At 34.8% G+C, this 59,725-nt stretch overlaps 2 protein-coding genes across 3 annotated transcripts; one reads left to right on the top strand and one right to left on the bottom strand.

Moving 5' to 3' along the window:
* Window positions 1-28,352: 28,352 nt before the first annotated feature.
* On the top strand, window positions 28,353-32,830 carry LOC116117300. Its single transcript, XM_031403340.1, has 8 exons — window positions 28,353-28,671; window positions 29,077-29,161; window positions 29,427-29,468; window positions 30,414-30,582; window positions 30,920-30,972; window positions 31,104-31,325; window positions 32,079-32,125; window positions 32,291-32,830. The coding sequence occupies exons 1-8, from the start codon at window positions 28,406-28,408 to the stop codon at window positions 32,343-32,345; spliced, it is 939 nt and encodes a 312-aa protein (XP_031259200.1). The 5' UTR covers window positions 28,353-28,405; the 3' UTR covers window positions 32,346-32,830.
* A 3,943-nt stretch (window positions 32,831-36,773) lies between these two features.
* LOC116116103 lies at window positions 36,774-48,516 on the bottom strand. Of its 2 annotated transcripts, XM_031402216.1 has the most exons (10): window positions 48,279-48,516; window positions 45,251-45,322; window positions 44,909-45,159; window positions 42,081-44,716; window positions 41,785-41,930; window positions 39,544-41,508; window positions 39,242-39,290; window positions 38,897-39,138; window positions 38,667-38,774; window positions 36,774-37,641 (listed from the first exon to the last, which is right to left on the bottom strand). In XM_031402216.1, exons 3-10 carry the CDS (start codon window positions 45,099-45,101, stop codon window positions 37,413-37,415), a joined length of 5,568 nt encoding a protein of 1,855 aa, XP_031258076.1. In that variant the 5' UTR covers window positions 45,102-45,159; window positions 45,251-45,322; window positions 48,279-48,516; the 3' UTR covers window positions 36,774-37,412. The 2 variants fall into 2 exon arrangements, with proteins under 2 accessions (XP_031258076.1, XP_031258074.1); XM_031402214.1 differs by lacking the exon at window positions 45,251-45,322.
* Window positions 48,517-59,725: the final 11,209 nt, after the last annotated feature.

The following is a 59,725-nucleotide window of genomic DNA, read 5'->3' as shown; positions in this document are numbered from 1 at the left end:
TTGCCGCTTGAGTTTTTGAGCGATTTCCCATCTTTTTGGTCCTTTTTCAACTAATTTAGTCACCCAAAATGCCCCTTGCCACCACCGTTCGACTCCCTACCTTCTACTGGTAAAAACCCACCCCTCTATGCATGCCATTTGCTGCCTATGTCTAGCTCTTTCCATCGTGGGACAATCGCGATTTGCGACGCTTTCCTCTATAAATCGTTAGTGTTTTTGGTGCTGGATTAGTGGCTTTTGATTAGTTGTTAGTGTTATGTATTTTTCGGCCACAGTTCTCTCCCAGATCACGCCAACCTCGTTGCCCTAAGGTCGCACACCACCTGCTCGACTAATTGTAGCACCCAACTCCCAATCGACAATGGAAGAGGCTAAGGATATTTTCGTAAATCATTGTATTTCCCACCCAAAACATAATATTTGGATAGTAAAAGGGTTTTTAAAAAATGGGTGGGTATGAATTTGTCAATTGGTCATTTTTTGCATGGTTAATTCTAGTTTTAAAATCCCATGAGGGTGCGGGCCCACCCTGGGCTTGAATTGGCTGGCATCGTGAAAATTAATCTGTGGTTCCGGCCCCTAGACGTATTTTCACTATTTTAGTATAAATTTCGAATCAATTCATAGTCGACTATCAGTTAATTAAGTTAAAAGGACCAAAATTCTATTATTTGAAATAAGTGTCCTTAATACAGTCGATGTATTCTTTAGGAATGAAATGGAATTCTCTGGTGTATAAGATATGTTATTTTCTCTTTCACACGTAAGCTGCAAACACCATTGCTGATTTGCTGTACTTGTAATACATAATTAACACACCAATAAATACAGAAAAACTTTAATTCAAATAATTTGTAATTAGGAAACTAATGATACTTATGTTCAAAGTATGTGTGAACATCTGAATCATATAGTATTAACAAGACAGACAAACATTCTACATAAGAATCTATTCTAATTGGATGGACAATTACATTGAAGAATCTGTGAACTGGTTTTATTGAAGAATTTGTGAGTTATGACCATATACCAACAAAATATTATAAACATACCAAGAATCTGTGAGTTTTGTTTCCCAATTAATTTATGACATTTATTATAAACATAAAAACACATAAATCACCTCTCTGTCTCAATATGGTTTTCAAATCAATTAAATATTTAAAAATATTAAAGACTCAACATGGAATAATAAACTTTACATAACACAAACTTACAAAATTAAATCTGTAGGCCAAAGAGACACTATAAATATATTCATTATCATAGAATAAATTGAAAAGAAAAAGGAGAAGTAAAATCCTCAGAACTTGCTAGCCAAAGAAAACCTTATTCCTTACAAAATAAAATTTTCAATAGACTTGGTTTGGGAAAACAATTCTAATAAATAGATGGACCCATATTGTTAAGTGCAGTTCAAAAGCCGAATCCTATTCGTGTAATTTTGCTTTGGTCGCTTTAATTTATTCTTCTCTTATTTTTCTTTGATATTCCTTGGGCCTCATCAGCCGTTTTTAGCCCAAATAAAGCTTTACTTATTCTCCTCAAATTGGCTCCAATTGAAAACTTTTCCTATGCTTTTGAATTTATTCACCCAAAACATAAAATCTAAATAAATTAAATAACTGACAAAACATATTAAAGGGTAATAAATATATTAAAATCAGAATTTAATATTAATCTTCACAAATACTTGGTAACGCCACATCAAGGTACGTAGCTTTATTTATGCCCTAACACCCTTAGTTGAATTTTGTAAAAGTTATCTTAAACAAGTGTGAAGAAAAATCATTAAAACTTCATTAGGGGTAAAATGGTCTTTTCACTCATAATTAGTTGAAAAAGTAAGGAGTGAAAAAAAGTAGAATAACATGGAGAAGTTAATAAAAATGAGGGCATTCTTGTAATTGATTAAGGGACATAGATGGAATTTTTAGAAAGTGCAAGGGTAAAATGGAAAACTATATATATTATTATGTAGTAATAAGAGTTCAAGAAGAGAAACCCTAGCCACTCCACCCATAGTTCACGCCACCTTCACTCCAAATTCTCTTAAATTTCTTCACTAAATTTTCAAGGAAATTCATAGGATCTTGGCTAGATTTTGATAAATTTTCAATCCTAAGCATCCAAAGGTAAGATTCTTACACCAAGATGTGAGATTAAATTTTAAAGTTTTGAATTCTTATGGTTTTATATTCTTAGGGTTTAAGAGGAAGGGGAATTCTATCAAAGAGAGATTATAGTGTTGGACTTGCTCAAATTCAAGGTAAGTAAATCCAACTTTAGCTTTGATTGGATAAATACTTGTGTAGAGAAATTTCTTATATGTTGTATGTGTGTTTGGATGATGAGAATTATGGATTGAAATTGAGATTGTTTGATATGTGAATCTCATGGTTATGAGGAGTGATGATTTGTATGTGTTGAGTTGATGAAGTTTTGGATGAATTATGGAAGAATGGATGTTAAGTGGTGGAGTTGAATTTTCAGCTAGGTTGGATGTTGGCTTTAGAGAGTTATTTGCTCCAATTTTGGTGGCTTGAGAAATATGTGGAAGTGTAACCAATTTAGGGTTTGTATGTGCATGTAAGGTGTTTGATGAAATGTTAAAGAAAAGTGCATATATATGAGTATGTTAGATTATTACTTTGTTATGGAAATGTTGTGGTAGAGAATTCTAGTTCCATAATGATATCTTTATATGCCATAATGCATTCTTACATTTGAGCATTTGCATTTAGAAAGAATAGCAAAGAATGAGCATATTTACATGCACATGTACATGTATGAGAACATTAAAGAATACAGAGAAAGAAATAAAAGAAATAAATTGTAGAATCATCCTCTAAAGAATATAATTAAAGAATACTTCAAAACTGAAATTTTACTTAAAGAAATATAAAAAGATAAGAGAGGAGAAGGTTGTTGCGATGGGGAGCCCGTGAGTGACAGCGAAGAAGAATAGCCCCGCATGTACACCGCCTTTAGTGAGCGGCCTAAGAATAAGAAAGAAGAATTTGTACGGTCCGTAAGAAGTGTATGTGGATGAGGATTGTACCCAAGAAAGAATTTAAGAATACACTCACACGGCCAGGGTTCCAAATCCATGCCTCAACCGAGTCCGATCGGCAAAGAAAGAAAATAAAAGAAAAGAATAGAAAAGAAAGAAAGAATAGAAAAGAAAGAATAGAAACAGAAAAGAAAGAAGAGAAACAGAAAAGAAAGAAGAGAAACAGAAAAAAGAAAGAAACGCAGAAAAAGAAAGAAACCAGAATAAGAAAACAGAAAAGAGAATGCATTGCATAGAAAAAGTTTATGCATTTGTGCATATGCATCATGCCATTTCTACTACCTCGAGTTAGTTTTCCTATTTGTGCTTATATATCAGTAAGTGAGAAACTAGAATCTTAGAAAGAGCAGAGAAGAATTGAGAAGTTTTGTAATAGCCGCTTCCTACTCAAATACTCATAAAACATGTACATAATAAAATACATATCAAGTAGTATAAAAAGTTGGACCCAAATTTTTCTTTTATTAAACATATACATTCTTTATACAAAAAGTTGTATCATGTACAAAAGCATCAAAACAAGGTGGACACTGTAGACATATCTCTTCACTTGCTGACGCCCTTCCGACTGTATCCTTACATAGGTCCTGCAAAACATAGAAAACAGCGGGGTGAGCACAACTAATGCTCAATAAGTAAATCCTCTACTCATCTATCCCCGTAACTCTCTCTCTCTAATTCTTTCCTTACAATTCTCATTTACTCTCTCTTTATACTTCTCTCTACTTTCTCTTTCTCATAACTCTTTTTTACTAACTCTCTTTAGTAGTCACGGCCTCATCTTACCGGAGGCACAGCCGGGACTCGCTCCCACTCTATGTGACTTCTACTCATTCTAGCCGATCGGACTCGGTTGTGCATGGATTCGGAACCCTTGGCCATGTGAGTGTATAATCTCTCTCTCTCGAGTACTCTCGGGTATAGCCCTCATCCGCATGCACTCTCACGGGCTACACCACTTCTCTTGCTCATACTCATGCCGCTCTCTCAATGCGGCGTACATGCGGGAATACTCTACCCATAACTCACGGGTTCCCCATCGCACAACCTACTCTATTCTCTTTTGTTTAGCACTACTTTCTCTTTGTCCTCTAGTGCTCATTCTCTCTTTCTCTCTTTACTCTAAAAGTAGCTTATACTCACATTCTTTACTATTCCGCAAACTACTTATTAAGTGCATAAATAATGCGTATGAACGGCTCATGCTCACTAATACACTTATGAAAAGCATAAATGCAAGGGTACATCAAAGACAGTCATTCTGCGCAGGTCACACTAAAAAGGGCATAACTTGAGTTATACACATCGTATTGCTACGGTTTTGGTCTCCTTTAAAAGCTTAGAGATAGGGCTACAACTTTGATGTTTTGGTCTAAACTCAGTTCAATCTTTAAAATTCCAAAAAATTACTCAGAAAGTCACGGCTGTGACAGGACAGTTTCTCACTTAGGCATTTCATCAAACAACTCATGTGCATACCAAAGCTCTACTTATCTATAACTCTACTCTTCTCTTTAATCATCCAAAATGGGAGGAAAACTCCCTCATACAGTCATAATTGCTGCCAAGGAAAACACTCCCAAAAATATTCATACACAACTCCTCCAACTTTAACTCAATTTCACTCTCTCATCACACATCAAAAACACTTCTCATAATTTAAGCATATCCAACAACTATGACTAAGCACACATCTCATCTCAATTTTTCAGTAAGTATAACATATATATACATAATTAAAAATAAATCTCTACTCATTTACTTTCCTTGAATCTCAACTTGGTTGGATTTACTTACCTTTAATAGAGAGATCTCACTAATACTTTTCCTTTTCCTTAGTACCTTGTCCCTTCTCTACAACTTTAAACCATAAAACCATAAGACTTCAAGATACAAATATAAACAAATTTATATCTAAAGCAAAAAAATCTTTACCTTAGGATGCTTTAGATGAAATCTCTACTAAAACTACCCAAAAGCTCCTTAAAACTCCTTAGAAATCTTAGAAAATTGAATGGAAGATTGAGAGAAATTAGAGAATGGATACGGCGGTGGAAATGGGTGAAAATGAAGGGTTCTCTACACTTAACCCTTTTTAGCTCATATTATAACCATCATTTCCCATTTTGCCCTTACTCTTCCTTGGAAATTCCATCTATATCCTTTGATTCTTTGCAAATACACCCTTATCACCAACACATTCTCTAGTTAATTTCCTTACATTTCACTCCCCACTTTTCCTACTAATTAGGGGTAGAAAGGTCATTTTTACCCCTTATGAAGAATTCTCTAGAATCTTCAAGAAACTTTTCAACTAGCTCGTCGCCGCGGCGAAAAAACTTCCGTCGCCCCGGTGAAAAGTTACAGAGCCGACACCGCCTTACTCAAGCCAACGTCGCCGCGGCGAAGACTATTCTTCGCCTCGGCGAAGACTGAAATTTTAAGAGTCCTCAAAACTCAACCAATTTCAAGGCAACACTCAACCAACTCAACATACAAACTCAATTAAAACCGAATCAATGAATACAGCAAATCTTAACTACGTACCTCAAGCGGGGCGTTACAAGTTTGGTGAAAGGAAAGAAAATCCAGGATCTGAGTAACGGAGAAAGAATAGAAGTATTGTGGGTTTGCTTAGTGAGCAATTAGTGTCCACTCCATTGATTTCATTGTTTTTGCAGGTAGTAGATAAGATGCGGTCGGATGGAACGTCAAGTAGCAGAGGAGAAAGGCAACACTGTCAGACTGTATTTTTGAGTTTATTTTTGTGACTTATTATTTGATGTAGAGATTTGTATATAAAGAAAAATTAGTTATGGACCCTCTATTTCATACTTATATATATATATATATATATTCTATAATATGTTTAGTGAGTTTTACTTATATTTTTCCAAAGAACTACTAGCTAGAAAGAATATTACATACTTGACTTAAATTATATAAATTATACTCCTTCATAAGAAATGGAATAATTGTGTCCCCTATCCTTAGTATTTTATTAGGGTTTTACATTTTAATTTAATAGGTTATGTCAAATACTTTAAAGCAAATGTGTTATTTAATAATACCACCCTAACAAATTAGTAGATTTTGAGGAGATCCGTAAAGAAAAATGAAATACAGTTAAACCTCGATAAATTAATATCCTTGGGTCCATTTAAATTTATTAATTAATCGATATATTATTTAATCGTATAAATTAATAAATTATTGATTTATTGAGGACATCATGGAAAATGACAAAGAAGATGAAGTTGAAGACGATAGTTCTGTATTGAAGCTCATCTCGCGCAAAGATGCATTCAATGTAACAATCACATTGCATAATTTTCTCTTGCAATATGAGAACACTACACCATAGCTTCTTAATGCACTAAGAAAAGTTAGAGATAAGGTCCAAAAAGACATCAATTTCAAGAGGAAACAATTAACATTAGAGTCATATTTTACAAATGCCTCCTAATTGAGTAATGTGTATACATAATTTTGATGTATAAGGAGATTATTAATTTATATATCAAGTGGTACTTATGTGTTTTTTTTATTTTAAATGTATTATATTATAAATTTAGCGAATTATTAATTTACTATATCAATCCCAAGTCGGGATGGACAAAAACTATTATTTAATCGAGGTTATTAATTTATCAAATATTAATTTATTGAGGTTTAACTGTATATTGATTTAAATTAAACAAAAAAGTTGCCAAATAATTACAAACTTACGTTATTATATTATTTATAACTTAATCTATTATCTTGGAAACTTTTGTTTTCTATATATATATAATAGTTTTATTATATCATAATAGAGGCTAAATAAGAATACCAGAAAATAAGGTTATATGCATATAATTGGTATTTCATTAAGAAATTAAATAAATTTAATAACATAATTTTATAAATTTATAGAACATACTAAAATATAAGATTTATTTAGTTTTAAAGTGGATGAATGAAAACCTTTTTATTTTAATTTCATCTTGTACAAACAAAAAATATAGTATATAAATACAACGATGAAAATTGTGTTTTTTTTTTTTTATGTTTTTTTTTACATTATATACAACAAATAAGTTCTTTTAATATTTGTAGCGTATACTTTTTAAGACATATTTTAATATTTATAGTACTTTTTAAGACATACGTTAAGACAATTCTTCAATTAAATCTTAATTTATTAATTTGTCAATTATAAAAATATATGAAAATAATGAGTGTACTTTTTTACTCATGTAACTCCACGCTTATGTTAAATGACATGTCGTTTATGAACTCGCTCATACGCTAAGACTATCTCTCACTCGCACTTGTGACGCGTGTACATAACCACGCCATTCTTGTCACATTATGTAACTGATCAATGGCGGACCAATAGGGCATTTTTTTAAAAGACCAAATAAATTTCAAATTTAATTAAAAGGTCATGTAGTTTTAAAGTGTTAAGTAAATAGCTTTATTATTGATTAAGGTTAATTAAACATGATTAGTGGCTAATTAGGATTAATAAAGTATTGTGTAATCTTTTAAAAATTATAATATGTCCCTAAAAAGCCAAATTCTTGCAAACAAACCCAAACACCTTCTTCCTCCCCTGGTTGTTGTTTCTTCTAAGCTTTGTCCACATCTTCTTCTTCCTCCTTCCTCTACATCTTCTTCTTCCTCTACCATTGACACTTTCTTCTTCCTCTGTCAGTAACATCTTCTCCGCCAAAGACCCGCCTCTTCCTCTTCCTGACATTTTGTCTAGGTATGTGTGTCTCCTCTTTATATTTTAAATTTTGATTTACAAAGATTTAATGATGGATTGGGTTTGGGTTATGATTTTGATTTAGTTGTTTAGGTTGTTGAGTTGTGTTTGATGTAATGCAAGCTGAAAGGAGTGAAATTTGTTGAATATTTTCTTGCATTGTGGGTAACTGGGGGTGGTAGCAGCGATTGTAGGTGGAGATAACTGAAAATGTGTTCTGGATCTGACGGATCGCTTAAGCGATTTGGTGTATCACTTAAGCGATATGCTATCGGGTATATGGCAGCAGATTGCTTAAGCAATCAGGTATATGGCATAAGATCGCTTAAGCGATCATGCTTATTTATACCAAATCACTTAAGCGATATACTATATCGCTTAAGCATCCAGTAAGCGATATACCACATCGCTTAAGCAACTTTGGAGATGCTTTTTAAAATATGTTAACCCTTAATATATCAGTTAATAATTTTTGTTTTCTTGCATTATTGGTACTTGGCTATTATTAGACATGAGACAAGTGGTTTTGGGTGTTGAATATTTTGGTGAGCGGGTGGCAGAAGAAAGTTGCTGGAAGTAGATTGGGAAGAGCAAACAAGTTAAGGCAATTGCTATTAGTACATAAGTTAGTTTTGATGAGTTGATTGATGCAATCATTAGAAGAGGTAGGTTGAGTTGCTTACGTAGTGATATAGTTGTGAAGTATGTTTTAAGTAGAGCTCCTGCAAATATTAAGGTACCCCCTGTTGTATTAATGTCTGATGAAGTTGTGAAGTTATTTATGCTTGATTGGGCGATAATGGTTCAAGGCCGATTTTAATGGTTTCAGTTGTGAATAAAGCTTTGGAAGTTGGTTCAAGAGTAAGCAGTGATTTGGGTGGGGAGAATGCTGGTTTTAATTTTAACTACGAGGGCATTGATTTCTTTGTTGAAAAATCAAAAGTAGGTGGTGATTTGGGTGGTGAGAAGGACACTGTAGAAGAGGTTGGTCATGTGAGACAGAATGAAAATGTGGATGAGGAGGACCCCGTACATGTTCCCGTAGATGTAGAGATTCTTATAATTACAGATTATGCAGAAGGTGTAGTTTGTAAGAAAGAGAACACTATATGGTCGTTTATACAGGTTCAGAGGCGGCAATTGCGGTAGTAGTGAATCACCTCATGTTTTTACTAATGGATCGGACTTGTTCCTATGTTATTTATTTGACAACAAAGAGGAAGTGGTGAGGAAGCTAAAACTTGTTGCGTGAGAGGTAGTTTTGAGTTCATCACCAAAAATTCTAATTCATCAGTAGTGATGGTTGCATGTTGTGACCGAAAGTGCAAGTGGCGGGTTTATTATAGAAGGTTGGCGGAGTCCAAAAAATTTATTGTTAGCACATATACCCGTGAGCACACATGTGGGTTGGGACATATTTTAGGCGAGTATCAACAAGCCTCCGCTGATGTTATTGGACAATTTGTCAAAAGTCAGTTTGTTGAAGGGAAATGTCCATCTCCTAAGGAGATTCAGAGTAGGCCTGCAATCGAACTGAACACGAACGAACACCCCCGTTTGAAACTCATTCGATAAGCATGAAGGAGTGTTCGAACTCGAACGAACACAAGATGACTGTTCAAGTTTGTTTGATTAAAAAAACGATCAATTCGTGATCGTTCCATGTAGCGGTGCAACAAATGGGCCGGGTTAGGTGGGTCAACCCTAACCCGACCCGCAATGAAGAGGGTTGAACCCGGACCGCTAATATGGTGGTCCGGGTTGAACCTAACCCGGCAGCAACCCCCAGGCAGGCCGGGTTGCAAAATGGGAACCCGCCAACCCGACGGGTTGCTATTTTGTCTCTTCTAAGAGAGACCGCCAACCCGCCGGGTTGACTGTTATATAATAACGGTCAACCCACCGAGTTGACCCACGGGTTGGCCGAAAAAAATAAAAAAAATAAAAAATTTAATTTGTTTTTTCAAATTACCCCTTTACCCTTGAAATATAGCCGTTGAAGGGGTCTTTTTCGTCATTTTCCTTTCCCATTTTTTTCTATAAATTGGCCCTAAACTCTCACATTGTTCTCACAACTCAAATTATCTCATATTCTCTAATCTGTAATCTCTCAATTATTCATTTATTCTCTTAATCTCTTTGTTATCAATTTGCTCGTATTTTAATTTTTATTAGTTTTTGCAATTTTTAATTCATATTTCCAATTTTCCAAATTCCATATTCCAATTCTCTTTCTTTAATTTTTATTTCTTCTACATCAATTTTTTTTTTCAACTACAATGGATAGATATTTCTCTCCCATCAATTACAATGATGAAGGAAACTACTGTCCTAGTCCTAGTCCCGCTGATTTTACTAACATAAATGCAGGAGGAGATTCAAATAGTCCCGCTTTCCCATTCTCAGAATCCGATACACCTTAAAATATGCCCCCGATTCCAACAGCTCCCGGTGGTTCTAGAAGTCGTCCTCGTAATCGTCGTGCTCGTCCAACTTCATCTCAAGCTGAGGCGGGATCATCAACTGCCGTCGAAACCGAAGACAGACACACATCAACGTTGGGGCGCATTTCGACAAGTTTTACGACAGAAAATGGCATTCAAATCAAGAAACGAGAATGCAAATACTGTGGAAATATTTATAAAGCTGATTCAGGTAATGGTACTAGTACTTTAAAAATCATGCTAATAAACATATTAATCAACATGGAAATAGAGAAAGGAATCAAACTCATAACTAATATGAGTACTCTACTTGGCGTTATAATTCTGATATATATGGGAACAGTTAGCTTTATATATTGCTGCAACTGATCAACCTTTAATATGGCTGGAGATAAATATTTTGAGAGTTGTTCAAAATTCATTTTTTCCAGGATTTAAAAGTTATTCTAAAACTGCAACTAGAAATGATTTAATAAAATTGTTTAGAAAAATGAAATTAGAATTAAAAAAATAAATACATACTGTCATGTTAGTGTGGCTCTAATTGCTAATTTGGAGTGGTAGAGCTACAGATTATTTGTGTGACTAGTCATTATTTTGATAATGAATGTAATTAAATAAATCTTTATTAATTTAGATTAATGGATGTTGATCATAGTGGTGAACAAATTTATAATAAAATTGTTTAAGTTTTAGAAGATTATGATATTGTTAGTAAAGTGATAAGTTTAACTTTAGATAATGCAGGTTCTAATAGTAAAGCTATAGATTATTTTCAAAGTAATTATCCTTTATATAACAATTTGAAGTTTTTTCACCAACGTTGTGCATGTCATGTTATTATTTAATTGTGAAAAGTGGTATGAAAACAATTAAAGAAATATTAATAGAATTAGAGATTGTTTAGCTTGGATTACTAGTATAATAAAAGAATGTTGAATTTCAAGACCTTGTATAAAATCAAATATGTCTCCTAGACTTTATTGACATGCGTTAGATGGAATAGTACTTATTTAATGCTTGATTCATGTTTCCTATGCTATATAATTAGTTATTTTGTAGCAAATAATAGAAGTTCTTATTATTTATAAATGATTGGCAAATAGCTAAAGTATTTCATTCTTTTCTTAAAATTTTTTACCAATCTACTTTACAACTTTTTGGTGTGTATTACCTACTAGTCCATTGATAATACATACAATTATAAAAATTTCCAGTTATTTATAAAAAACAAAGACAATGAAATTTTAAATGCACCAAAAGGCAATGGAATTTTTTTTTTTTAATATTGGGAACCCATTCCTTTTCTTTATTGTTTAGTGCTATATTTGATCCTAGAATTAAATTAGTAGGTTTAGCAAAATGGTTTTGAAAATTTATGTGAAAATTACAAACCAAAGTGATGCCAATCAAATAGGGAGGTAAAAAATAGATTTTTCGAAGTATTTTCCAATATGAAAACAGGTATGGGAACCCGCAAAGAGCGAAACATCCAGGGAAGCTGCATCAGAAGAAAACAATGAACTTCTCCTCTTGGGGTGCACTGAATAGCCGAAGAGCACCCGAATCCGAGCACAGCCTCCTCTTCAAGCTCCACCAACAACAACAACTAATGTACGTCTTCCATGCAGTCGCAGAGTAATGAGCTTCAACAATATTTGGCAACCCTTGAAATGTTACCATTAGATCCACACAGAGAGCCAACATTGATCTCTTAGCTATTGGAGAGCCAAAAAATGTATTTTTCCGTATTATCAAGACTTGCCTTGGATGTTTTCGCTGTTCCTGTCTCAACCGTCTCTCCGAACAAACTTTAGTGCAAGTGGAAGAATTTTAAATGAAAGGCGGACTAAACTTTCACAAAAATGATTGAAGTCCTTACATGTCTTCAAGATTGGGAACAGTCGCGCCCATCAAGGTCAATACGAGGTTGTCGCGGATACTTTAATAGAATCATTTCAATTTTGTAATATAGATGATACGGATGAGGGAGGTCCTAGTGAACCCCAAAATTAGTTGTTTTGTAAATTGTAACTTGTAAATTAATTGTCAATTATTGCACTCTTTTTTCCTTACCAAGTTTTTGTCTTATTGGGTTTTTCTTGGTGAGGTTTTTAATGAGGCAATAATTATTGTAATTTCTTATTTTATTTTTTAATAAATGAATACATTTAATTTTTCTTATATTACAATTTTAATGTATTAAAATTGAATTAATATTTGGAATGTTAACAAAAAAAAATTTAATTTAATTTAATTATTGATATTTGAAAAAAAGTTAACACTTAACTAAAAACAATTACATTTATTCATTTATAGATTGTTAATTATTCATTTGAAAAGTTAATTAAACATTTAAACTTAAACAAAATAAAACAAAACAAAATTAAAAAAAATAAAAAATAAAAAAAAGGGTTAACCCAGCCCAACCCGCGGCCTAACCCGGCGGGTTAGGGTTGGCGGTCCGGGTTGGGCCATCCAATTCCCCAACATTGGCGGGCCTAACCCGACCTGCCAATGTTGCCGGGCGGGTCAGGACCGACCCACCACTTTGCGCAACCTGCCGCAGGTCGGGTTAGGCCGGACGGACTGCTTTTCCACCTCTAGTTCCATGGTTATCAAATCGTGTATCGTATCGTGTATTGAAAACCTAATTTTTTTAATCGTGCATCACGTATCGTATCGTAGGATACGCCTTTTTCAAAAAAATTAATAAAATAATAAACTTTTTCTAAAAATTAATATCATCCCCATGATTAATTAACAAATTTTGTGGTATCATTGGCTTTAAATTATGATATTTCATAATCAAAATTAATCACAAAACTAAAAATCTATATCATTTCTTCTCAACCATTCATATCATTTCCAAGATCAATTTCAATATCTATAACTTTACTCGTGTTATTATTATCATGCAAAATGGGCAATACATCCTAGTTTTCACTTTCTCCATGCAAAATGAGTAAATTTGGGCAGGTTTTAGTGAACTAGGTTAGGTGACCCAGATTCGACCTGAAATTTTTTTTGGACCTTTGGCCCAAATTAATAAAGTCGTATCGATTTGTATCGATATTTTTAAGGATACAAACAGATACGTATCGTATGATAGGATACATATCAACGTATCGAAAAGTTTATGATACATTCTCTGATACGTATCGTTGGCAACCCGTATCGAATCGTATCATAGGATATGTATCGCGTATCGTAGGATACTAACAACCATGGATCGTTCGACTAACTCGTTCGATTAACAAAGGTGGAAATGGATTTGGATTTTGGGCCGGGTAAGGGAAAATGTGGAATTGGGTTTGGACTTTGGATTTTTGTTTTAAATTTTGGGCTGGGCTGGGAAGGGAAAATGTGAAATTGGGTTTTTATATATATAATTTGTAATTGTGTATATACAAAATTATTATCATACATATATTAATCATAGATTAAATATGTTTAATATGTTATGAAATTACCAAAATTATAGGTTATCATATATTTATTATCATTACATAAATTATCATAAATATTTTAAATGTTTACATATATATTTTGTATCAACACCCATAAATTTATAGTGGAATGAAAGTCTATTGTAATATATGATCAATACATATGTGTGACTAATTTGTTATATATATATATATATTATTATTACTGTCTACATATATATTTTGTATCAACACCTATAAATTCATAGTGGTATGAGGGTTTATTGTAATATATGATCAATACAAATGTGTGATTAATTTAGGTTTAATTAAGCTATTATGTTATTAAATTTGTCATGCTATATATTACTTGATTATACAATATGTTATGTTCATAAATTTGCCATGTTATATTTAATTAAGCTATTATATTATTAAATTTGTCATACTATATATCACTTAATTATACAATATGTTATGTTCATCAATTTACCATACTATATTTAACTAAGCTATTGTATTATTAAATTTGTTATACTATACATCACTTGATTATACAATATGTTATGTTCATCAATTTACCATACTATATTTAACTAAGCTATTGTATTATTAAATTTGTTATACTATACATCACTTGATTATACAATATGTTATGTTCATCAATTTACCATACTATATTTATTATTTATTAATTGAAATGTTATCTTATAATATTTAATTATTTATTACATTTGGAAAAATATGAAGCTATTATGTTATTGGATTTACTATATTATATATCACTTGATTATACAATCTATTATGTTATTAAATTTGTCATGCTATGTATCATAATAATTTATTATTTTTTAATTAAAATGCTATACACTTATATATTTAATTATTGATGACATTTAGAAAGAAAAAAAATCCAAACATATTATATATATATAAGAAAAACAAAAGCATCATAATATTTTATTATTGATTACCATTAAAAAAAATTCATCTAAACTAAACCAAACATAATATAAAAATGAAAAAAAAAATATATAAATTATAATAATGCATACCATGTTTTTCGAACATAAACAAACGAACAATCGAATAGACTGTTTGCGAATGGATTGATCAATCTAACGTATAATTCGCAAATATAATCGAACGAACAGCCCATGTTCGAACTCAAATCGAACATATTATCGAACGAACATTGAACTGTTCGCGAATCGTTTGTTATCGAGTTGAGTAAAACAGTTATCGAATGAACATCGAGTTGTTCGTGAACTGTTTGGTTCGTTTGCAACCCTAATTCAGAGACTTATGCGCATAGAGTTGGGATGCGATGTTAGTTACTGGAAATGTTGGAAAGGGAGATAACATGCACAAGATTTTGTGAGGGGCATGCCAGAGCACGGGCAAACAGTATTAGAAGCATACCGTTATATGCTTGAGTTGAAAAACCAAGGTAGTAAAACGGCTTTGAAGTGGGACAAGAATATGAGGTTTAAATATATTTTTGTTGCTTACGGTGCTACTATAAGGGGTTCTGTAAACATGAGAAAAGTGTTGGCTGTTGGTGGTTTCTTTTTTATGGGAAAGTATGGAGGTACATTATTGGTGGCCACTACACAGGACATCGAGAATCACACATATCATGTTGCATGGTATGTGGTTGACTTTAAGAACGACAAGTCGTTGATTTGGTTTTTCCAACAATTACTCACAATAGTGCCTGACAATGACGAGTTATGCATAATATCCGATAGGCACAACTCTATAAAGAAGGGGATTGCCACTATTTACCCTCAAGCACATCATGAATTCTGTATGAGACACTGATAAGTGCTTGAAAATTTCTTATACTTAGTGGTTTATAGGTATTGTTTGTGGGAAAGTAGGGTTAATTTGCATACATTAACTTAATTGCTTCATAAATGCACTTTTCAGGATCATGAGTGTTTTTGTTGTGTTTACAGGGAATAATTATTTAAAAATAATATTCGGATGGGAGATGATGTTGGCAAGAGGATTTTTTATGACTAGAAACAAACGGTTCAAAAATCAAAGTTGAGACGAGGAAGTTAAGGTGGATTTACCGTCACATGCAAAATCTGGAAAATGCTCCAGTTTTGAGTATGCTTCGGTATTTCGATGATAACTTGAGCTATAGATATCGGATTGGGCTGATTCTTAAACCATTGGAAAGATAACTCACAGGGCTAAAATTTTATGTTTATGACTTCTTATATTTAGACTTTTTTTTTTTTTACTAAAAAATGAAGATATTTCAGCGCCACGGTAGAAAATTTCTGGCGCCGTGGCATCTGCTCTCGGGTTTGGAGGGAGGATTTCTGCAAAAAGTGTGCCCAAAGCATACTCAAAACTGGTGCCGAGGCATAAAAAATTGGTGCCGAGGCATAGAACGGAAATTTTAGATAAACAAGAAGTCTTGTATAACTTAATACGAATTTTGTTCTCCTATTTTGTATAGGACTTTCCCATTATTTTTCCCACAACCCTAGCACTATAAAAGGATGTCTTTAGGTATTTTTTAAAGAAGAGAGAGGACAGAGAACAAAAAAAAAATCAATAATATAGAGATTAAGAGAGATTGAAAGAGCCTTGGAGAGAAGAATTGGAGAAGATCATCATACACTCCATTAGTCTACTCAAGCTTTCCTATGTTTTTCTTTTCCCTTTGTATTATTTGTTATCATGAATGCAATAATGTTTTTATTTTTATTCATGGGTAACTAATTCTTTTGTGAGTGAGGGTAATTTCAAAACCCTAGATATGTCTTGTGATTAATAAAATCTTCATCTTTTTATCTTTTGATCCCTCTTGATTAGTGATTTATTCTCTAAGAATAAGGTTTAAATAGATTTTCTTAATTGTTTAAATGGCCAATTAAATAGTTAGGGTTAATCTATTATCGCCAATTTAGGTTGTTGAGTACGGAATCGCTTTATTAACCTAAATAACTAATGGTAAAGTGTATGCTTGCATGCATTGGGGATAATCACTCAAGATAACTAAACCAACCATATGAGTTTAGCCTTGATTTAGTAGGCCTCTCGCTTCTTAACGCTTTTATTACTTTGAATCTAGAGATCGTATCCTAGGTTATTTAATAAAAAGGGAATTGGGTTACGATCGTCTTTAGCCCAACGACTCAGTAAAGAGAGATGAAACTTATCAACATTTGATATTTTCTGAGCCGATGTGATAAAGAGGGTAGAAAGCTAAAGAGTGCTTTTATTTTATGCAATTCATGTCTAGTGGTGGCAAATAAACCTTCAATCTTATTTCTCTCATATATTTCTCTTTCATGAGTATTTGGTTGATTTAAGTTGTTAAATTTAGTTTCTTGGTTTTTGTTTTAATTTATTTTAATCCGTGACAAACCCCTGTTAGAAGTAGATAATTAGTTAAGTTCACAAATCCTCTGCGGAAAAGACCCTTACTTGCTCTTTGCTACTACACGATTTGTAATGTCTCACTAGGCAAGTATTTACTGAGTATCCTATAGAGAGAATCCAGAGAATTGCTAGTTTAAAAATGGTGTTCATCTAAATTTTTTATCCTTAATCCAGTTATAACATACTATTACACAAAGATTATTTCTCACATATATAAATCCACATTAAATTTCTTCACTGAGACAGTGTGTACAATCATCTCGCCAGCTTGAGGTCTCCCGACCACTACAATCTAATACTTACAAAAATAAGGAAAGCAACGGGGTGAGCTATAAATGCTCAGTAAGTAAACCAAATCTAACTATGCTCTTACTCCGCTGTTCCCGTTTTCGCTGTACTGTTTCTAAATTTCTACTTGCTTTCTCTCTTCATTCTCAGGCGTACTACTTAGCAGTCTTCTATTTTTCTCAAATCTTTCTAAATCCTCCCAGTGTTGTGCTATTCTTTATCATTCTATTTCTTTCTCTACTCAACAAATCGCTAAGTTTCCTTGCTATTTGTCATGTTTCTAATTTTTGTTCTTTTATAGCATGTATCTAATTTCTGTTCTTTTCTTGTATATCTTTGATTTCTTTTCTATTATCGTAGGCTTCTATTTTTTTTTCTTCTCTATTCTCATGGGTTTCTATTTTCTTTTCTTCTCTTTTCTCATGGGCTTCTATTTTCTTTTCTTCTCTATTCTCATGGGCTTCTATTTTCTTTTCTTGGCTAGTCAGACACGCAATAATAAAATAAATTGTTTAATCTATGCATAAATGCATGAGATGCAATGCACATAAAATGTCTGATGCATATGCAAATGATCATGTTTGTATTATTTCTGAAAATTCCTTTCTAATTCTTTCTGAAATTATTTCTCTTTCTTTCTGAAATTCTTTCTGTTTTCTATTTCTTATTCTATTTTTCTTTCTTTATGAAATTCTTTCTTTTTTCTATTTCTTATTCTATTTTTCTTTCTTTCTGAAATTCTTTCTGTTTTCTATTTCTTATTCTATTTTTCTTTCTTTTTGTATTCTGTTCTAATTTGTCGATCGAACTAGGCTGAGGCATGGATTTGGAACTCTGGCCGTGTGAGCGTATTCTGAAATTCTTTTTGGGTACAGTCCTCATCCACATGCACTTCTAACGGACTGTACAAATTCAGTTTTTCTATTCTGAGGCCGCTCACTGATGGCGGCGTGCATGTAGGAACTTGCTGCATCTCTGTCACTCACGGGTTCCCCATCGCAACAACCTTCTAACATAACATTCTATATCTCTGAAAAAGATTCAATACACATTTCTAAATATATTTCCAAGTTATGGAAATTCTACAATTATACTCTTTAATAAATACGAAAATGTACATATTTACATGTTAGCTTAAAATGAATCCACAAAGCAATTTTCTTTTCTTTCTTTCTTTCTCTCACTTTTTGGTAACATTCTCCTTAATATTCTCATTTGCCAAATCAACTATATATGGATGATATGCACAAAATATGTATGGTCAAACCCATTCTTTGATGTTCTTTTCAAATTCAAGTACACAAACTTGAGAATTTATTATGACATATTGATATGTCATGACATAATCCACCATTCTCTACTATCAGCAATGTCATATCAAAGTAACAATTTAACATACAAATCCCTTCTAACATTTTCCTAAAGTCATAAGTTTCACAATTTCTAATTCAATAACTAAATACAATGTGCTATTCAAAGAAATACCAAAGGTTCAAGTAACTTGAACCATGCACTAAAAGCCATTTATCTTATTAAATTAACGTAACCAAGTGTTATTCTAAATTTTGGCATAACAAAATGAACTCTTAAATACTAAAACTTACACTTGGTTAAGCCTAACATAACCTTTCAACTCCAATTCTTTCCTTTCTCAGACAATTTCTTCAACAAGATTTAACAAACTCATGCATGCATTTCTCTTTGAATTTTCATCAAACAATTCACATGCACATGCAAATACTTCGTTGGCCACACTTCCACATCTCTCCAAATCCACTAAAATTGGAGCAAAAACTCACCAAACTTAACTTCAAATCTAGTCGGATTCAACACTTCCAAATTCCAACATCAACTCATCAAAATTTCATCCAAAGTTCAACCAAAACATCACATCTACATAACTACTCATCTTGGCTGAATTTCTACACATTACTCTCCATCAAACAAGCATCTAAACAGCCAATACTTCTTATCATACATCATACACAAACACTCAAGAATCAACTTACACATATACTACTCAAATTAAAGCTTAGATTGGGTTTACTTACCTTTTTCTTGCAAGAATCCTTTTCTTTGCTTCATTTGCTCACTTTCTCCGTTGATCATGCTTAGAAAGCCACAAAATGAACAAATATTCACTTAGGCATGAATTCTCAGGTAATTCCCTTGGAAGACTTTGAAGAAATGGAAGAGAAATGGGGGAACAAGGTGGCGTGCTCAAGAGGTGAGAATGGCTAAGGTTTGCCAATTGAAGCCTTATAACTAATAATAATAATAATATAACCCATTTTGCCCTTGCACTTTTATGATAATTCCAATTATGCCATATGTGCATGTAACGATATACCCTCACTTTCAGTGGATTTAACACATGTTCTTGGTCATTTTCACTCCCCACTATTTCATCTAGTTGTGAGTGAAAAAACCATTTTACCCTTATTCTTTAATATTTTTCTATTACTTTACAAACACGTATTTATCTCGGCATCACACCACGTGTATTTTCCATAATTTTTCTATCACTCTATTCTCATGGCTAGCACACTTAATACATTATATTTATCATACTCACTTTTCACTTGAACACGTGATTCTATGTGAAATGACCATTTTGCCCCTATTGAAACTTTTATGGAATTCTTTTATAAAACTAGTTAAATATATTCACTATGACTATAAAATAATCCCTACCATATTTCTGAATGTGGGTATTACACGATTTTGCATTAGAATTTAGTGAGGTAAAATTAGGTGTTGTATTTGCATGCATCAGGCACCTTGGCGAGAACATAAAACGAAAGTTTAAGTGTGCTGGCCTCCTTCAGACATACTACATGGCAGCAAAAACTTATTGAGTTGATGAGTTTGAGGAGCACTTCCAGCAAATCTGAATCAAGGATGATAGAATTGCTAAGTATCTTAAACATGATGTTGGTTTCGAGCGACGGAGTAGAGCTTACTTTCCTGGAAGAAGGTTCGATGTCATGACCACAAACATAGTCGAGTCCATAAATTCGAAGTTGTTAATAGAAAGAGAGTTTCCAAATTTGCCTTTTTTGATGCAACACAGAGGACATTGTCACAGTGATTCCATGAGCGTCGTATGGAGTCAGATAATTTTACCACAACCCTTGTTCCGTCAACTAAAAAATTATTGCGAGAACGTATGAAACTGTCAAATACACTATTTACCTATCCTCTTAATGCTCAAGAGTTCACCGTGCGTAGCTATGGTCCGGATGCCCTAGTTAATCTTCTTAGTAAAACTTGCAGCTGTAAAGTGCTTGACATTCAACATTTACCTTATCCTCATGCACTAGCAGCATTGAAACACCAACGGAAGCCGGATTTTGGTTCAAGAATTTACATGGAACTTGCTCCCCTCTCTATATGGCAAACCACCACATGGTGGCTTATTCAGAAACGATATATCCAGTTCCTCCAGAAGAGTAATGGGTAGTGTCGCCAGAGTTGATTGACATTATCATCCATCCGCCATTCAAGAAGATAGAAAAAAGGGGAGAAGAATAGTTAAGCGTATTCTATCAGCCTGTGAGGTTCCCCAGAGGATGAATAAGTGCTCGATTTGCAAGCAACCTGGCCACAAGAGAAGCAGTTGCTATAATCGATCACATGCAGATCCAGAAAATTATGTTTAAATCAATTAGAAGCAAGAAAGCAAGTAACCTGCTCTAAGATTTGTAGAGAAGATCAAATCGTTTAAGCGATAGAAGATCGCTTAAGCAATCGGCTATTATCTGCAGATTTGAATAGCAGACCTGATAAGAGCATATCTCTTAAGCAATCTTTGGTCGCTTAAGCAATCTGCTCTTATCTGTAGCTCTGAACAGTAGATCGCTTAAGCGACCTAAGATCGCTTAAATGATCTGTTGCTCAGATCAAGTCTGGTTAACATCAGATAGCTTAAGTGATCCTTGGTCGTTTAAGCGATCTGGTACTCAATCAGATATGGTGAACACCAAATCGCTTAAGTGACAGAAGCTCGCTTAAGCGATATGCTCTTATATGCAAATCTGACCAGCAGATCGCTTAAGCGACTGAAAAATCGCTTAAACGATCTGATGAAGTTATCATGTTTCTCTTTTATGGTGCATTAAATTGATTTTATGTCTTTGTATTTCCAGCTATGTCATCAAGAAGAAGGATGAAATCGAGAGAGTTGCCAAGGCTAACCGTTGAAGACTTGTTGTTTTCAATTTTTTATGTTTTAAATTTAATTGTTACCTTGAATAAATCATCCTTTATATCGTATTAAATAAAATTAATTATTTTTCATTTTCATCCATTTTAAAAAGGGTTTAATTAAGTAAAATTTCTCATATTATCTATGTAAGGCACTGATTGCTGCCTAAAGAAGTAAGACAAACAAAATAAATATTATCAACATAATTGTTATGTCAAGTCAATCAATCAATCAATCTACTGAATTAGTCACGAGTGTGACACATTAGTAGAAATGTACCTCATTTCACAAATATGGACGGTTATGATTGAATATAGAGCTGACCCATAATACGGAATATAATTTCTCACTCAAACGTGCACAATATCAAAAGATCGAGGAGATAAGAAACAAAATGGCCTTGGTCACTTAAGCGATCATGCATCGCTTAAGCGACCAACACTAAAAGTGAAGAATCGCTTAAGTGATCTTGATTCTGCCTTGGACTTGATCGCTTAAGTAATCCAATATCGCTCAAGCAAGACCTTAAATCGCTTAAGCGATCGTACACCTGAGGTGACTTGATTCTGCCTTGGATTTGATCATTTAAGCGATCGTGCACCTGGTGTGACTTGATTTTGCCTTGGACTTGATCGCTTAAGTGATCCTACATCGCTTAAGTGACCAAAGCTAAAAGTGAAGAATCGTTTAAACGAGACCTTAAATTGCTTAAGCGATCGTGCACTTGGGGTGACTTGAGTTTGCCTTGGATTTGATCGCTTAAGCGATCAAGGCTAAAAGTGAATAATCGCTTAAGTGATCTTGATTTTGCCTTGTACGTGATCGCTTAAGCAACTGTACATCAATTAAGCGACTAAGGCTAAATATATTGGATTGCGTAAGCGAGATCTGAAATTGCTTAAGTGATCCAATATATTCGAATGATCTTTATTTTGCCTTTGACAAGATCGCTTAAAAGATAGCATACATCATACATCGCTTAAGCGACCAAGGCTAAATATACAGGATTGCTTAAGCGAGATCATACATCACTTAAGCAATCAAGGCTAATGTACTTTAGTATTTTAAAAACATTAAAATTTGTATTATACAGAATTATTCTATACTTTAATATTTCTTATTTTCCATGTTTATCTACACACGTAAAAAAATTAGTTTAATTAAAATATAATTATAAAAAAAAATCGATTAAGTGATATAAATAATCAAATCAATTGACACAAGACAGATCATGGTCCATTGAACTAATCGTACAGTCCAAATTCAAGCTTATTTCAATCTAGTCCCCCCACATCGTACAAGATTTGACTGCATTTTGGTCAGTAAAAAGAGCACAATAATCATTCGCAAATACGCCATCCATATTTGTGAAATGAGATACTTTTCTACTAACATGTCACACTAGTGTACTATGACATTCATCCATATATCATACGGTTGTATGCCACATATCCCAGTTGTTATATTTTCATGTGTGAATGCCCAAGGTGTAATTTAACGTTAATAATCTTCTTACATTAACGTTAATAATCTTGTGATGTTGTCAACGTCCAAGGTTCACATTAACGTCACTTAATAAAGCGATTTTTCACTTTTAGCCGTGGTCGCTTAAGCGATCAAATGCAAGACAGAATCAAGATCACCCCGGATGCACGATCGCTTAAGCAATTTAGGTATCGCTTAGGTGATTTTTTACTTTTAGCCTTGGTCACTTAAGCGATCAAGTTCAAGGCAGAATCAAGTCACCCCAGGTGCACGATCGCTTAAGCGATTTGAAGTCTCACTTAAGCGATTCTTCACTTTTAGCCTTGGTCACTTAAGCGATGTAGGATCTTTTAAGCGATCAAGTCCAAGGCAAAATCAAGTCACCCTAAGTGCACGATCACTTAAGCAATTTAAGGTCTCACTTAAGTGATTCTTCACTTTTACCCTTGGATCGCTTAAGCGATCAAGTCCAAGGTAGAATCAAGATCACCCCAAGTGCATGATCGCTTAAGCAATTTAAGGTCTCGCTTAAACGACCCTGTATAGGAAACCCTTGATTGCTTAAGAGATATATGTAGTCGCTTAAGCGATCATGGGCAACACATATTATTTCCAGCTTTTCTCCTAAATTTTGACAAACTAAAATCACCAACACATATTAATTCCATCTTTTCTCTTGGATTTGACAACCTAATTGCATCAACACATTAATTCCATTTAACAAGAATACTAAATAAACTCAAAGTTAAAAGAGGGAAAGAAATACTGAATTGCTTTTGTACAAATATGAAATGTGTCAACTACATTAAATTACAACATTATAAACAACAAATAAATGTCCTATATACACCCAAAATAAAAGTAGTGCTGGCAACCTCCATCCTCCCTCTTCATCATTGTCTTCAACCACTTCCCAATCTTCCAAAATTATCCAGCACACCTTCAGCATCAACAGCAGCCTCTTCGTCTTCTTCTACAACACCCCTTCCAACATTATCCAACCTTGGCCTTGACCAAAAAGCATACATAACACCACAACCTAGGTATCAACAGCCTGACTCCTAACAACACCAGTTGATCCAATTCAAGACAATCCAATTATTCAAGACAACTTACTAAGAAATGCATTTCTCATAAACTATAAAACTCTAAGTCCAACTTCCATACCTTTTGATGACAACATCAACAATGACTTAGATTGGGTTCTGGTCAGTCAAAAGGGATCCATATACCCATGGAAGCACTCAACAAATAAGTGCTCCCAAAAGTTGTTCATTGTGTCGTCATTCAACCTATCCATTGGGGTGTTGGTCACGTCGAACTCAATAAATTTTAGTACATATGCCTCGCAATCAACACTACAATAGGAGGAAGAATTAGCATTAGAATTAGCTTATAGAACAATTGTATTATGTAAGTTTTATACAAAATTTACCTGGAGTTATTTATTGGGATGGGAAGGCGCTTGAGTGGCCACTTTCCTGTTAGTAGTTCATCACCCAAGTTCTAAAACATCCTGCTGTCGGACAATAGCTACGAGAACAATGTACACAACAGCTGCAACTCCATATTCAACTGCCTCTCTTGACAAATACCCGGGTTGCAATTAAGCATCTGCAGCAAGCCCTCCTCCAATAGCCAAACGATGGTTATCCAATACATATCCTTGATGTTCACGATGTAGTATACTCTTTTAATGTTTGCCTAACTGTTGCCATATTTGGGCCTTTCCCCCCATACATATTGCATGATCCTCTCATCAAACCGAAAATCATCAAGGACACCGTCAAAGTCCTCTGTGACCATTCTTTTCTGCTTGCCTCCCCTTGTTGCACCTCCACCATTGGCCTTGTTCATTAACGTGTCATATGTAATTACTAGGCTTTAGCCAAAGGTCAAATTGATGATGACACAGTGCAGATACAAAATATCACCATTACTGCTCTGTCGCAACCTCATAAGTGCTAATACCTCATCAATGTGCTGGATCAAATAAAAATAACATGATAAGTGTCTATTCAAATACCTCATCAACGGTTTTTCCTTAGGTGATCTGTTTTGTTTTAAGAGATCGTTGCTTAAGCAATCTCTTAAAACAAAATAGATTGCTTAAGCTACCTCCTTAAAAAAAAATAAAAAAAAATAAATTCGCCTAAGCGATTTAGTATACAGTACCTCATGGAAAACATAAGGAAAAATACGGGAAAACAACTCACCGAGTCGTCAGCCACTTGCCTATTGTCAACATCTTTTCAAACCACTCCTGGGGATAATCCCTGGTTTGCACTTCACACGCCCATCACTTCTAGAATCATTGTAATAGGCATAAAAGAGTTTTTTCTTTTCCTCATCTATTAGCCTATACAAATCAACCTTTAACTCCTCCGTTTTCACTTGCCCACCTCCTCTACCTTCCTGCTCACCCTCCTCCATTTTCACTTCCCCACTTTCTTTGCGTCCTGCCTCACCCTCCTCCATTTTCACTTCCCCACTTCCTCCACCTTCCTTCTTACCCTCCTCCATTTTTGCTTCTCCACTTTCACAGACTTCCTCATTTTTTTTCTTTGTTTTCCTCTTCTTTCCATATGTTACTGTCGTGTAAGGAGATTTTACGTGCTTACTCTTTTGGCTCTCTCTTTTATGCTCAGGTTGCACTTCAACCATTTTCAACACCTCCATCAACTTCCTCCTCCACCCTACCAACTTTCTCTGCCACCCTATCAACTTTTTCCTCCACCCTTTTCATCTGCTCTTCCATCTTCTTAAACCTCTCATAAACAGTTATTGTAAAACTGTCAAACAGACCGTTTATAGGGTCAACCACCTCATTCTCTCAACCCCGACACCTCAGCAAATCGGTACTTGTTGTACCGGTTTGCCAATTGGGTGGAGATGTATGGACCTCTTTATCCTCCTTCTCCTCCTCCCTCCCGTCGACTGAAGCTTCATCCTCCTCGGCCTCAAACACATTCTTAAGCAGTGGCCCTGCAGCTGCACTCACATGCATGACCCCTTTCTAGCCCCGCATTAGGTGGTCTATCCTCTCATCTACTACATCGTCCAATGCTCTGAACGATGTAACATACTCCTCTCCCGCTTCACCTTTAGTAAAGGTGAGGAAAGGACGGACAACTCCCTACAATAAGAAAAAAAATCAATCAAATTTAAGCCACATTTAAAAGCAAGTGCATATTCAAAATATTAATCCTTTAATCTTACTCGAGCCGCTTGAATTTTCATTTCTATTTTGTAGTAATCCTAATGGGCACACTTCTCAGTGTGCCACCGCAACATCCTAGGAAATTGTAGTCGCTCATCCGAAGTCTTCTTTCGCCCCCCCTGCCTTAGCCAGGATAGAGACGACCTCATATATTCGAGCCTACATTGTAAAAAAAACAGTCCATATCATAATTAAAACACATATAATACAAAAAATATAACAAAAAACTATTAATATTTGCCTACATTACCCATGGGAAGCCAAACTAATTGTATGTGCTTGGTCTATCCTTCTCGATAGCTTGGTGATGCGTTATCGCCATGTCTTTTCCACGCAAGGACTCAATGGTTAGTTGAAATGATAATTGTCCCCACGGATAAGCATTAAAGAAGTCCATGCTACTTGCAAACTTCACCCAATCCATATTAACGGCTTTTGTTGAGTCAGAAGCCATTAGGATCGAATGCACGAACCATACCAGGCACATCTTGAACTTTTCCGAAGAGGTATACCCATCTTCTCCTAACCTATCCTCTAAATCACGTCCCATAATAGACACCTCCCTCCCCCCCACCCCGTAAAAAAAACCTTTTTAGCCAAGTTATCAAATGCCCTACTCTTTGTTATTCTCTCTTGCTCTTCCGTATCTAGAAATGCCCCATATCTTAAGCCTGTCATCAGGGAAAATTTCATCATTCCAAAACGTAGTGGCTTCCCATCCACCAAAAACCACATTTCAATTTTTTTTTTTTTTTTTTTTTGGCTTTTAATTGAGTGTAGCAACATATCATGCACTCCCTACCCCTAGAAACGCCTTCTTCCAATTTTCTCCTATGTCCGCAAAATGACCGAAACAACAATCTTTGAATCGGTCCATACCCTTCTTTTGTTACTCTAAAATCTCCTTTTTTTCTCATAAAAACTTTCCAACTCGACCTAACTGTCACCTTTATAGGGAAGTACGGTATCTTATCGCTTACAACCTCCAACCTATAGTCTTTATAATTTACGCTTTGGAAAATTTGCACAATCGATATAAACTAAATATCAGCAAAAAAAAAGAAACTAAAACAACCAATAGGCTGCCAATTTGGGGGATATGGGCTTCGAGAGAACCGGGAAAGCCAATATAGGCCCTATACAGGCTGTTGTGGCAGGTTCCATGACTAGAGATGGCTGAGGATAGCAAGAAGGGGTGGAATATTGGGGTTGGGGGCACGGCCAGCCCTGCAATATGCAGGGTAGCCCTCTAGCCCCCATATTTTGCCACCTGCTGCCATCCCCAGCCCTCCAACCTCCCACAGACAACCTCCCTACGACGTTCCTTACCTTCCCCTATCCTCTGGCACCCAAACAAAGCCACTCCCCCGATGCTCGCTAATTACTTGACAAAACGCCACAACCACCGTAATAATCAAAACCAACTACATATCCCCCAAATTCGCACAAACCAATCAATTTTTTCATCAAATTCTAAACCACTAGTAATAAACGTACCTTTTCTTCACCAGCCTCCTCCTCCTTGCTTGAATTCTCACCGTCATCCTCCTCTTTAGAACCATTTTTTGATTCTCTTTTCTACTCTTGTGCTGCCATTGTCCCCTCTGCCGCTGGACCACCTTCACTCATCGGATGATCCACCGGAGCGTTTTCTTCGCCAACCTTTGAATAGCCGCCGCCGTCACCAGAGACTAGGATTTGGAGTGGGGTTAGGTTTTCCTCCTCTTTGTGAATATTAGTCATGATTCTGTGTAATGAAGCTTTAGAATCGAATATTGGTCAGAAATAAGGAACTTTTATCGCCAAAAATCACAGAGAAATGGAAGGTGTTTCGTCAGTCGTTTTTTGGGTATACTGCTCGATTGAGCGATTTTAAAGAGACGGGGTTGTTTTTTAATTTTCAAAATTTAAACAAAATTTCATTAATTGTACTATTACCTATATACGTTTCAATCTTTTAACTCTAGCCCTTTTTTTTCCGTGTTTAGTTACAATTAAGTGTGTGACGTCAGATTTTTTAATTTAAAAAAAAAAAAAAAAAGTCTCCGATTTTCAAGGTTATTCTTTTAAATTTTCCTCCGGAGCAACTTCAATTTTCAAAAATGGAAACCCTAGACCCACAGTCTCCGTATTCTTCATCGCAATCGAGTTCAAATTCCAACTTGAAGATAGAAAACCTTAGCTCTAGCTCTATTTTGTCGCCGCAGCCACCGCCTTCATCGTTGTTGAGGCTATGGAGACCAGCCGCTCAGCGAAACTTGAGGAACCAGTGGTCCAAAATGGCATCGTATCGGCAACAATGGCTCTCTGCTTCTTCTAATGGCAGGTCGCACGCCACTTCTCTCGTCAACTCTTATTTATCTGAAAGGTTTTTATCTCGATCACTATCACTATCATATTTTTAGCTTTTCTTTTTCCTGTTTGGTTGCCGGGAAAATTTAGGAAAACAAAGAAAATTTGATTTTTGGAGGCATTTTGTATTTGAGTAATGTTATATACTTATATTTACAGAATGATAAAATGAAAATATAAAATTAAAATGAGCAAATTGAAATAAATAATATCATGATAACACAGTTGTGCCTAAATAATTTTGTAATTACAGTTTGCATACTTGGTAGTGTGGAACTAAAACTCGACCACTGTTGGATTGAAAAGCAAATTATTATTATTATTATTTTGTCACAAAAATTAGAAGTTCGCCTGTAGGGTTGTATTTTGTATTTATAGGTATTTGTTGTTTGTACTTTGGTTCTAAGGATATTTGATTTAGGTACATGGCTTCAATGGAATTAGGTGTTTTGAGTGATATGCCAGATATTCGAAAGAAGGCTTCTTGTAAATTGTTTAAGCAGCAGGTAATTTTCCGTTGGGTTAATCAATTTGTTTTTTTCAAATGACATGCCATTTAGTTAGTAGCATAAATTCAATGTATCGAAACATTTTATATGCTACATTATAATGCTTCCGATGTATGGCATAACTTGCTTGGTTTGCACATAGGCATGAAATGTCTTTTTCTAGATTGTTTAAGCCTTATGTATATTTCAGTAGACTAAAGTATCTGTTGCACTTATAATCCACTTCTCTATATATAATACTACTTACAAAATATTGTTCCAGGAGCACTATCGGAGGAAACTTTTATCATCTTACAAGGACATGGTACGTATCTTAGCATGTGTTTTTTAATCAATTATAATTCCAAATACATCTTGTACTACCAATCTCACTTTTATGAAACTTTCTTGCACTGTGTATCAAGCTGCTGACCAAGAAATACATATCCTTCTTGATTTCATATATCCGTATTATGTCATATTTACCTTATGAAAATGTGGTATGAGATGTAAATTTAAAAGTGGTTTTTTGTATAATGTCTTGGGAGTTGGATCAGCTGGTGATGACATATGGATTAAATGATGTTGAGATCTCAAGGATGATCTTTGGTTTTGTCAGTGACATAGATGATCTTTGGTTTTGTCAGTGACATAAAACTGTAGTTAGTACAAGCTAAAGGTATGGCTGATACAGTATTCAAATTTAGTTATGGTTGAAAATATCTTCACCAAATACGTTACGAGCTAAGAGAATCTATAGAGAAAATTAGAGAGATAACCACTGATAGTGGCTGACTCCTCTCTGTATTTCCCCATATATTAGATGGTTACTTGAAAAGAAAATAAAGATTACAGTATTACACCTGCTAATTCTGATCACTATAATAAACTGATTAGGTGTCACAATTGAGGGATAACATTGTGACCTTGTTCATGTACTCCCAATTTTTTAGGCATAGCATAAGGTTGTCAAAATTAGGTACAAAGCACATGATACCTCTTTTCCTATGACTATCTGATGCACTTTTGGTAGAATCTTCCATTTAGCAAAGGGAAGGATTCTCGTTATGGATTCCACATTTAAGTAGATTATCCAGAGTAATTTAGATTCTGCGGTTGTTGACAATTAAATCCAGAATCAAAACTTACATTTGAAACTAGAAACTTGACAGCCCATATTAATTTTGCTGTCATATGATGGCTGGAGAATTTATATAATTAATGTTGGTAGACTTTTTATATTTTTGTTTGTTAATAATGTTTTTATCAGGTGACAGTTGTAAATTACATGGTCAGCTCTAGCAGATCCATGAGAAGTTTTCTCAAAGGTCCTAGTAGTAGTCCGCTTGTGCAATTTTGTAGTTATTCTGAGGATACAAATGACACTGGTGATGGTGGTGGAATACCAGTCTTTGCATTTTCTTCGATTGCTGTTTATGGTATTTCCATATCTGGCTTCTTCTATACTTAATCTATTGTTTGAGTTTCTAAGGCATCAATTTGTAATGTTTGAAAAGAGGGCTTTGATTTTAAATTTTTCATAGGTGAAAAAGGGGTTTAGATGTTCTTCCGTAACCCAATATTCCTATCTTTCAAGCTTTGATTGAGGCTTGTGTTCAATTGTTTATTAATAATTTATATGTAATTAATTTTTTTTTATAGATAAAACAGCTATATTAACAGAAATAAAAGTAAGTTTGAACCTTTATGCAACATCTTTTAGTCTTTAAGCTTTATATAATTTTGATGATGATTCTTACTGTTGAATGATCTCAGAGAAATTAGCTGAGGAACTTGTACAGATGTTCAGATTAGAACTGAATTTGAAGGTAAAAAGCCTTCCTTTTTTTTTTTTTACACACATGATGGAAGTTTTAAACAAATTCATTCTAGTTTTAGATATTTTTGTTTTCTTGTGACTCCACTCTTCATTGTTCTTTGTCATGCTTGATTTGTGCAGCGTTTGCTTGTGGTAGAGTTACTCTCTATTGGTTTTGAAACTACCCAAGTCAATGAACTTTGCTGGTCAGATGAGGTTTATCCAGGGGAATTTGACGATTTGAGCTTGTGCGATTTGTATTCAAGGGAAACTTGTGAGCCAGTTAGCCCAAGATTGAAGGACTGGAACTCTGACAAGACTGCTGTACAATGTAACCGTCAGCCAAGCCAGGAGATATTGCAGGTGCTGGGTTCATTCTGTCAAGCATTATAGGTTGTCAAGCATTATAGGTTTAATTATATAAATGAAGTCTGATTCCTCGTGCAATTAAAATGAACTACTTTATTGTTCCCAACCATCTGTCACACAGTGGATTTCCTTTTATGACATAATTAGGATAGGACATGATCTGCCCCATCAATATCAGTATGTATCAAAGATGTAGATCCTATTCCCACTATTACTGTCAGTAATTCAGTTTGTGAACTAAAGCACAGTAATACAGTTTGTGAGCTAAAGCACTTTGACAGTAGCATCATGTCCCATTTAGACTTACTACATGAAACATTTGGAGCACTCTGTATGCATAGGCCCTGACTAATTGAATGTCCCACCTTTTTTATTCTTAAGAAATGATGGAATTTTACTACATCATTTTCTAATTGGATTGGAAAGTTGTTCATACTTGACCTTGAAGATAATGGAGTGTTAGATCAAATCTGCTCCTCATCTCGGAGGAGCTTCTATCTTGGTCTCAATCTCTCTACTCTTCATTGCTCACTAAAATCGGTTTTCCCCAAATCCCCATATCCAACCAGACACCAGAGATTGAAGAAATGAATCTTTGCATATAGTTTGATGTTGCAATGCTAAATTAGTAGATTTTAGTGCTTAGGTTTCAAACTTTTTTTTTTTTTTTTTTGTGTGTGTAAAATATATTCTTACTTTATTCTAGTATGATAGTCATCTGAATTGGTTTATGCTCATACATTGCAGGTCGCTTTAACAACTTGGCTTGCTGAGGTGAACATAGATACTCAGAGGTAATTACAGAACTACGAAAAACACAATTATTTATATTTCAGTTTTAGATTGACCCTACTATATAATGGATAGCCAGTTTCAGAATTGAGTCAAATCATTGGAATGCAACCCATATTGAGGTTAATTTTTATAGAGATTCTGATGGCTACTTGCTTTGTTTACAGGGTAAATGAAATATTCACAGCAGTTGGAGAGGAAATGCATGTGAACTTTCTTTGAGCATCTTTCCATTTCAATGAATCATCAAATCCTTCTAAACATTTCATGAGCCTCTTTCCAATTAATGATGCATCAAATCCTTGAGAGAGAGAGATATCCGGAGACCATCAAATCAAAGACCTGTGATTTCCATTGGGAAGGGTATGTTTACACCAATCATCCAGCTGAGTAAATGAATCTCTATTTTTTACAGAAGCTACTCCATCCCAACAAGGACTATTCAACATTCGCTTGCGATGTCACCAGGCGATCAGTGTAAGCTGTAACAGGTAAGTATTTGGATATTCAAACATGGTGGTAATTGCATCGATTGGGGAATGTCTGCGAGCAAGTTCCGTTTACAGCCTTTGTTTATTTAGTGGCATAATGTAAAATTTTAGAGCTCGTGTATAATTTGCTTAAGTTGAACCCGTGACAGTACCAGTAAATGTTCCGTTTCCTTTTCATTCTTGTAATAGGCATGCATTAAAATTGTTATATTTAATATATGATATAGAAATTTAAGTAAAAAAAAATATAAGTGTATGAAAATTAGCTTAAGCTAATTTGAACTCATAAACATTTAAAATTTAAGTAGTTGCGTGTTTGGTTAAAGTACTTATAAGTTCTGTTTTAAAAATCGGATCGGACTAGTCGAATTGGGACTCGGCAGCTTATCTAGTCTGGTTCAGGTTTTAGGGGGCTTTTGTAATATTTTAAAATTATAAAGGTTAATTTGTAATTTTATAAGGGTGTTTTGGAGAGATGTTAAAAGTTTATGGATTAATTAGTACTTATTTTGGGGCATTTTTGAAATAAATAAAAATTTTAGGGACTAATTTGAACTTTTTAGGGAAATTTTTGTAATATATTAAAATTTAAGGGATTAATATGTAATTTTTTAAAAATAAAATTGTCGCTGTGCAGCGAAACGGGTTGCCCTTTGGTCTGGGTTTTAAAACAATGCTTATAAATTACTGATAAATAGTTAACGCGTTCAGTAAAATGTGGTTTATAAATATATTTTATGATTAAAATGAGTAAAAAATATACTACATTATTAAAAATAAGGGTATAGGATAGAATTTTAAAATTAAAAATGGATAATATAAAGGGTGTTTGTCTAAGCTTATAAACTGGTCAAATTAGCTTATAAGCTTTAAAATTAAGCTGACCTGTTTGTTTATAATTTTTTTGAGCTTATAAGTTGAGCTTATAAGCTAAAAAAAATAAGTTGGGGGGAGGTACTTTTTTATGTACTTTTTTTTTTTTTGGCTTATAAGCACTCTGCTTGTAAGCTAGTTTGATCAAGTATATTATCACATTATTCTTGTTTAATTTTAAAATTCTATAGTATACCCTTATTTAATGTAGTACCTTTTTTAGTCATTTTATAATAAAATGTACTTATAAGCTATATTTTACCAAACACGTCAATTACTTATCAGTCACTTATAAATACTTTAACCAAACACGTTTGAGCTTAAAATTTCAAATGCTTATAAGCTAATTTTTATAAGCTCGGATAAACACCCTCATAATAATATATTAAGTCCAAATAGTTTACAAAAAAAAAATATAAACAAACAACTTAGTTTTATTTTAAAGTTTATAAATTAGATTTAGCGGCTTATAAATTTAGACAAACCCAGCTAAATCACCTTTATGTATATCTAATGATGAAGGGGCAGCTTTATAATTCTTACTTCTGTTTGAATTTGTAGGCTCTTCTCAAGAATTACATGCGGCTAATCATAACTTTTGGAGTTTGGCAGTGCATAATATTGAGGGCTATAATTATTTATAAATTTTAAATTTCAAGTTTTGTATTCTTTTATGTGGCATTTATTTAATATAAGACAGCCCATGTTATTGATTCATTCATATAGTAAATCGAAATTAATACAACATCGATTTGTTCTAGTAGAAATGGGAATGATTATCACAATCGTGTCACAAGGCAATATATATCTCGTTAACCCAGCCTTTTTAAGCATATGAAATTTGATTCGTGGAACATAAATGATAAAACTTCCATTTTACATAGGCGTGATCGCAGATTACCAAGTAGAAAACAAACATATATTAATCATGTAGTTGCTTTCTGATTTGATACCTCCTTTCCCGTTCAACTCATTTTCCCACTTTTAGTTGTTAATAATGGTCTCAAATATAACAGGAAAACCGAATGGACATACATAAGCAGAATTACAGATAGAAAAATTAAATTGTACAGGCAGCCATCCTGTTAGATTTCATATTCACTCAAAAGTAATTAATAAAGTAAAATTTAAACGTTAAGTGGATATGCAGACTTTATCTCCTTTTAAATGTCCACAAAATTCCAATCGCCTACTTGGAAAAAGAGAGTTTTGCAAGATTACTCAAATCGACAAAGTGGGGCAACCAAAATATAAAAAAAGGCAAAGTAAATGACACGGCATAACTGAACATTACACCACTGATATTTATTGGCTCTGAATCAAAAACCATTGAATTTACTCTAAAAATAAATAGCACAGATTCAATTCAACATCATCAGTTGTGTCACTGACCCAATACTTAAGCGAAAGAAAACTGAACATCAACAACTAAAACAAAAATCTGTAAGTACAACAATAATGTACGTCTTCATAAAGTATACCCGAAAAAGGGTGAATCAGGCACAAAGTCACCGCAACTTTGTGAGTGTAACAAACAACTAAACCAGACAAAATCTCATCAACACATTTCATGCCACATAACTTCATAAAGATTTTTCATTTACACAAATACTAAATGCTGGCTGCCTTATATAAAAAGCAGGAAACCGATAAGAGTTGGTAAAGCCTTGCCTTACAATTTGCTGAGTTCAATTTCATGCAAGAATGTTTATAATGGATGAAGTTAAACCGCCACCTTATTAAATTTGAGATCAAAGGCTGGTAGCATGCAAATTTAATACACAATCAGAAAAGCTGCACCACCCATGCAATTTGTATAAATGGCTGTTTTAAAATTCAGCTCACAGTTAAGTCTAATTCAACTTCTAATTAATAGAGATTTGGGAAAGCGAAGAACAAAGTATACTAGGCCAACATTACTAAGAAAAATAAAACTCGTTAAGCGTCCAACATAGGGGTAACAAAAATGAATGGTGCAGGGAAATAAGAGCACTAAAAACAACTTGGCTCATATGAACTCCTGTAATACTATGAAAAGCTGTATTATAAGGGCCGTACCAGTTCCAGCTTAATTCCAGTCTATTATAAGAAGGGTTGCCATAAGACTCAAGCATACACATGCAGAATTTATCATCAGAAAGCTATCCAATTTATAAGTTCAAATTTTGCATGTCATAATTATAGCAAATATAAATGTATTGGGACCTTTTAACTTTAATTTTTTACTTTAATCCATAGGTTATAATTTCACCTATTCATTATCTTAATCCAAAGGGACAGTAGTCAACAATAAATGTGAATTTTTGACAACTGACTTCAACCATTGGATTAAGATGAATGAATGGATGAAAATGGAATGAAACTGGCAACAGAAGCTATAATAGTACGTATATATTATAGTATATATAATGAAATCGAGACCATATATATTATAGTACATATAATGAAATCAAGACCATGCCAATCCCCAACGGTACTTGGCATACTCACATTTCTCATTCACAAGGAAAACCCAGAAAGGGAACAAAGGGCCAGGCATAAAATGAAAAACCAAAAATAGAACTAGTATAAATAATAACAATTTGCTCTACACATGGTAAGATTTATGCCAACCCAGAAGAAGATATTCTGTTTTTCAATTAAAAAGAGGGGAGGCAAAGAATAACAAAATTCTGGATCAATATAAAATATCAGGGGTTACTGAAACCTGAATTTAAGATTTTAAAAGGAAAAAGAGAAAAATAAAGAATTGCCCAGCTAGATTCACTCTGCACATTTAATGGAGATAATTATCAAATAAGCCAATAATCATGAAGAATACAGTTGTCAAACACCCTAGGTGTTTTCTAGGGGTTTACATAAAGTTTTCCAGGCAATTCATATCCCAAGTGCATTGTGATCAAAATTAGGCAAATTTCAGTATCTCCAAAAAAAATTGTTCAAGATATCAGAGAGTCCAGCCTAAGCTAACCCACACTTTTTTTTCTCTGATGGCTAGGCCACAGAGTCCCCCCTGCTTAAACCCCTCAAGAGTCCATGCCTACGGTTGACTTGATACACCTCAATTTCTCGTGAAGGCTACAGGTGATTGGGTTTTAGAAACCATTTATCTACACCTTAAGAAATATTGATGGATAAAAAATGAAGGCAAACAATGCATTGTCCAGAGGCCACCCATATTACAAACACTATGAAGACAATGATAATCATTTTGCAGGCAGGTTCTTAACAAAATCCAAAGCAGGTCAAGATAAAGTTACATAATTAGAAACAAGTTTGCCAACTATTAATTGAATTTCGTTACTTGATGTTTGTCTATTTAGGCTAAAATTCCGACCAAAAAGGTTACAAGCTTTTGTAAGAGTTCAAACAAACAATGCCAAATAATAACATGAAAAGAATAGCCTAATTCTTGCGGTAAAATTGCAATTCAAGATTCCGTTCCATCAATTCACCTCCCCTCTCCACCCCCACCCCAAAAGGAGAAATCAATGAAAAGGAAGAAACGTAAATCCCTTAATCCATAAATTGAACCCCATGATTCAAGGCATCAATGATGAGAATACACATAATTTACCTGGAACTTTAGCTATGTATGAGCACCTTTGAAAAAACAGAAAGAGCTCCTGTTCTCCCCATTTACTGAAAAAAAAAAAAAATCACAGGGGCACCTAGTTTCTCTCTAGACTTCCAAGGAAGTATACAAAGACCAATTTATAATTCTGAAGAATGACATCAGTGGCCTAGATGAAAATCTAACAGTCTCCACTGCATTTAAGGAGACTTTCTTCTCCTACATTCCCATTTGTGTGGTTCAATTATGAGCAAGTGCCAAGTATATAATTTGGAAGAAGATAGACAAAAGAAGCATGAGGGATGCGGAGAGAATTGGCCAAGAAAGAGGGAAAAATCAATTAATTAATGATCAAAGTGAAAGACATTGTACCCTGTCAGGGAGATTCCTAGGCACTGGAAGTGCAGTAACATATCTCTGGGGGAAGAATTTCTGAGTATTTGTATCGGAGGATGACGAGGTCTCAGCCCCGTCAGCTTGCCCCCGGCCATGGAACTTTGCAAAGCGATTGATTACAGAGAACTTCTCTAGATCCTGGCATTCCACTCTCAAGTCTAAGATCGAGGCTCCCTTGTCCAGTCTGTATGAATCAGCAGCACCAAACATGAGAAAGATACACAATTTATACCACAATATGAAGCTAAGCCACTGCTAATTGTGTAATAAAAGTACCAACAGAATAAAACTAGAAAAAAGCGAGAAGAAAAGGGAAAAAAATGTTTATCTCCATGAGTCCAAATAATTAATAACGAATTGGTTCAAACATCCATCACCCCCTTCCAACTTCTGAAACTAGCCCAGAAACTGCAAACAGGAAGTAGATCGATATCTCCTAAATGACATAAATCAACCACGCAACTTCTGAGCATTGCCAAGCAATTCCAGTCATTCTCTAAACAGTAGATTAATAGAGCAATAAAAAAATTTAAAAAAAAAAAAGTTACTCACAGGCACTCTTGTTCCTGCATAATTTTACTAGTCTTCCTAATTGTCAATCTCACCACCATCACCCCAGTAACACCAATCCCAAAAGCAGTTGTATAAGTTAAGAATATAAATAGATCAAGCAATAGGCATCATCCCAAAGCTATACACTTTTCATTTACTTAAATTGGATTTCAATTTTAAATCCATATACCACAACAAGAGCACATGTTGGACCTAATCAGCCAAGACATTACTGTAGCAGGCAAATTGCTCCAGTCTCATTCCACACAATGGATTGAGCCAATACATAATACAGACAGAAGAAATTTAATACAGAAAAATCCAACCAAAGGTTGTCCAAATAACCAGGATCTGCCAAGTCAAACCTTTTACGGTTTTTGGCTAAGTTAAGAACTATAGTATCCCTCCTAAAAGAAAAAAGACAATTTTTAACAGAGACATCCCCAGCAACACAGTGTTTCTAGATTCAACGTGTGTTAGTGAGTGGAAGGAAAGACTCTTTAAGACTGACAGACAAGTCAAAGGAGGTCAGAAATGCGACACTGAGAACTTGAAATATGGTCAAGAGACTCAGAAAATACAGGCAAAAATTGAAAAGGAGGCATCAAGTAAGAAAGAAACATATATATTATTAAAAGGAAAAAGAAAAAGGATTACCTTGACAAATCTTCTTCCAGCTTCTTTGCTCTATCAATGAAGTCTTCCATCGCCTTTGTGATGTACTGATCACCAATTCTCTCAGATGTTTTGGGCTTCTCAGAAAGGCTAAAAGTATAGTTTGAAAATGATGTTATTTATATGTAAAAGAATAGCATCCCCTACTAACTACAAACTGTTGAGAGATATAGCAAAAGCATTCTTGAACAATTTCAGACTGGAATCCTTACAGGTTCCCACTATCAGGATGCGCAGAAGTATCAGTTCTGGATGAAGATATTGTACTGCATGCATCTCCCAATGCTGATCTGGCAACAAAGTAGGTCACACTCTCATAGTGTGAACTAGCATCTGAAGAGAGAAGCTTTCCAGGAGGAGGGTGAAAAACTTGCTGCATAAGCTGCGTGGTTAAAATAAGCCTTCTTTTTGATCTAGGCGGCCCATCTTCAGTCAATTCAGTTTCATCTTCAACCTATCATCAACAATGAAACCATTAGAACACTTCAAGAACTACTATAGATTCTACAGGAAAATAATTGTTTGTCTATAGATTCACAGGAAAGCTATGAGCAGACCTTCTCCATCAACCGATTTGCTGCTTGGGCCCATTCCATTTCTGCCATGCTGCAAATAACATTATTTCAAACCTTTAACCTTTTGTTTGTATATAGAAAAAGGCATAACACTGATCAAGCAAAGAGCTTCACAGAAGAAAGATTATAAAGAGATGATAAATAGTTGTCCCATTTAATCACATTGCATAATATTATTTTTATTCACCACGAAAGAAAAAAACTTACACAAAATGATGCATTGTCAAAAGAAATGGCAAAAAATATTGAATGCACTTAATATATGTGCTATTTATTCTAATCACCTGATATTTCGAAGCCTTTGAGAACCCAGCAACACTTCTCTATGCCAAGGTAGAAGTTCAAATGTGGCAGTTTTACGCTTCTGAGGTCTCACAAGCACCAAACTTTGATCAGCGATAACAGGAGGTAATGACTGAGGGGAAGAAAGATGGTCACTTGGTTGTGACATGAGGCTAGAACTTTGCTGGACTTTACTAAGGTGACTAGCATCAGCAACAGTATTTACTGGCATTGAATGGCCAACATGAAAACTATCAGAAGGCTTTCCAACAATGATAGATTGTTCCATAGTCTTCAAAGTAGCGTTTTTCCGTGCATCATACATTTGTAACATCTGCCCATTTTTAAAGGCCCCATACTGATCAAACCAGGATGGAGCCATCTGCAGACTGATCTGAGATTGCTCACCCCTAACAGTAACAGCATTATTAATGTTTGCAACTCTTTGGGAATCATTACGATCAATTGCAACCATATCATTAGGAGGTGTGTGTGCTCCATGATGACTATTGCCCATCTGTGGTGAAAAGTTTAGAACCTTAGAATCTCCAGGTGGAAGTGAGCCATGATTTATTGATGCATCTCTAATCATGTTATTAGATCCATATGGTAACTGCTGTCCTCCCACATGAGCTTCCTGCTGAGCATCCATAGAACAGTCTGAACCCTTAAATCTCTTCACACTTCTATTCTCTGGATCAACATCTGTACCTTTCATGGCCTGCATTTGATGCAGCAATGAGTATTTTTGGTGCAACAGGTTATTTGGTTTCAAAGAACGACCAAAAGCTTCAATATCTCTCTGTTTAGTTGTAGAATTTGAAATAGATGTGTCAGAAAGATGGTCTACAACAGATTCTTTCCCTTGCAAATGTGAAGCACCAACTGTCTTTAGGCCTGCATCGTTCTCAGGTGATATGTGCTGCTCTTTGGCTGACTGCTCATCCCCAGAAAAACCTTGTGGCTGCACAGAATATCCTGCAAACCCAGGCGAACCACTATCCACTCTCTGGGCAACTTGATCATCTCGCTTCAGCTTTCCGGAGGAAGATTTTTCTACATTATTAGTAGATTGAGGCTGGGGCTTAAACAAATTGGGAGGAGTCTGGGCAACTGATGAATGTTGTTGGTTTGGAAAATTGGGCCACATATTTGGTAACATTTTTGAGAAAGCACCATGCTGCGACATGCCAGGTGTAACAGAAGGTTGTGAAACTGGCATAGCCTCCAGAACAGGGAACTGTTGGGCTGAACCTCTTGCACTGTTTTGGTTGTTACTACTCAACTGAGATGTTTCTGCAGAGGAAGTAAGTTCATTGTGTGCAGCACCTTTAGACATGTCCGGCACTGATGCCATCGCCAATTGACTAGTTTGAGTTCTGTCACACGAATCATCTATCTGTTTTGATTGGGAAACAAACCTATCAAAAGATAGTTTGACAGATTGGGTTGGTGTTGCTTGTCCACCAACACCACTCATTTGCTGGTTCTGAAGATGACTTCTGACATGAGGAAAACCAGCAGAATAATTCCCCTGGATATTATACTGTGAGGCTTTATTGCCAATTTGTCCTGATCCACTAGAAATATTACTCCTAGTATCACCTTGAGATGTTGAATAGGAAGGATGTCGCGATTCGACGGAGGTAGAGGAAGACAACCATGTATGACCTTTTCTTCCCATCTCAGAAGCAACACAAGTTGTACTACCAGAACTAACTGCATGAGCAGAGATCTGAGAAGATAAGGCATGGTCTGGAATGGACAACGGTTGAGATGGTGGGGCCAGCTGTAAACCAAAGCCCTGCGAAGAGGAAGTCTGATTTTGCTGAAGATGACCAACAGAACCATCAGAGGTTTCTGCTTCAGGCATCTCAGATTGATTGCGATCAGAAGAGCTGAAATGCATTGCAGGGCAGTGTTCCTTTGGTTGATCCACCTTATGAAGAAGCTCAAGCATATTTTGACTGCAATAAATCATAAAATTTATACCACCACAAAGGATGAAAGTTAAATAAATACTGAATGGAAAATCTAAAGAGCCATGTGAAGGCACTACACAAGTTAACTGTCAGTTACTGGAAACTAAAACAATGTGGGATGAATTTATTATAATCATGGATACTAATTTTTAGTAGTAAGCAATGTTTCCATGAACAAAATTAAAACAGCAATTAAAGCAATAAATTTGCATGACATCAAGCTAAAACTGAATATACAGAGAAACTTTAATATTCAATTACCTCGACGAAGCATTCTTGTTTGGGGCATAATTACCAACGGATTTGTCAAACGGAGAAGATGTAACAGGTACATAACCTGGATGCATGCTTTTTGAAGGCACCTCATCTAAGTATTTTGCATCGCCTTGAAAACCAGGCAGGTGACCCTACAAATAAACATTAAAGTCAAATAGTATCTTCTGGGTTTCATAAGAATTTAAAAGAAAAGGAAATGTTTTATAGTTGAACTTCAGAAAAAGGGAACGTAAAGTATTACTATCATTCTCAGTTATTATGTGATAATGCTACTAAATCACCTTCTCACTTTCCATAGAATTTTTGGCAATTTGATTAATATATTTTGACTGCCCGAAATGCGGTTGCTCTATTAATCCTCGAGAAACCTGCTGGGGCGTGGAATGTAAATGTGCAACATTTTTTATTCCATAAGAAGATTCTGAATCTATATCCACATCCCCCATAGGATGATACTGAAATTTGCGAGTTGCAGAAGGTTTTCGACTGACATGACCAGATGACTTTTGGTTTCCTCCTGGCAAATTACGTGTATCACTTGCATCCAACCAAACATTTTCTCTCAAACCAGCAGTGGATGTATGTTGGGACATGTTAGAACGAAAACTGTCACTTGACTTTTCTTTTACAGTAGGATTCTCCTCCTCGTGTTCCATTCCCCCATTATCTGAGCCCTTATTTCCTGATGATTCAATATTTTGTGGGCTCTTATCATGATGCTGACTTTTTCCAGGAACCTCACTTCCTCTAATATTCACAGAAGAACCAACATTTTTCCAGAAATTTATATTATGGGAATTTGAAATCTGTTGGCCGCTTTTCTGATTGGCCCTTACAGTATTTGAATCTGATATTGTAGCAGCATTATTCATATTAGAATCTTCCCTGTTGACCTGTGGACGTCCTGAGGCAAATATAGCATTCTCTGTTACATTGGAACCAGAATTAGTCTTCCTTAGACCAGAACCATGGCCCATTTTCTCATGCATGGTACTTGTATGATCACTACTCTGACTAAGCTGCAATGAGCTTTCATTACCCTGAGTTTTTGAAGTGGCGCCCCCACCAGGAGAAACAGACTCAATGAAGTTCCAACCATTAGGTCTATTGCACACTTGGCCACTGGTACTATATGAGGACATGCTCTCTTGATGAGTCCAAGAAGGTGAAATGCCCTTCACATTTAATTCTGCATCTGAAGAATGAGCAGCACTTCCAAAAAATTGACCACCTTCAGCAACTGGTTTTGGTAGAGGGCCGCGATCCAACCATTTGTTTCCTTCCCCTGAAAACTGCTGAATGAATCTCTGAGAAGAATCATTAGGCAACTTCTCACGTCGTTCGTGTGAAGTCTTCAATCCGGATTGCTGAACACCGGAATGACTAGAATAATTAGCACTCGTATTAGCATCAACAGACATGGGAAAAGGTCTAGGGTTTGGTGTAGAGACAGTGTGTGAGTTGTTATCAGCCCAAGCTGATGGCTGTTTGCTGCCATCATTAACAAATGAGGCTTGATGAGCCGCAGGCTCGCTATTGCGGACACCCAAACCACTCCATCCTTCCTGCAGCCCTACATCATCAGTAGAAGTTTCTGCAACAGCAGACTGCATTAGAGCACTCCAACTCCCACTTTGCAAAGAAGGAAATGCACCATGGAAATCAGTACTATCCAACATATTAGAGCATCCTGAACCCAAGTTGGTGCCCCTGCCGAAGGCATCCCACAAATTTTCATCCGAGCCAAACAAAATCTTCTCTTCCTCTGGATCTAGGGTAGCTGCACTCTGTGAAGCAGCAGATTCCATCACAGTTTTCTCCTGTGATGTTTCTGACGGACCAACAAACTCTTGCCTCCCATGAAATTCCTGCATGGGTGCACTTCTTTGCGGGGTATTCAATTGCTGCATGCTCTCAAGATTAAGTCCACCGTGAAAACCCTGTCCAGCTTCAGGCCCATATGTGTTTTTTCCTTGATAGCCCTGCCTAGAAACCATAGTTCCATCTTGAATGCTACCCTGATCCAGAAAAGTTGCATATTGATTACCTGGAAAGGAATTACTGTTAGCAGAAGTATGCTGTGCTGTGGGCTTCTCCATTTGGATATAATGATTTGGATTAGATCTCGAGCTAGTGATAGGGACACCATACAAAGATTGGTCAGTTTGTTGAGGAACCAAACCCATAACACGGGCCTGGCCTTGATCAGGCGAAAACATAAGTCCACTAGAGGATCCTTGCATCACTGGAGAGGCACTGCGCTGCAACCAGTTTGTATTGGCTGCCACATGTTCAGGCTGCCATGAATAATTAGATGCATCCTGAATGGGAATGCCATTGATAAGAGCTGATGTGTGACTAGCAGCTCCCTGTTTTACAACAGAAGAAATCTGATCTATGGAACTCGGTTGCCTTGCTTCTTGTTGCTGAAATTGGGGATTGTGCAATTGTTGCTGCCTCTGAAATTCTTGCATTTTCTTGAAAACAGCTTGTTGATGTAATAGCTGCATTTCACTGATTCCCGGCTGCTGCCTTGGTAACGATTGCAGCATGCCTGGATTTTGGCTACTCATTTGCTGTTGAGATCCAAAAAAATCATAATTGACCGGAGATTCTGTAGATTCCATCCTTACTGAATTTTTCTTGTTAAGTTCAGGACCATTTCCTAAATGTGAATCAAGAACTGGTAAACCTCTTGATGTCAAATTATGCCGATTATATTCTGCATCCACTCCCAGAAAGTTTGATTCACTCTGCCTCGTCTGTAATGTCTGATGCCCATGCATATAGCCATTCAAAGTTGGTTGTTGGTTTTGAGAGTGACTTCTAGCAACTTCAGGCTTCAAAGGTGATTGTGTAAAGTTCAAGCCATGCTGCAGGGTTGAAGACGGACCACCATGTCCTCTCTCAGAATCAGCTGGTGCCGAAGGAAAAATAAACTATATCAATGAGACTGACTTGGTACCATAATGTAAAGATATATATTTTCAAATCAATTTGATCAGTATAAGTGGTGGAGGGGAGGGTACAAGAATATCCATCCATAACAAGCTATCCATTGGGAAATGACATAAACTACTTGAAACCAAAAGATGGGCATGATTGATACCTGATTGCTGTACACTGTAATTCTTCAAATTGGAAATAAGTGGTGCACCAATTTGTCTCTGGCCTCCAACCCAAAGATTGTTATTTAACCCAGGCCAGGTCCCGTCAACGACCTGTGAGTGATGTTGGCCCTGGGACAAATTCTCTTGGCCAAAGAAATTGTGGATTCTGTCTCCTACTTCGTTGCCAGGCATAGATAATCCACCCCACAAATATTCAGCAGCAAAAATGGTGTGGACAGAAAGACACTACCTAAAGATTTCAGAAAAGATCAAATTTCCACAATGCCATGATTCCATTAAACAGCATAGAAAGTCAGATCCAAGTATGCACAGAAACACACCCCCTTTTTATACATTTAATCTTCTCTCTAACTGCCAAGCTCCTAGCACTCAAAAAGTTATCCTGTGCAAAACTAGCCCAATGTTCAATATCTGTTAGACATTAAGAAATGTGAACTCACGAAAAACTAATGCAGCTGAGCACAAAAAGTTATATCCTAAGTAGCATTCACAATTAAAGAAATGACTTATCCAGCATCAGAATACGTACGAAGTACTGAAACTTCTCAGATACAATCCACTTAAATGACTTCAACCTTTTTAAAATATGAAAATTAATAGAATTAGAATAAGATACTCTCATACACATATAGGGCAAACCTTCAACATTGAATAAAACCAGATTGAGTGTAGAGGAACAGGTGTACAGGAGAACAGAAAAAGGTTTGTGAAATACATTTTGACCATTTTAGTACGAATGACAAATGTTGTACTCTTGTGTAATTAGTTACATCAAGTCACAGCTACAGCATTGCAGCATTGGTTGTTTAAGGAAAGGGCTTCATCACATAGCAATATTTTAAAGTTTATTTCTTCCTTATCCACTTTGACAAGCTTGAGATAAACTGAAGAGTTTTCATCATAAAATTTTCATCTTCTCTCTGATTCTGGATAACCCTGGAACAAATTACATCAATTTTATCACTATCATGGTACAAAACGAGAAATCCCATTTTTTCTCTTAACCCATGAAGGAAAAATATTCTCATTTCAAGAAACATAGGCAAGATTTATCTAAAATACTTCATTCCTGGTTTTGCAACCAGTATGAGAATAGACCGTTGCACAACAAATTCTGAACCTACTACAAGATCCCATCATAAATCTTTGTTGAAACAACATAAAATAAAAAATAGAAAACCCATTCTAGGCAGAAGTAGCCCCAACAAAATGCACATTAGGAAAATCTCACACAATTTTCAAAACCAACAACAAATCATATTTATGTCACACAGAAAAACCATCTTGGATGTACTCTTCCTGGTCCATACTTATACTTACCATATAGAAAATATGCAATCAAAAGACTTCACTCATCTTCACATCACCACACAAGGAATGCCTTATTAGAGAGGCAAGCAATGAGAGCTACATATTACAATGACCTTTTCCACTATCATTTATCAAAGAGACCTTATAAGGAAAGTGAAACGGACAATGAGTCTCAATTTCCAAAATATACTGTAAAAGTACAGTTTGCAGGTCACTCTACTCCATACACACTATTTACCCACTTTGTGGCCTCTATTATGCAACATGGCTTGCCTTGGGTTGTTTTGATTTGATTCTGAATATCTCTGGTTGGTTGGGATTACAGTAGAGGGGGCACCTTCCACAAACTTAACCTCAAGACCAACAATACTCTTCTATTCTCTTCTCTGGCTTGACTCTATAATTCATACCTTCCTATATAAAAAAACTTAAAGAGAATACCTCCAACAGTGCAGTCCGATCCAGTAAAGAGATCAATGTGAACTTAAAACACAGAAACAATGGAAGAAAGAATGCTTCACATGCTTGTACATATCAATAAAAACCTGCACAGCATCCTATTCATAGAATTAAATTATCCAAAATGTGTCTCTTCACAAAATAGCAATAGTTGCTCAAGAAATCTAGGAAGCCAGAAAAGGCAGCAGTAACCTCAAATGAAATTAAGGTCCCTTAGGTTATCACAAATAAACTCCCAAACCTTAATCTGAATAATATACAAAAACTTTTATAATGCATCCAAATTTCAGCATACAACATGCTATAGTGGATCAGCATATCGTCATGAGTAATGATATTTTACCATCTTAATGCCATTAACGGTCTTTAACACAATAAAGGATGCAAAACAACAAAACAAATTACATTAATTGCTATATAATTTCCAGTAGCCTTTGTCTAATAACATATCATGTGTTGGGTCTCCCTAAAATAAATGACTAGAATCTAATGACTAAGTTTAATTATAAAGTTGTCACTAACAGTTACTTTAGGTGTCAAAATCTGGTTTTTTTTCTTATTTTTATCTCCTTCATCTGTTCTAATTACGGTAATGTTTCTTAATAACCAAAAAAGAAGACAGAGAGACAAAGAGTTAATCAGCTGCTATATTAGGTGCATTGGCTTCACTAGATATGAATGTAAATATAATCAAAACTTGCGGATTTTGGGCTTCAACTTCTGCTTCAATACACATTTCAACTTCACTCATCAATCCAAGAGCTAAGCTTGATACTGATCACATTTTAAGGTATTTTCATTACTCCACAATACTGCAGTTATGCGTTTTCTACAGGCCATTGTGACGCTAATGTAAGATTCTCATATTCACAAATTAAAATTAAAAGTAGCACAGGCACCATTGCCAAAGAAGACATAAACTCACCCAGCAATAACTTAAGTTCATTATTTGATTCATTAAGAAGGAGCATTGATCAAGAAAATTCAGCTTGAACATAATCACGAAGACAACGACAAATCATTTACACCAAGTTTAGTATCACTAAGCTAAGGAAGCATCGACAAAGGGAAATTAGATTCTCTCCCCTACTTGCAGAAGAAGACCTATGAGCAAATCAACAATGCCGCCAAATCAAGGTAATTAAACTCTACAAACTACACAAATGAAAACATTCACAAGCGGTTCGTGTTTGGTACCCAGGCAAAAATTTATAAAAAAAATAAAAATTGAGGAAAAATCAAAATTAGAAAGCAAAATTATTCCTATTGCATAAAACACCACTCAAAATCTCATTTCCTTTCTTTTCCTCTAACTTTCTCAGCAGGCAAACAAAGTCTAAGTCTTAAATTCTCTCAGAATCTCACATTAATCAACACAAACTCACAAGATCGAAGAAAAAGAAAAACGACAAGAACGCCACAGTTAGAAACAGAAAGCACGCTTAAATATCGCACGAAATACAAAGCAAAACACAATCCACCGCTGCCCTAGCCTAGATTTGGTCTCTCAATGTAACTAGCTTCTCCAAAGAGAAAATTAGGGTTTCTACAGAGAGAATAAGAGTCCGCGGCACTCACAGTGATGATGAGAAGCCTTTGCTGAAGCTCGAAACCGATCCTCCAATACAGTAAATCTATCAAGTTTTAGGGTTTCAAAATTCAAGAGAGAGAAATTAGCTTCTCTTTGAACTCAGAGAGAGAGAGAGATAAAGTGATCAAAATACTGCGAAATTTTCAACGAACAGAGGAGCAAAACTGAGGTTCGGATCCGAGGCTAAGGTATGGGAACGAAGCACGAGGTTTGGATCCGAAGCTAACTGGGGGGAAGTTTGGTCCTGGGGAAAGAAAAAGAGAGGCGATATTGAAGGGTTTAGAGAAAAGGAGCATAGTAAGAGTGGTTGAGGGTAGAGGAGGAAATTAGGTGGTCCTGCTTTTAAAATCTGCCATGTGGCAGAATATTGATGGGCCCTACGTTTGGGATCTGATTTTACTCTAATGATGGTGTGATTACTCGATCACGACCGTTCATTGGTGAATGATTGGATTTAACCATTTTTCTTTTCTTTTTCCTTTTTTTTTTTTTTTTTAATAAAAGAAGAACGCAGCGCTGCACTCGGTTAAAATTGAGACTATTATCCAACCTTCGGATGCTGTGGATTTATATGAATATTAATTTAAATTAAACATTTTACCAAGCAAAAGGGCAAAAAACATTTTTAAAAATATGATATTTTTCAGATATAGTTTCAAAATTACTGAAAATAAATGATAGATATTGACAATAAATCTAAAAATATAAAAAAGGATAATAATAAATCTTATGAAGTTTCATTAAATAACAATATTTTTTAAAGTGTTTTTAATGTTAAAATAAACAATAAGAAAATAATTTGATCAAATAATATATTTATAAACTTATTTTATATATATATGTAGGTGACTGATTTAGGCCTTAAATGTTAATTTTTTAAGCGAATAGTTGATTTATTTCATTAAACATTTGAATAATTACCAAAAACTCCTTAAACATAGTTGATTTATTTCATTAAAAAGATTTTAAGTAGCCAAAAACATCTTAAACATTTGAATAATTACCAAAAACTCCTTAAACATTTGAATAATCATAGGGAATCCGAAAGACTGATGAAGTTAGAAGCATGGTTACGTAATTGTAGATTGGAGAGGAGATGTTTGATTCCATGGAAATGACCTGGGTTATATCACATTCACGGGTGAGAAAATTTTTATTTTAATTTATTTATAATTATGTCAAACAAAAATATTAATATACATAAAATTTACTGGTTAGTATTATTGTAATTTATATCATTAAAGTATGTATTAACCACCTTTAATTACCATGTTAATGGACAAGCAAGATTAAAAATAAATAATTAATTAATAGTTAATCAGATAAGAAAATAAAAATTGTGGTGTTAATGATTTAAACTTTAAAGTTTTTTACTAATAATGTTATTTTTTGTTTCAGTCTTGTATTCTCTTATCAAAAGAGTGTTTGATAAATTCTTTTAAAAGTGATTATGGTTAAAGTTAATTATGAAAAAAATTATTTTTTAAAAGGTTTTCAAAAGTTAGAGTGGCTTTTAAAATAGAGACAGATTTTTTGTGATCAATTAAAAGAATATCCTAACAATAAACCTATAATTTATAATTCTTTATTAACTAATTATAAAATTAATTTAATAATTCCATAAAGTAATTGTTTTTCTTTTTGTTGATGCTAAATGCCTCCCACCAAATATCTTTTCAACTCCATTAATTAATTTTTTAAGAACAATAATATTCTAAAAATTCCAAAAAATTACACTGGAAGATATTTTCCCCCAAAAAGTTTCATGCTAATATTTTCTCAAATGTTTCTCTTCTATTTTGGGTCAATCGATTTTCACTTAAAAGTATTTAGACGGTAGCCATCACCCACTTAATTTTTTTTTTTTTTTTGATGACCGGGGTAGCCGGGTCAGTTTACATATACCTCAACTAATCTCTATGGTCCACTGAACATGCTACAAGTCCAATGTTCTAAGATAAGCCACAAATATAGTAGGTGGCCCCAAAGTGGTTTGAATCCAGAAAGTCAATGAAATGAGCAAACATTCTTGACCGTCATGTCAACCCCTTTTGATACCCACTTTAATGTCTCTTTCAACACTCTTTCAATAAATAAAATATTATGATATTTTCTTTCACTTTAAAAGGAAATACTCCCTCCGTTTCAATATAAATGACGTTTTAAGTTTCTACACAACTTTTAATGAAACAATTTCATCTCTCTCTAATTTGACTTTTTCCTCTGATTTTGTAGGTGCGAAAGACTTTGTTTTCCCCGTTGCACACATAAGTGAATTATTTAAATAATTTAATATATATATATATATATATATATATAGTCATTTTCTCTCTCCTATTATCGACTTACTTCCATTTCTTTTATTCTATTCGTCTTCATCACTTACTTTTCTTTTACTCTGTTAGTCACTCATTTCCATTTCTTTTATTATGTTCGTCCCTCACCATGACTATCTCTTTTTACAAACTTTCATCTCTGTGATTCTGTTTGTCACTCACCATGGCCGAACAATGTAATAGTAGAGGTGTGCTTGGGGAAATTGATTTGAATGTTCTTCCAACATTAGAAGCTATGAATGAAGTTAATGACATAACCGAGAAAGTTAATACACATGTGAGCCGAAAAAACCTCACAAATGAACAAAGGTAAGCAATTTTTGAATCTCTATTGAAGCGAAGTGTTAATGGACAATTGAAGAAAAACACTACATCTGAGGTGGCTCAATTATTTTCAGTTACTATGCGTATAGTCCAACGCATTTGGGAACAAGGAAAAGAAAACGAAGTATTGGATTCTAACAGTAATGTGTCTAGCAGAAAGGCACTCAATTGCGGGTGCAAGCGTCTTCAAATTGACATCAATCAATTTCGAAATATTCCATTGTGAAGAAGACGACACTGAGGTCTTTATCTGCTACCACAAATTTGTCAGTGACAACATTGTTTAGGTGGTTAAAAGAGGGCTACATACATCATCATTCAAATGCTATAAAACCTTTATTAAACGTGGAAAATATGAAAGCTAGAATACGCTTTTGTTTATCGATGATTGAACATGGCAACAACCCTAGTTGTTTGAGGTTTGTAACCATGGAAAATATTATTCATGTTGATGAGAAGTGGTTCTACATGACAAAGCAGTCAGAGAAGTATTACCTCCTTCCTGACAAAGACAAGCCTTTACGCACATGTAAGAGTAAGACTTTTATTACTAAAGTCATGTTTATGGCTGCAGTAACACACCCAAGGTTTGATGAATCAGGGAATGAATTATTTTCTGGAAAAATTGGGATATTTCCTTTCATAAATAAANGTGACCATGGAAAATATTATTCATGTTGATGAGAAGTGGTTCTACATGACAAAGCAGTCAGAGAAGTATTACCTCCTTCCTGACGAAGACGAGCCTTTACGTACATATAAGAGTAAGACTTTTATTACTAAAGTTATGTTTATGGCTACAGTGACACGCCCAAGGTTTGATGAATCAGGGAATGAATTATTTTCTGGAAAAATCAGGATATTTCCTTTCATAAATAAAGAACTTGCAATGAGGAGTAGTAAAAATTGTTCTGCCGGAACCATGGAGACTAAAACAATCAATTCTATCAATAAGGAAATTTATCGATCTTACATAGTTGAGAAACTCTTGCCGGCTATCCGAGATAAGTGACCAAGAATTGATGCAGGAAGTCCAATAACTATCCAACAAGACAATGCGAAACCTCATATTGGTCTGGATGGTGAGTATTTTCAAAGTAATGCTACTAAGGATGGCTTCGACATACGTTTGATTTGTCAACCTCCGAATTCTCCAGATGTGAATGTTCTAGACCTTGGTTTTTTTAAAGCGATATAGGGACTACAATACCAACAGGCGCCCAACTCTGTAGATGTGCTCATAGAGGCTGTTTAGAAGTCATTTGATGAATACTCGCCAACAAAATTGAATCATATGTTTTTAACTTTACAGTCATGTATGATTTCAATTTTGAAAGCTGGAGGTTCGAACAAATATAAGGTTCCGCACATGAAAAAGCATAGGTTGGAGAGACAAAATTGCCTTCCTAGGCAGTAAGATGTTGACCCTGCGTTAATTGGAGAAGCAATTGCTCAATGTCAATAAGTGTTACAATTGACCTATCTAGTATTGTAGACTATTTTTATTTTGCCTATGATGTTCATATGGGTTCTAATAAGATATCGTCTTTTAGGAGTAGTTTGTGTTTCATTTTTTTATTTTTTTATTTTTTTATTTCTTTGCTGTAAAGAAATTCTACTCGAACATACAAGAAAAGAACTTGTTCTATTTTGTAATATAAGCTTTTATTATGATAATATATAAGAATAAGTCCCAACCAAAGGACCCTACGAAGTCATGGTCCTTGGACAAGCCCAAGAAACCAAAGCAAGAACAACAGCAAAAAAAAAAAAAAAAAGGATTAAAGTCCTAACAAAACATGTAGTTAGTCTAAGAAATACTAGACAAAAAAGGCCAGCAGTAAAAAAAGCAAGCCATCTAGGCACAAAGCAAACTGCACAGTCTGTACATAAAGGTTCGCAGCCAAAAAGTCTCAAAACTCCAGCCACCCTCAAGGAAATCCAACAAAAGCTTCAATCCCCAACTAGCAAAAAACCAAGACTCACCACATCAAAACTCCTGCAAAGCACACGCCCAAGGATAGGAGAAAACAAGCAGCACCTCCTAGCAAGAATGGAAACTCCAACAAAGAAGGTTTTGTAACCAAATCCATGACTTGCAACTTAGGTCACCCACATGCCCTTCTCAACACCAAAGGCCCCGCTGCATAGGCTAAAACAAAACATAGGCAAAAGTCACAAAAATTGAGCCAAAACCCAAATAAAAATTAGCAACCGACTGAGAAAAATTGAAACACCCAACAATCACTCTCACCAAGGAATACAAGGCTCAATCATCTCCCGGCGCCCATGCGAGCATAACATCAGTGAACATATCCACACTAACAAGCACTTTATAGACTTCGACATATGTAAAGGAATCAAGCAAATCACCCAATACACACTTTTGTTCATCATTCCTATTAAGGTTGTCAATTAGTTCTTGAGAGTAGGACAAACATTGGACTTCTTTAACACCATTTTCACGAGCAACACACAGTCCATTATATAAGGTAAGATATTCTGCATGTAGTGTGTTAGAAGCTGACACATACTGTTCCAGTAAAGTCAAATTTCCACAGCGTGTATCATGCCTTACAATGCCCACTGCTGATTTTTCTTGGTTATCCCAAACTCCAGAAATTTCAATTTTGACAATTTGTCTTGATGCACCTTTTACATCGTTTTTTGCAACATGTATTGTATAAGAGAAAATATTGTAACTAACTAACTGAATTGATGAAAGCAAAAAAAAGTGTATTGACATCAACCAAAGAAAAAATCAAATAAAACCTCCACTATTGATATCCACCATTCCAGATTGATTTGCAATGCTTGTACTACCTTCAGTGTCAATTAATTTGGCCTCATTGTTGATGCTATGATTCTCTTCAAAAACCTAATCATTCATAAATTAAAGAGTCAAATGAGTCATGCAACAATGTACCATTATCACTTTTAAGAATAAGTAACCTTAAGAAAACTCAAAAAAGCCACTTACATGATAAAGGCACCCATATCCTCATTTGTTCTAATTCTTCATTCGAAAGTTTACGACTCATAATCTCCACTACGTTTAGAGCCAGATATATTTACAAAACCTCAATTTGCAGAACACAATAATGCAACAACATCAACCATAATCAACCATAACATTTTTTTCTTTGTCGTACACATTTTACTTCATAAACAAACAAAGCACAAAATAGTGGCGACAATGTAATTAAATGCTATCAAAGCAAGGAAGAAATACCTGCCACTCAATCATCTTCCGGACTGCTAGAGTGAGTAATGTTGAAGTCGTAGCATCAAGGTCTGACCAAATTGAGCAAGGGCAGCCACTTCACATTTGAGAATCTCAATAACCTAAACAAAAATGCAACTTTATCTTTAAAAAAAAAAAAAATTGAGAGGTTACAGAGTACACAAGAGATCATAGCATGCATGCTTTTAATTTAAAGGTGCTTCCTTCCTTTTTGCAAGTTCTACAACCTTGGTAGATAAGGAGAGAAAGGAGATGAGGGGCAGAATAGAGAAAGAGAGAAAGGGGACGTCGGTGATAGAAAATGTGGAAGAGAGGAGATAGGGAAGAGATAGAGAAAAAGAGAGAGGTGATGTGGGCCATAGAAAAAAGTGGAGAGAGAAAATGGAGGCAGAGTAGAGAAAGAAGATGTGGGCTATGGAAAATGTGGAAGAGAGGAGATAAGGGGAAGAGAGGAGATAAAGAGAGAGAGAGAGAGAAGAGATATGGGCCATGGAAAAAAGTGGAGAATTGAGATGTAGGTCAAAGATAAGACAACATCATTTAATTTGAAAAAAATTTACACCCTCAAAACAACATTTATAAAAAAACAGAGAGAGTAATATCCATTAAAATCTTTTTTTTTTTTTCCACCACACAAGCACTTAGTCCCATTATGTATGGTTTATGACTCAAAATTCACAGTGACTTATTGTAGCATGAGTTGTGAGTTGTATGTTCATGAAATGAGGGTTATTTACAATAGCTTAAATTGGTTTTGCTATTTTATCCAAAATGAAAAGTGATTTTATGGGAAAATAATAAATAAATTAATAATTGAGGGTAATTTTGTAATTAACATTTATTTATGTTAAATTGGGGCTAATTAGAGAATAAATGGGGTGCATATAACATCATCTTGTTTTTCTTTCTTCTTTTGTAATTTATACAATTACAATTACTAATATACCGTTTATTCATGTTAAATGTATTCTAGCATTCTGTTAACTGTTCCTAAATATAAGGATTTAAAACTCGTGTCTATTTATTTTTATTTTTTTATTTCATGAAAACTTTGTGTTTGAATTGAAAACGTTCCTTTTATTAAACATTTTTATTTGCTCAATGCCTTTTTTTTTTCCCCCGAATATGGTAAGAAAGAAAAAAAAAATACCAATTACCCAATAATAATTATGTGAATGACCAAAAAAGAAAATAAAACTTCAATTTTACTGATAATTAGCAAATACATGTAAACCTATTATGTAAATAAACATACCTAAATTTGATGTTTACTATATTCATATGTAAATGTAGTTTATTATTTCTACTGGTTTACATCAATGATAATTTAATAGTGGGGTATTGACCTATAAATATATTATATGCTTTCTACAAACGTAATTTATGTGATTTTACTCAAAAACCATTAACCTCCCCTTAGATTTGAAAAAATCATCACTAACCTTATTTTGATTATGAAATCTAATTATCAAAATTAACATAATTAAGGAAGGTGAATAATGATTTTATGAAACATGAGGAAATGTAACGACTGATTTTTAATTCTTATATATCTATAGAATCCGATAGATATTTCTTTAAATCTAAAAAAAAGTTCTGACAATAAGCTTATATTTTTTTGAATTAAAAAACAAAGCAAAATAATATATGCCTTTTGTCATGGGCCAAAGTTTTGATGCAGCTGAACGCTCGTGCGACACCTCAACATCACACTTGAGCGGGTTAAGCCTACATGTATGCCATTCATCGGCTTGGGGTTTACTGGTTTCTCCTTCTATGCAATAATCACAGGAATGGCTTCAATTCCCGACCAAATTGTGTAGGGATGGCCTAATCTCTTCTTTATCATTGATTATGAAGAACTCCTATTAGCTCCCGCATTTCCCTTTTACTAAGCACCTCTCTCTTAAAGAGTTTTAGGAAGTATTGCCCATGTGCTAGGATGAAATACACCTAATGTCTCAATTGTCACATCCCACATGAATGACTCGCGAAACCTCTCAACCTCGAACGCTGTCCACATGTGCTACACTTGTCATGCATTGCGTAATAAAGTCGTGACACTTTGCATCTCTAATTAGGAAGTTGATATGTAATAACCATTAATGGGTTTGAAATGGTTTATGGTAAAATTACATTTAAATATCTATTTATAAACATAATAAATGAGCCAAATTACATTTTCTCACATTAGGTTTAGCAAATCTACATTTTCTCACCCCTTAGTTTGAAAATCAATCAATGTTCTACCCATAGTTAGTCTTCGTTAATCAAACTTCAATCCATCTTTACCCTTCATTTAAGGCTACTGAGATCATTAAAATTCCTATTTTATCCCATTAATCCTTATTTGAGTTACTTATTTCAAAATAAGTTAAAATTAATAAAAAGAGCTTAAAAATTTATAATATATATATAATAACAAAAATCTTACATTCTAATAAAAAGTTGGTATATTAAAAAAAAAGTAAGGAAAATTATCAGCAAACCAAAATAACTTTGCAAAATTTTATACACCAACTCTAACGAGTTATTCTTTTTCTGGTTCCTCATATAATTAATACAAATCACAAAATAAATTTGCTTCTCCCCGAAATATAAATTCTTTTCTAGTTTCATACACAATCAACACGAGTCCAAATTATAGATTAAAAACGAAAACCAAAAAAATAAAAAATATATCACAAACACAAAAAATGAAATAAAAATTTTTGAACCCAAAAGAAAAAAAGAATACCATCATTGTGGCTAGTGGCTACGTCATAATGGTTGCGGCCACACTATGATTTATCCTAGCTATTATGGCTAGGCCAAGTGTCACGTTCAGCCAAAGCCCAATATCCCATTCAAGAGGCTTGACCCAAACTTGACCTGGAAGCATCAAAGAATATGCTAGAGAATGTCTCTAGAAGTCTTTATAATATTCATTCACTAAAAAGGCATTAAAATAAGATTAGGTTTCTATTGGTTGTACACTTAATTCTAGCCATCCATCTCAATGGATATGTATGGATGTGGACCATTAAATCTACTTGTATAATCCTATGTAAAGCTAGTTAGTCTTAGTTTTTTTTCCATTTCAAGCATTGTATTCAAGTCAGAGAAATATAATAGAGTTTTTCTCTCCATCTCTATTCTTCGTGTTCTTATTTCTCTTCGAGAGTTTGTGGGTTTATTCAAGCTTACTTAGTGTTCAATCTCGTGTTTGTGCACTAAGGCCACAAAATTCAAATAGGGTCGTGACAATTGATATTAGATCATTAGTTTTAAGATCACATCTCAAAGAGGGGAATGATGACAAGAAGGGATAGTAACTCAAGTGATGCTAACATTGGGCAAGAGGATGCTCACCAGCAAGGGAAGAAATCTTGCGACCATTCGAGATCTTGTGATGCATTAAGATCCATGGAAGCCAAGTTAGCAAAATGCGAGCTAGCAATGGCAACCATGCTGAGTAGCTAGATCGACTAAATTAGTTTATGGAGGAAGTTAACAACAAAAGGACTTGGAAATTCCATCCTCAATGCTACTGACAAGATTGTCTCAAGGAGTCGACAAACGAACATAGATCGTATCAAAGCCTTTGAAGCAAATGTGTTTGAAGCATTGGCGAAGCATCAAACTTAAGTTGAAGAGGTGAAGATGGGCTTGGAAGAGGTCAAGACCAACTAGGCTATCTATAAGAAGGCGATAGTTGCAGGACCAGTCATCTCTTCGTCTATAATGGCGACACTACACGTTGAAACTCCTAGACCCAAGGAGTATAATGTGGAAAAGGATACGAAGGAGTTGGACAATTTCCATTGGCACATGTAACGTTATTTTGATGTCATCAAGCTGCTTGGTGAAAAGGAAAAGGTAAATCAAGCCACTAGGTATCTTCAAAACCTTGCTGCCAATTGGTGGTGCAGGAAATATGTCGATGTAAAAGAGTGGGACTAGCATAATTGAGACATAGAAGGATCTGAACAAGGAGTTGAAATGCCAAGTCTATCTTGAGAACGTGGCTCATGATGCAAAGAAGAGAATGAAGTAGTTGAAACACACCTATTCCATAGTGGACTATGTCAAAGAGTTTTTCGAACTATTGTTGCATATTAACAACATTAGTGATGACGATTTGCTCTTCAATTTCATTGACGAACTCTAAAATTTGGGCACAACAAGAAATACAAAGGCATGGGGCAAAAGATGTGTCATCAGCCATGACGATAGCAGAGACCTTCCAAGATTACCAAGAAGTGACTCTTCTTCTAAACAGAAACACTTCAAGTCGAAGTTTGGCAAAGGTATGGGAGCAAAAATGTCTCATTCCAATGATGGAAAGTTAGCACTAGCCAAAAAACATAGGTTAAAAAGTCACAAATAAATAAATAAATCTTTCTAAAACACTGGCAATTAAGACTCCGAGAAAGGTGACAAGTCTAATGCACATAGTAATGTATTTTTCACTTTATAGAAGTAGTGAGAATAGCTTGCTGATGTTTATAATAAATAGAACTTTTGTACCTCAAACGTTTGCTTGAATTACTTGTTTTGCCTTCTATGACTATTTGTCTTTTGACCCTAATCTCTTGGAATGTAGAAAAAAAAGATGTCTTTTGAAATTTCTTAGTAAACGAAATCACATACATGCTAGGATTGAACTTTTTCCTTCAATAATATGTCCACCTTGGCTTCACAACCACCTTCAATCATAGCATAGACTTTCATAAGTATTGTATTGAACTAAGAAACGTAAAGTTGACAACAAAGAAAAAAAAAATTCTATGGGAACTCATGTCAGAAAATTTGGAAAATAAATGTCGCATCTCATAAGTACTGTATCGAACTAAGAAAAGAAATTATATATATGAATCTTCTTGGATACCAAGAACACAATAAGAAAACAACAAACTCACACACAATTTCAGAAAGAAATGAGAAAGAACATACTTCATTAGACTTGAACACTCCTCTGTATCTTCTAGAATGCATTAAATTTTAATCTCTCTATCTGGATGATGCAGGGATAGAAAAATAGAAGTTCCCTCTAAACCTTGGAGGTGGATTTCTGTCTGGAGATGTATTCATGTCCATTATTTTCTTACGGATCTTCTTCTCTTTCTAAAGAAAAGAAAAAAGAGATAGCTTTGAAACTTCAGCCTTGGTCTTCTTTTCATTATGAAGAAAAGGGAAAGGAGATAGCTCTGAAACTTCAGCCACAATCGAATGGAGTAATTCATCTTTGTGGTCTCTCAAACATCGTGTTTTCTCTTGGTCCCCATCCTCTGATGTCCTTGCCCATAATAATAGTATTTTGTCCCTCTGCACTTCACTCTCCCATAGTCCTGGAATAGAGTAATGTTGAGCTAGAATAGTGGTACTATGAAGCAACTGAAGAGGTGATTTAACTGAGTTTATGTTTTATTTTTAATATCCTATACTTAAAAATTAAAAAGACAATTTCACCTTTGTATCTTCATGACATCGTGATTTGCTTTTCTTACTTGTTTTGATTTTGGTTTTTGTATTACGGATCTCGGTTTGT

This window comes from Pistacia vera, unplaced genomic scaffold (assembly GCF_008641045.1).
Source record: "Pistacia vera cultivar Batoury unplaced genomic scaffold, PisVer_v2 Contig123, whole genome shotgun sequence".
Taxonomy (NCBI): Eukaryota; Viridiplantae; Streptophyta; class Magnoliopsida; order Sapindales; family Anacardiaceae; genus Pistacia; species Pistacia vera.
Note: the sequence above shows the minus strand (reverse complement) of the source record. Positions and strands in the feature narration are given on the sequence as shown.

Excerpts from the sequence above, each read along its gene's own strand:
- LOC116117300 (XM_031403340.1), top strand. The coding sequence starts at position 28,406 with ATGGAAACCCTAGACCCACAGTCTCCGTATTCTTCATCGCAATCGAGT. Across the intron at positions 28,672-29,076 it reads AACTCTTATTTATCTGAAAG|GTACATGGCTTCAATGGAAT; the intron begins GTTTTTATCTCG and ends TATTTGATTTAG. Across the intron at positions 30,973-31,103 it reads GATTAGAACTGAATTTGAAG|CGTTTGCTTGTGGTAGAGTT; the intron begins GTAAAAAGCCTT and ends TGATTTGTGCAG.
- LOC116116103 (XM_031402216.1), bottom strand. The coding sequence starts at position 45,101 with ATGCCTGGCAACGAAGTAGGAGACAGAATCCACAATTTCTTTGGCCAA. Across the intron at positions 39,291-39,543 it reads CAAAGGCTTCGAAATATCAG|CATGGCAGAAATGGAATGGG; the intron begins GTGATTAGAATA and ends TGTTATTTGCAG. Across the intron at positions 39,139-39,241 it reads CAAATCGGTTGATGGAGAAG|GTTGAAGATGAAACTGAATT; the intron begins GTCTGCTCATAG and ends TGTTGATGATAG.